This window comes from Gossypium raimondii, chromosome 13, assembly GCF_025698545.1.
Source record: "Gossypium raimondii isolate GPD5lz chromosome 13, ASM2569854v1, whole genome shotgun sequence".
Taxonomy (NCBI): Eukaryota; Viridiplantae; Streptophyta; class Magnoliopsida; order Malvales; family Malvaceae; genus Gossypium; species Gossypium raimondii.
The window spans coordinates 44445541-44517629 of NC_068577.1; the positions used below are offsets into that span (position 1 = coordinate 44445541).

Genomic DNA, 72089 nt, shown 5'->3' on the forward strand with positions numbered 1-72089 from the left:
TAAATAGACCATTTAATTAGTTATTGGATAGTTATGGATAATTTTTTATTGAAAATTTGATAATTTTTAAAGGTTAAAATGGTAATTGAATAATTAAAAGAAAATTTAAGTAAAGAAAGATGAAACAAAGTCATCATCTTCTTTCTTTCATTTTTTTTTCAACCAAAAATCCATGGGAGGAGAGCTTGAAGTTCCAGCTAGGGTTTAATTTATGCATGTAAGTGAATTCAAGCTCTGTTTTTATTGATTTTTATGTTTTTGAGTTCGTTTTAGCTTAATCTCGCTAGCCCGAGGATTACTTTGCAAAAATGTTAAAGATTGAGGGAATTTCCATGGATTTTTGAATGATTTTTGATGTTAGTTGATAGATTATGAATCTTTATTGTAAAATAAACATGTTTTGTTAAGTGATTTTTGGTGAAATTATATTTAGGGATTAAATTGTTAAAAGTATAAATTCATGGATTTTATTGTGAAATTTTGGTAATAATAGGTTGTTTCAAGGTCCCTTGTAACTTTGGTTAAGTTGGATTTAGGTTAAAATGGTTAGATTTAAAGTTATGAGCTTATGGACTAAATTGTGAAAAGTTAAAATGTTAGGGAATTCATAATTTTCATAAATATGAATTATGGATTAAATTGAATTATAGAGGTACTTAATTTATTGAAATTATCAATTTAGATCAAGATAAATCACAATCGGGCTTAAATCGAGGAAAAGCTAAAGCTTCAGATTAATTTGACTTTACTTTTACGCCCTAATTATCAAGGTAAGTTCGTATAAACTATGATCATTTTAATGTTAGTTAAAATGACTATTTGCTATGTTTTTTTTTAATATAAATGAATCAATATGTAAATGTATCCATGTTATGATGAATTGACGGATAACAAGTCCCGGTTGAACCTTAAGAATTCTTACGATACAATTACATGTCATTAGAGATTTCATATTTCGGGTGCTAGTCTTGAATGTCCTACCAATGGCTGAGGTCCTGCATTTGTTGCGGATTCTCCACAACTCATGTGAGTAGCATCGTGTAGCTTACATTCCGACCTACAGCTCGTGTGAGCATTGATGTAAAGAAAAGGTTACGGTTATATGTAAATGCACACTATGTGTGAGCTTTTCTGAGTATCTGATGTAATTCTAGATGGTTGAACGGGTAAGAAAAGGAAATGAAATGGTAAGTATGCAAATGGATTGAATGATGATATTATGAAAAGATTTATGAGCTAAAGGATGTTATCTACATATAGAAATTTACTTATCTTATGGTTGAATTCATTTGTATCATGAACAAGTGTACTAACTTGTGAATTTGATGATGTTGTATAGGCTTAAGCTAAGCTTATGGTATTGGTAATGATTTATGCTTAATCTATGAATTGTAAAAATGACATGGCAAGTTATGTTTAAGTTTATATGAGCTTACTAAGCTTTCGTTGCTCACGTAGTTTCTTTCCTTTGTTTTGTAGATTATCGGAAGCTCGACCGGTTGAAAGCTCATCGGAGACCTATCACACTATCCAACAACTATTTCGATAGATTTTGTGTATTTTGGCCAAGGTTAATAATGGCATGTATAAGGTCTTGTAATGTATGTTTTGGTGTGTTTAAGCTTTTGAAGTTGTGTTGGTTTGGTGCACTTTGATGCCTTGCCAAATTATGTCATTTTGGTCACTTTCAAGTGCTTGCATTTAAAGTATCTATTGGTGTGTTTGTAGTGTTATGAAAAAGGTCAAATGTGGTGTTATGTGGTAGCCAAGGAACTAAGCTTTTATACTTGCAATATGGCAATGTTGAAGTATTTTGATAATTGATGTTTTGGTACAATTGTGGTGCCTTTGAATGACATATTGGTTAGGTGATTTAGGATATTTGAAATGGTATGTTTATGTGTGTTTGGATAGTGTTTGAATCCCTTAAATGTGTGTTCAAATGGTTTGAATGGTTAATTATGAAATGGATTTGAAATGGCTTGTTTTTAGGTAAATTTTGGGTTCACACGGCTTGGGACACAGGCTATCACACGACTGTGTGACACACATGGCCTAGTGACACGGCCGTGTGTTATTTGAGAGTTTCTTAGTGCTTCAAGTTATTGAGTTACACAGCCTAGCACACGGGCGTGTGGGGCAACTCAGTGAGTTACACAAGTGAGAACACGGGCTGGGACACGGCCGTGTGTCCCTTGTTCGAATGTTACACGGCCTAAGGTGATGTCACACGGCCATGTGACCCCTGTTTTCTAAATTTTGCAATTTTTTCTTAAAACTTCTATTTTATTACAAATTAGTCCTGAATTGTTTCAAAGCTATTTTTAGGGCCTCGAAGGCTCGATTTAGGGACAAAATGCATGAGATTGAATGGTTTATAATATGAGTTTAATTTATTTAAATATTACAATGTTAAATGTTTTCGATTGTACGGTAATGCTTCGAAACCCTAATTCGGTGATGGAGACGAGTTAGGGGTGTTACAAGTTGTTCCTAGAATAGAAGATACACGATGGCAACCGAGGAGCACTCTGCAATCAACTACGGATGAAGGCGAATAATATGAGAGGCTGAGACCACAACGTGTACTTGAAGGTAGACGTAACGATAAAAATGAGGAAGTCGGTATATAGCTTGGGTGAAGAAGAAATATGACTCGCAACTGACAACCACCCCGTTGTGGTACACATAGGAGCGAACAGAACTTGATTCGACTTGAAAAAATAAAAAAAAATGTTCAAATTTCGAGTTAAATGAATCGAGTTGTTCGAGTCAACTCAATTTTTTTTCAAATTTCGAGTTCGATTCGAGTTTAATTTTCGAATTTGAATAAACTGAATATCAAAGTATAATATTTTACATTTTTACCCCAAGCTCTCAAACCTTTTTACTTTACCCCCTAATACTTTTACTCCCTCCCACTTTCCCTTAAAACTTTTACTCCCCTCCCATCTCACCCCCATCTACCCGAAACCCATTTTCCCCCCATTTTTTTTTGAATATTCCCCCCATTGACTTTCCCCCCAAAATTTTACTCCCCCAACTCTCAACACTTTTTATTTTACCCTTAAATTTTTACTTTTCACCTTTTACCCCAAATAAAAAATCATACAAAAAATCTCTAAACTTAAATAATAATTTTATTTATATATACTATTTATATTATTAAATGAAATTTTACATTTTGTACTATTTATATTATTGAATTGTTTAATCATATTAAATTTTATAAATTTTGTTAAAATTGAATTATTGATGATGCCATAAAATATTTGAGTTAAAATTTTATATTGGTATCAATTTCATATTTTATCTTTAAAATAACTTTTATTGAAAAATTAATTTTTATATTTAATATATTTTTAATTTCAAAATACATAGTGACAAAAATCGAAGATAATTGAAGCAACTAAGCAAGCAAAAAAGTTAACCCGTATATAAAATATTAATAAAAATTATGAGGAGATGAAAGTTAATAACAAATTTTATTATGGTGGGAAAATTTGATTACAGTGGTGACAGTGGTTATAAGGACCCAAAGTCATTTTTTTAAATTTAACTTGAACAAATATATTCGACACGATTCAAATTCCACTCACTCGACACGATTCGAGAAAATTTCAAATTGAGTTAGGATGATAAAATAGGATTCGTCAATTCGATTAACTCGAAATTTTTTCATTCGATTCGATCGAACGCTCGCGCCTAGGTACACATTCTGATCGAGGATATGAATGATTTTTTTTTTGTACTTCTCAAGTAAATTTTAATTGTTTAGTTAAGTTATAGTCGATAAGATTGTAACGATATTGGATATGAAATGTTTTTAAATAAATATCATTTTAAAATCAAAATTGTTTTCATTGTCATTTTATATTGTAAAATCAAGTCTACATGAGAAAAATGGAACAAAGTTGTATATTGTATTTCTCTCTATAGTATAATAAAAATGCGTATTTAAAAATTACAAAAAAATTTGAGTATGAATGAAAAAATCAACAAATAAGTTTCAGTTAAAAAATTAATAAATCGGTTAATGAGGTATTGTCCTTATAATATCTCATCGGTGAGGACATGACAATATTGTATACCCTAGGTAGATGTCGGTCGACCTTTTGGTTTGTAATGCAATGACTTATTGGGTAACAACTTGAATGGAGCGCTCGATACCGGCAACCACATACTTTTATCTGGGGCCGATGGGAATACATTTCTCCACATGTTATACATGTGTTCTAGTTTATCATCATGTATTGTTTCATCTACGATATGTACATTTTGTCCATAAAGCTTTGTGATCTAAACTTACGGAGGAACATGCTGCAATTGCAAAAGCACATGGGAAACGAAGTGCATCAAATCTCCCACAGTTGTAGGTCAGTTGTCTCCGATGTACATGGTACGCTCCCCCGACAATACCTTGATTGGGTCTGTCGAACTCTGTAACTCGAAACAAAAGGTCTTTGCATGAGTGACACACTAGATGCATACAGTTCGCTCGTACTGTAGCCTTCCTAATTTCTTTCATAATGTCCTTACACCAAACATGGTATTCCTTCATCTGTCCAACATATTTTTTCATTCCCTTTGGAAAAAGTTCTGCCAAATGAAAATATGTTTCTTTCACAACCAAAGTTATCGACAAATGATGTGTTCCCTTCAATACAAAATTGATGCATTCCACTAAGTTTGTCATCATGTGCCCATATCGTAAACCCTCGTCATATGATTGTGTCTACTAATTGAAGGGTATGTTAGAGAGGTACCTTACCCCGACACTATTAATGGCCTGTAAGTTTTCCAACATTTCATGAAAATGGTGTTTGACGAGCTCATACCCTGTCGAGAAAAGTGAATAGTTTATTCATAATGCCCAACATCTGCTAGCCAGTTAAATATTAAACAATTGAAATAGTGGCTAATACATACCCATGTTAACCACTTGTGCGCTCTGAGCTTCAAATTCGTACTATCTGTGGTAGTTCATCGCAACATGTCTTAAACAATATTTATGGTGTGTTCGGTCCCAAAGGCTTCTCTATCATTCAATTGTGGCCAGTATTCCAAGTCCCTTGTCAAAGATGACACATACATCGAGTTGGGGGCAAACATACCTCCTCAACCTAGACAAGAAGAAATCTCAAATCATTTGCCTTCTTTGACGACATTATTGCAAAGAAAATTGGCAGGATTTTTTTATTTTCATCCTATGCCACAACCAACAACAACAATCGATACGTATATCTCCCGTTAATAAAGAGACCGTCGATTTGTACTAATGGCTTGCAGTATTGGAATGCTTTTCGACATTGCTTGAAATCCCAGAAGAAATGATGGAACACTCGACATCTATGGACCAACCGATTATTATAATACACAGGCATTATTTGTAGATCGGTTAACTCATCCCACCCATTATGTATCTTCTCCAATGCCTTCTACTTTGCAATCCATGCCTTGTGGTATGATGGTGTGTAATCGTACTAGCTACGGATATTTACAATTAAAACCGACACAACAATCATTGGACTTGTTTTCACCATATTTAGTATTATTTTCAGGATCATCTCCGAACCCAATTTCAGATGATCTTGTGAAATACCTGCAACAACACGAGTATGTTAAAATTAGGAATTCTACCCCAAATATAAGAAAATCTTAACACAGTACCTATGATAACACACGTATGCGGAACGATATATTTTTTATGGTCTATAACCCAGTCTTCTTATTAACAGAAACCATGATTTTCCATGCACATTTCGCTTTGAATTTGTCAGATCGGGATTTAACAAAATGGAAGTTTATCCCATTTTTTAAGTTGTATCACTTCATTACAGTGACAAAACCATCTTTAAAGGAAAACTCCTTCCCCACTTCTAAATCACCCGAATTCAACAAAGAACTCGCATAGCTCGATCTTTTGTGTGGGAATTTTACAAACTCCAATCCATCTTCTGCTAAAAGGTCCACATTATGCATGTAGGTCGGTGGTGAGTACGTCATGAACTGTGAATCTTCTTCGACATATTCGCCCGGACCTTCACCATCTGAACCTCCATATTTTAGTTTAGTTGGAACCAGCTTTGGGTCAGAAAATAATGCAATTTCTAAACCATCAGCCCCGGGCTCCCAGATTGGATTGGCATCAGATTCAGTGCCCTCTTCATTCTCAGCCGCACCAGTATCTCCGGGGTTGGAAATCCCCTCGTCGGTGGATGTCATAGGGAGTACATCATCCCTTATTGTATAGTTCTCGAAACAACCAAACCACCTATTGATTACCAACCGTTGGAACTTGATGTCATTCTCCTATAGGTGTTCCCAGTATTAAACATCGGCTGATCGAAGCTGAAATCAAAACCACTAACTGAGTGTCGCATGGGGGTCCAGTATTATTGGTTACTGCCAAACCCTGTAAGATTTCCCACTTTCAACTCTTACAATTTCCCACTCACCCATCATATATCTCGGGATTCTCGAGATAATATTTTCTAAAAAATTCTGATCGACCTCAACCTCCCCTAAGCTATAGGTGATCAAAACTCAGTTACATTCGAAAAAATTGAAAAAATTTACAAACTAAAAGTTAATCGAATTGAGTAGTTCAAGCTTTGATTTTGAATCGAATTAAATTTTACAATTTGAATAATTCAAATATACGATTGTTGTAAATATCAAATTAAATAATGTTAACTTTACAAGTCAAAAAAATATAAAAAAGTCTAAAGAATATATAAAAAATTTTAAAAATATAAAAACCCCTAAATCCTAAAACACTAAAACCTACAAAATCTTAACCCTAAATTACTTTAACAAAAATCAAAATCCTAACCCTAAAAAAATAACCTTACCAAAAGAAAAATGCTTCCAGCTGAAAGGTTTTCCTACAAATCCATTGAAAACGCTTTCAGTTGGAAGAGTTTTCGTATTTTTGGCCTAATCCCGTAATTTTTCAAAAACCAGCCTAATTCGATAATTTTTTTTAAAAAAAATCGACATTTTTTAGAACTTCATTCTCTGTTGACATCATTACTGTTACAATAATTAAAAAATATAAGTTGGAGTGAGTTTAAAAGAATATTATCTTTTAATTTAAAAATTAATAAAATTATAGGTAGGTTACCACAAAGATCCTTTTACTTCTTTTTGTTTTCTTTTCTTGTCATTTTTATGTGTTTTTTTATGGCTATTGGTATCAAGGATGTTTTCAACATGGAAGTACTATCAATGAAACCGTAGAACTTGAGTTTGAGATGTTGGACTTAATTAGCAATTGAAGTTAAAGTGAATGAAAGGGATTTGAGAACTTTCTTAGTTGGTTATTATTGATTGTGTGATATCTAGAGCCCGCTTTTTACTATTATTAGTATGGTTCCCTACCAAGTTTCATGTTGGATTAATTGTTCTTTTATGAGTAAATTTTGAAGGTTCAAATATATTTTAAGTCTTCATACTTTTCATGTGTTTAGAAGTTAGTCTTCATATTTTTAATTTTAAGAATTTAGTTCCTTTATTTTTAAATTTAAAATTAAGATTTAATTGTTAATACTATCAAATTCGATGGATTTCGTTTTGAAATTAAAAAAAACACTCACACGGTAACTATGTAACAAAAAAAAAACATTGCAATGAGCGTGAATTTAATGAGATAATTTTAATGGTATTAATAACTCTTAAAAATTACATCGTCATTTTAATCGAAATTAAGGTTTTTGGGCTAACTAATAACAATAAAAAAGTCAAGGTACCAAATCATATCAAAAGTTAAAATATAAAATTAAATCTTAAATTTAAGCAAGACCAAAATAGAAATTTAATTATTATATAATTTATAAAAAATAAACTTATTCCAACTCATCATGCTAAAAGAAGTTTTTGTTAGTATTGTTTAAGAAATCTAGGTCAAAAACTAATTAGAGTAGTCAACAAAATTAACAAATTGGACTAAATATTATAAAATTAAGACCAAATTATTGTAGAATTTATGAATAAGAATTAAATCTTAATTTTAGGTATAATAGAGGGATGAAAAGTGATATTTGGCCATTATCCTATGAAAGACAAAAAAAAAAAATGAAAGTGGGAAGCAAGGAGAAGCCAAAATTTTTTTTAAAGGGGCCGAATGAAATTTTAATTTTTAATAGTCTATATTTTTATAATTTTTAAAGAATTAAATCAAATTTTTATAATTTTAGGGGGGCCAAAGTATAATATTACTTTTACTAATTTAAAATTTTAAAAATTTTTAAAGAGCCTAAATAACAAATTTCCATTTTAGGGGGGGTCGGGGCCCCTGCCAGCCCCCCTAGATTCGCCTCTAGTGGGAAGGTTTAAAACGACCTTTGAGTTATTGATAAAGAGACTTTAGCTTATTGAGAAGGAATTAGAAGATTATGAAGTAGGAGAAAATTTATTTTTGTTTGTGTTTGAAGGGTGAAAAGAAAAGTCCCCATCAACAATCTTTAAATAATGGTTGCCACATAGGGATTATAGGTGTTTATGATCGTGAAACTGGCTTTTAAGTATGATATTAATATATTTTATGTTTGCCAAAGTTTGGTTTAGTCTAGAATATGAACTTAAAATTTTGTCTAAATCTGATTATATTTGTAAATGGTTGACCCAAATTCATTTTAGTACACACTCATATTGTTTTTAAAATCTTTTTTAAAAATTTATTTATAATATTTTAATTTAATATTTAATTATCTTAACATTTTTTATGTTTACATTATAGTAGTATTATATATTACTACAAATTTAATTTTTATGTGTTATAAATTACAAAAAATATATAAAAATAACATAATAATGAGGCCGGTCAAGCCGAGCTTAGGCCTTGAATATTCAAGTCCAAGCCCAAAGACAACTTATATTTTAAATGAGATTATTATTTTTTGTTCAAGCCTATTTTTCGAATTTAATTTTTTACCTAAATACTATCAAATTTTGAATGGACCTTCAAGCGTTATTCCAATTTGACCCTAATTTTTTTAATCCTCAATATTACATTTTGAGTCAAATTATTTTTTTTAATAAAAAAAATACAGATTGAACCATTAAAATTTAACAGTGTTAACATGACAATTTGAGTAGATAACGATTAAATGATGTGGCAAAAACGAAATGAAGAGTTGGCATTGTAGTCGAGGAAGTGGAAATCTAGAGTAAAGGAATGAAAAGAAAATATAGAAGCTTCATGCAAATAAGAAGAATAACCACATTCAAAGTCTATTGTGAGAAGGACGTACCAATTTATTAAAATACATTGTTATGTATAGAAAATAGAGAATGGTCTCTGTTAAGGATCGACCCGATTAAGCAATAAGTAACAAAAATAGCAGAATAAATTAAGAAATTAAACATATAAATTTAACGTGAAAAAACCCCTCCAAAGAGGATAAAAAATTACGGGCAAAGATAATTTTACTATAATGGCAAAAGAACGAAGAGTACAAAAGATGGAGATAAAACTAAACCCAAAAAACTCGAAAACAAAAAACTCTCAAAACGTAAATGTAAGAACCCATTTTTGCCTGGACCCATACTAGCAAAATAAGCCCAAATAATAAAAACAAAAACAGTCCATTTTCAGCAAATTTAAGCACAAAACCCAATTATGCCAGCCCAATACAACCCTAGCCCACAACAAAAACTTTCAGCAGCAAAGGGAGCAAACCCTAACCCTCTCCAGCGCCCGCATGCACGCCCCTGCCCTTGGGCGCCGCTCCAACTCCCCGCACGCCGCCGCCGCACTTCACCACGCTCGTCTGGCACCTGCAAAGAATTTAATGCAATAACAAATGAAGAAGCACGCGGGCAATAATAGTAGTTAATAGATAATAAGGAAGAGAAAAGCATTTTGATTCGGCTATAAAAGCCCGAATCTCACCGTTGTACTTTTTTTACGAACGCACATCAATTAATCAAAAATCAAAACACAGATTTTAAAGGTTAAAAATCTGATCGTTTTCTTTTTTCTTTTTGTTTTTCTGTTTGCTGTTTTCTTTTTATTCTTATTATTATTTTTTGTTTTGTTCATCTCTTTTACAAATAGTTTTAACAATAAATATAGAATAGAAAGAAGGGGAAAGAAACGCACCTAGATCACCGGTGGCTCCGTCGACGGATGTCTTCTCGCCGTCGTCGGAATCGGGTCTTGAAGTGGGTTTAATGCTCCTTCGGTCCCTCGGATTGGAAGCCTGACTCTCTGATACGCCCCCATTTTCTTCGCCGTTGGCCTTTGGTCACGGCGGCTCCAAGGCCGAATTTTTTGGGAGAGTTGAGAGAATGAGGGTTTAGTTTTTTAGAAAAAAATGGTTGCAGGTGACAGATTTTTGGGGTTTAAATGACAGGACAAAACTGCGTCGTTTAAGGGAAGAAGATCTGCGCATTATTGCCCTAATGGGTAATTTGCGCATTTGGTCCCTCCAATCCTGCGGCGCATTCAAGGCAACCTTTTATTTCATTTAATTTTGACCGTATAATTTGACGCCTGTTCCAACCTAGTCCTGCGCCAGGCGACGCGCATAAGGGACGGGGAATTCTCATAGTCAGTCCCTCGTGTCCTCAGCACATTTCATTTCGGTCCCTCGCTCCATTTTTTTAATTTTTTTTATTATGCCCCTCACTTTTATTTTGATTCCGATCATGCCCTTGACCTTTTAGCCTTTTATATATATATATTCTTTAAAACTGTTTCTTTTATTATTTAGATTTTTTTATATACATTATTTTATTTCAAACTGTTTTAAATCAATTAGTATTTATCTCAAGTTTTATATTTTATTCATTTCAAATATATATATATATGCACAGTATCTACTTTAGTTCACTGTTTTGTTTTAAAAATTTCTCTTCCCTTTTTATGTACTTATTTTAAGCTTTTATATGGTATATAATTTTTTAGTTATTTATCTAAATTACATAATATATTACTTTATCTTATATATATTAGAATGTATTATATACACTAATTATTCTAAAATTATTTTGTACCTTTTCAACTATGCTATTTGTTTTTATGTTTTGTTATAATCCATTTCCAAATTTTTCTTATTTTACGCGTCTACAAGTACATACATATTACTTATTTTTAAAATTTTTCATACATAGTATTTTAAAATTGTTTTGTATATATATATTTTTTAAATATTTCATTTTTCACATTATTTGTTCAAAATTAATTTATTATTCTTTAAAACTATCCTGCACTTTATTTGTTCTAATTTGTCTTATGCTACTCATGTTGAAATTATTATATATGCTACTTAATTTTTTCGTCTTTAATTATTAATACTAGTATTCAAATAATGCGTGTTGAGTGTGTATTAACATTGTGTGTACCATAGTTAGTTTACTCGTATTTTCATACATTAGTGTAATTATCCATATATCATTATTTCATGTTTATTATTATATTGTTATTTCACGTCATCATTTTGTAAATTAAACCCCAACATAGTTGTCCAATGTGGATTGCTTTATTTTATTCTAAGTAAGATAAATGCTATCCTTCAAATAGATTACCCGCTATTATTCGAAATGGAATTTTGCTAAATAAGCCAATATTTTGCATTTTGGAAATTCGAGAAATTGTACCCTAACTTATTGGGTCTCGATTTTCTCGTTAAACCTAAATAGCAAAATATCTTTTTAAATTTCTAAAAGCATAAAATTTCAAAAATAAAGGTAACATTCTATATTTAGAAAATTCGAGAAATCGTGCCCTAACTTACTAGGCTTCGATTTTTCTCGTTGATTCTAAGTAACCGAATATCCTTTTAAAATTAAAATAAATGAGGTTTAAATAAAAAGTAAAATGCAAACTCACTCTCAAAATATGAGATGTCGGGTCCTAACTTACTGGATGTGACATCTTGTTAATTCGAGATAAGAAGGCATTTTTCATTTTGATTTATTCGAGTAATTTTTAAAATAACACAATATAAAGAGGGATCGTATTTTTAAATTCTTTTCGAGTTTTTAGTTTTCGACACCAAGATATTAAGTAATCAACTAGGTACCAATTTTGGGTGTATCGAGGGTGCTAACCCTTCCTCGTGCGTAATCGACTCCCGAACCTGTTTTTCTAAATTTCGTGGACCAAAATCGCTGTTTTAATAAAATCTAAATTGTTTATTAAAAAAACCGTTTTACAAGGTGACCCAATCACACCTCATCAAAAAAGATTGGTGGCGACTCCCGTTTTCGTTTTTATTTTCAAAATCCAAGTCGACCCCGTTTTACCAAAAAAATGGTGTCAACAGTAAACACAAAATTCTCTAAATGTGTTATGAGTTCTAATATGTAATGGGTGTCTTTACTAAGGTTGTAAAAGAGCCTATTTATAGGCTAAATTCATATGTCAAATAATAATAAAATAATCTAAACTAATCAGTGTTTGACTGAAACAAATAAATAGAGTTTAACTAAAAGATTATTTTTCAAATTTGACTGAAAATCGGAGTCATACTTAACAAATCTCCACCTTGACTCATATTTCCACAACGCCATATTTGCCAAAGCCCGCCACGAGCCTATCTTGAACTATGCAGGGAATTAACTGAGTCAAATCTGTGCTTAGAAACTGGAAGACTTCTAGCCTTCGACTTGTACACTGCCAAATCAAAACTAACTCGGGTTTGATTTTCACGAACATAGTGCCCTAACTTTTCAAAACCTGCATCCAAAAGAGAACCTCTCTTCAACGAAACAGTCATGCATTTTTCCCTCCTATGACCAAGTTGCCTCCGCTCCAAACGAGTTGACTTCGACTCTATAACGGATGAGGGACATCCGATTTCACCGGTCACTGGAGAACCTTCCAGAATATAAAGACTGCCAGTTCTTTTACCTTTTAACAAAATGAGAGCTCCACGAGATACTTTAATACCACTCGACTCGATGTTGATTTTGCATCCTTTCAAGTCTAAAATACTCAATGAGATGAGATTCTTTCGTAAATCAGGTACATACCTGACATCTGAGAGTGTCCTAATTGTCCCATCGTGTGTCCTGATTTTAATAGTTCCAATACCAACTACCTTACTAGATGAATCGTTTCCCATTCGCACAACTCCACCTTCAATCGAACTGTATGTAGAGAACCATTTTCTATTGGGACACATGTGGAAAGAACATCCCGAATCTAGGATCCACTTGGACGTGAGCTTGGAGTTATCGCTCGTTGACACTAACAAGAAATCATCACCGCTTTCATCGGTCAAATTAGCACCAGCTACATCTTCCTCGTTACTCTCAGTAGCTCTTTTATTTCGCAGTTTATAACAATCTGCTTTGACATGACCTAACTTTTCACAATAGCGACACCTTTTGTCTCGTTTCTTTGATGCTACTAAAACGGAAGCTTGCCTGTCTGCCTTACTATCCAAATGAAGCTCATTGTTGAGTTTGTCTCTACTCAACAAATGACATTTCACATCTTCAAACGAGATTTTGTCTCTGTCATAAATTAAGGTCTCTCTGAAAGACTTGTATGAATGGGGTAAAGAGCACAATAATAGCATAGCTTGATCTTCATCATCAATATGAACCTCAACGTTCTTTAAATCATTTAAAAGAGTAATAAATTGACTGATATGATCTCTAAGAAGCTCACATTCGTTCATGCGAAATGTAAATAGGCATTGTTTCAACACTAAACAGTTAACCAAAGACTTAACCGCATAAAGAGTTTCTAACCTTTTCCACAAGGCGGATGAGATCTTCTCCATCAATACCTCCTGTAATACTGTATTCGCGAGGCACAACTGTATTGCAGACAAGGCCTTTTCATCAAGATCTTCCCATTCTATTTTATTTAGATTCTCAGGCTTTTTCCCGGTAACAACCTTTTTTCAAACCGGATTGAACTAGAATTGCCATCATCCGAACTTGCCACAGATTGAAATTTGTTTCACCATCGAACTTCTCAATTTCAAATCTTGTTGTTTCTATATCTGAATAGGCTGATCTATGAAAAATAAACTAGCTCTGATACCACTTGTTAGGGATCGACCCGATTAAGCAACAAGTAACAAAAATAGTGGAATAAATTGAGAAATTGAACACACAAATTTAACGTGGAAAAACCACTCCAAAGAGGATAAAAAACCACGGGGAAAGATAATTTTACTATAATGGCAAAAGAACGAAGAGTACAAAAGATGGAGATAAAACTAAACCCCCAAAACCCGAAAACAAAGAACCCTCAAAACGTAAACACAAAATTCTCTAAATGTGTTGTGAGTTCTAATATCTAATGGGTGTCTTTACTAAGGTTGTAAAAGAGTCTATTTATAGGCTAAATTCATACGTCAAATAATAATAAAATAATCTAAACTAATCAGTGTTTGACTGAAACAAATAAACAGAGTTTAACTAAAAGATTATTTCTTAAATTTGACTAAAAATAGGAGTCATACTTAACAGTCTCCTTCACTATGAGCTTCTTGTGGATCCTAACGTGATTGTTGAAGAAAGGTAGAGAGCCTTCTAACCTGCAATGCTATGAACGTGTACCGATTTATCAACCAAGGGATGGGATATTACTTTGATCTATGTCCACTTTTTATATAAAATGAAACAATATTAAATTAATAAATAGTATAAAAATTAATAACTAAATTTGTTATTATTCCGATTAAAAAAATATTGCCATTAATCATTTAACATGTGACGTAATCTTTTTTTCAAAAACATTAATGGCCAAATTATAACCTTTTTAGTCTAAGTGATAAAAATAACATAAAATACTTATTTTTTAAAAAAAATTAGGAATTTAAGCCGATTTTGGAGAGAGAAATAGAAAATGCGTCTAGCAGGATGAGTTTTTAGTTGAAATGGTAGAAAGTGCGTAAGCCTTGTAGGACGCGCTTTCAGCTTCCTTGATACCACCTCATCTAAAATGTGTCCTACTAGATGTGTTTTCATCCAACAGTAACTTTTCCAATGGTCAAAAAGTCCAACGGCTAATTTCCAACGTTTTTTTTTCAAAGGGCTAAATTTTTTTCCTAACAACTAGTTTATTTGTTATATAAACCCAACTTTTTTTTTTTGCATTCAAATCCTGTTTTCTCAATTCTCTCAACTATTTGATTCTCAATTTTTCATTCAACTTCTCTCAAATTCTTGTTGTTTTAATTTTATATTTCGTAATTTCTTTGATTTTAATTGATTTTGATAATGACAATGTCGCTTATTCATTTGGATGATAAACTTATTTCTGACGTCCAATTACAAATGGTAAGAAAATATTATTAAGTTTTTTTATTTTTAATTAATTTAAGTATTAAGTTGTTAACATTATTAATTTTATAATTTTTTATGTTTATATAATCATACCGAAGATCGAATTATCGAGACGTACATACTCAATTTAAGTGCGAGGGCATAGCGTGTTTTTGAACAACACTTGGAAGAGGCGGGATTCTTGCAAGTATCGCATATGCTCAAGGGGATGAAATTGGATCCCACACTTATCAGCACTTTGGTGGAAAGATGGAGACATAAGACACACGCATTCCATCTCCGTGCGGTGAATGTATAATAATACTCGAGGATGTAGCATTAAAACTAGATTTACTGATCTGCCGCAATTCGTTACAACAGATTAAACTATTTTCCATACTTAATGAGCTCATATGAAAGTAATTTAGTTATGTTTGTATTTACTTTTTGATTTTAGTTCATAGTTAATAAAAAGTGCAATTTGAGCTATTTATATGACCTTGGGAGCCAAAGTAGGTCTAAAGGTAGGCTAACGTATTCGGTGAGACCATTGGGAGGCATAAGGACACGAGACTGCCTACGATGTTGCAACACGAAGCCTCAACATCGCAACACAATAAATAGAGTACTTAAAGGGAGAAGTCTGCCTTCGGTGTTTCGACACCAATGTAATGTGAAGAATTAATAAGCCAATGGTGTTTTCATCAGCACATTAAAATTTAATGTAAAAATATAAGCCGAATTAGGTCAATGATCAGCAACCAACCCTAGTGCTATAAATAGAAGGCTCTAAACACTTTATGAACAATTTTTATTCAGTTATCTATTCAGTTTTTATTCAATTTAGCTTTTCATTAAGTTTTTCATTCAATTTAGTTTTTGTTTTATTTCATTCTTCGTAGGAACCAAGTTGTAGATTGTCATACTCTTCAACGTATTATTGTTCGTGCATTATTAATATATTATCAGGGTTTTTCCGATCTCTGCTCTTGATTTCTTTTATAATATTTATCTTTATTATCAATTTCTTTATATGTGTTAAATCCCAACTCTGTCACAGGTTTTAGACAATGAAGTTAAATGTAACACACCAAACCCGACCCTATGATAGGATCCAAGTATGATGTGTCACTACTTGAAATCAAACTAATTTCAAAACATTTTTCATGAAAGCTTTAAAACTTTTTAAAGTTATAAATATACACCATTTGATAGTTATTGCTTTACTCAGTTTAAATGGAATCATTGGTAGTTTAAATAACATTCAAGCCATTTTGGCGTATGAGTGCAAATATAATAATTTTATTAAACAAAATGTATTAATTTAAAACCACGTATTGATACTTAATATAAGTATTATAAAACAGATTTTTATTAAAATAGAAGTTTTTCATACAATTCATTTCCAAAATACTCTTATGCACTATCCCCACGAGTTATGCATGATACAAACACAAAGCCTGGCTTATGATAAAAGCAACACTCTAGCATAGTCCTTCTAACAATGCCTTCCTTTAGTCAATAAGCCTGAGAAGGAAAAATGGTAACATAGTAAGTTCAAATCAACTTAGTGAGTTCCAAAGGTAAATCATACAAAACATAATTGATAATACATCTGAACCTTTCCGAAGAATTCACACACATACACATAATACGCCCAATGGTGTATACAAGACACAAACATACTAAGTACACCAACTTGCTTCTCACTCAAGCGTATATTGCACGCCAACTTAATAACTCAGACAAATCTATCTTCATGTCAGCCACGTACTCAGAATTTAGAATCAGAAGCACATCACTCAGTCATTTTCACATAAGTTCTCCCCCTAACTCCTCATATCATTCTCATTCAGAATAACATGTTTTATCATGATCTGCCAATCTGGTTTGCGATATAGTTGCCCTACTAGAGGCTACACAAACATATCTCATCATTTCCATCACCACATTGTTGGAAAATGTGCCCATATTGTAGTAAATATGTAACTATTTTCTATTTATTTGAACGATGAATAAATAACTAAAGTTAATTTCTCATTTCACTATTATATCTTTTGTATTTTTTGTCTTTTATATTTCGCATGCATAGCGAAATTGTGACTAGCAAATATTAGCTTATTGATTGTCTAAAGTTCAAATTGAAGATAAGTGGCATTGTAAAGAACGTTTACATTGCAAGAAAGAAAACTTACTTTAGTAAATAATCTAAATAAGTCTGTAATCCTATAAAAAAATCAAAGTGAGTATTTGATTCAAATATTGAGAAGGATTATTATGTCGTCTACAATTCCAATTTGGGAGATGACCAGTCTTGGCTATCGGAGCAGTTGCTCCACGAGAAGAGACATGGATGTATTCATTGGTAGAATGATATATTGGACTAGACTCAAGATGAATTAATTCTGAATCAGTTTGTGAATTAATTCACTTGTGACGTTCATGGTGTGATTTACCTAAATCTTGAGTTAGTCACTGACTATGTGTATACAACTCATGTGCTTTGATATAAGTAGAGGCTTAAAATGATTAATGATCACTGTCAAAGCACACACGTTTAACTCAAAGCACATGACTGTACATATCAAAGCAACTCCTTATTGTATCCTTGATTCCTTTGATATAAGTGAACAGATTTAACTCAAAGGAATCAAGGATATCATATGAGGGTAACACACACATGACTAGGTCATTGGACAAAGTAGTTGGATGAATTGCTTTCATAAAGAGTATACAATAAGGAGTTTCCAATCATAGTACTTATTTTAGACTGACTCCATGATTAAGTAATTACGAATCATCGGAACGATGCTTCTGGACATAATTGCAATCACTAAAGCCTATTTGTATATGTCCGATTGGTTCCTCCGCTAGCTCAATAAAAGCTTGATTGGACTGCATTTGAATTACAAGTAAATTCTACGACTTTAGGAATACTTTAATTGAGTTGATTTATTCGATGTGGAATTAAATTAGGTGGTCATAAGAATTGTTCAACTAAAGAATTTAATTAAATATAAGTGATTTTTTGGAAAAATTAATTTTGATCAATTAAAATTAAATTAATCAAATCAATTAAAATTAATATGATATTTTTGGAAGTTAATTTTCAAGTCAAACAATTGGCCCAATGGGTAATTGAACTTGAAAATTGGACCTGAGATCATAAGTTGGGATGGGAGCCCAAAACTGAGACCAAGACCCAAAAACTGGTCGAACTAGGCCTGATATGTGAAACCAGGTCGACGGTCCAACCGGTGGCTAAATCGGACCGGCCATAAGAGTTTCGCACCTACATCACCGGACACGGTGGTGCCGGTGGTTGCGACAATGGCGTCCCAATGGCTGACGTCAGTTGGTCATCGATGGTTGAACAGTGGAAGAGTTACACTTCTGCTGGGACTCTACCAGTGAATTTGATTTTAGATTAATTATTCCAAAAATAATATTATTTTAATAGTTTAATATTAAATTAATTTAATACTTATCTTAATAATATTTAATAATTTAATATTAAAGTGATTATCTTAATATTAAATTTAATTTAATGTTTATCTACAAGATTTAATATTAAATTTAATCTAATATTTATCTTAATAAATATTATATTAATTTAATATTAAAGTGGTTAAGTTTAATCATAATTGAATTCTTTAAACTTTCTCTATATAAAAAGAGCCTTGGGTCATTATTTTCACATAGTCGAATTTAAGAGAAAGTTGTAGAGAGAAGATTCTCTAAAGAGATTATTCCAAAAAAAATTTAGAGATATTTTTCTAATTTATAACTTGACCTAAAAGTTTAGAGAAATTGTAAAATTACCCCACTGATAATTTGGTGAAATTTTTTCTAATTCCAAGCGAGCCCACACTCGACAAACTTGAGCTTGAGGATAGCAGAGAAGACTATTCGGTCAAAACGCTCATCCTAGACGAATTGAAAATGTACAATTTTGATTAAATGTTTATTACTTTAGATATCACGACCAAGATATTGTTTTGGAAAAAAATTAAAACTTTAGTTTTTCCTTAAATTTGTTTTCTGCAGTGATAAGTGATAAAAATAACATATTTTAATCCCGTTTTTAATACGTTTTTTGATGATTATTTATGCAAATTGGTGAATTTTATGCTCCTAATCCTTTGAATTCATGTTTCTATATTTAGGAGAGCATTTTGGAGTAAAATGAGCAAAAATCGAACAAAAAAATAGATTTTAGGAGCTACACGAGTTGGGCTTTCCCACACGGGCTGGACATAAGACCATGTGAGCCACACGGGCTGGACACACAGCCATGTGCCAGACTGTGTTGATTTCGCGACTTACATCCCAAACACGCGGAAAAACGTAATTTTTAAGCTTTCTGGGAATTCTAAAGTCTATAAATACCAAATAGAAGAAGAGAATATGGGGCAATGAGAGAATATTGAAGAAAAAAACTCGAAGAACGCCATTGGAGCCAACTCTGAAGCATATTTCCATTAAGATTGAAGACTTCCTTTTAATTTCTTTTGAAGTATTTATGAGTTTCCTTATTTTTTGTGGTTATTCTGACTTTTAGATGTTTTTATTCATAATTATGAACTAATTCCCTGACACCTAAGGAAGATGAACCCTATGATGAATTCTATAATTTGATTTCTGTTTTATGTGATAAATACTTGATTATCATTCTCAATTATGTGTGCTTATCTCTTGTGTTAATATTTTCGGGATATTAATTCATGTTTAATGTGCTTAAATTAGAGGAGGAAAAATCTCTATTTAAGAGTATATCTACGATAATTGAGTGGAATTGCATACAATCCTAGAAGTAGGACGACATAAATCTACCAGATTAGAGTCAAATCTAATAGGGAAATCCATAGATCGAGTTAATGCGACAATAGGGGTTTTAATTAGAAAGAAATTTCAATTAATCAACCTAGAGTCAATTGCTCTTACTTTCATTTAGGGAGTTCTATGGATCAAGATACCAAGTGAATAAATCGTTTAATTCAGATTCATATAATAGATGAAGTCTAGGTGGATTCTTTCCTGGGTATTGTTTCTCTCATTGGTTATTATTCGATTATTTTCCTAATTCATTATCTGTTGAGTTCTTTAGTTAGATTAATTTAGTAATCTTAGTTTAAAACAATCACTCTAATTTGTCGGCTAAATAATAGGATACGATAATTACTAGTACTTTTAATCCTCGTGGATATGATATCTCTACTCATCGTAGCTATACTATTTATCGATAAGTGCGCTTGCCTTTGTCATATTTTTAGTTAGTAACGGGAAAACACATCACGCTACGTTTTCCAAACTTGTTTTTTCCAGCACACATATCAAATCATATCATATCATATCATCATATCAGAGATAAATGGTAGTGGCTTAAGCATGAAGAATGATGCTTACTTTATCTCACAAACAGACTGCACTTAGACTGACGACTTTGGATAACCATTACCCACCCAGCACCACACAACATCTTTCATCCATTTCAAAGGAGGATTGCTTACCTTATACGAAGTATAAAATAAAGAAAATTACAACACATGGAAGTAAGATGAGACTCACCTGAAACTCTAGCACAATCTACAAAGCAGGTCTCTTGTCTTTATTGCTTGGACCTTCATTAGCTTGTTGAGCTAAAATGAAAATAATTAAATATATCAGATCATTAATCTATCAAATTTAATCATGCATGCAATAACCAACAACATTTAATCCAAAATCAGGAAGTTTCCTTCCTCCTACATTATATTAATATCTATGCATGCAGAACGAGAAACACGTAAATGACTTAAAGAGTAACCTATGGTTCATTAGTAATTACCAGTGAGCTGATACTAACGTGTAAGTTAGCTGAATACTGTGAACCTTCACTCTGAAGAGGTTTTCTGAACTTAGGTTTTCAAAGAGTTTCAGAGAAAATCAAGGAAGACAAAAAACGTAAAGGTATTCAGAAAAACCATCGTTATCCTTATATGTTTAAGCACGGAGATAAAGATTAGAGAAAAAATCAGATAATTCCACTAACACTCTTGGTTTCCGTGATTAAGTGCACATAACATAATTTAAATCTTATTATCTATAGTAGTCTAGTTTCTTTCTAACTAAATCTCAACTTAACTAACCAAATTACCATTTTGAAATAATAAACAAATCTAAACAACTGCGAACTTAGTGAGTTCACCCAAAGCATTTGGGTTGGGCGGATACTTAACAAAAGAGTTCGCCAAACTAGAAAACCTGCCAAAACTAAGAGTTCGCCAAATGACACAATACACATAATTATATACTTAGTCACAACAAACAGTTTACTTATTTATATCTATCCTTATTTTACCAATTATATGTCAAATAGTAACCAGATACAGAGACTTCGACGGGCGACTGTTACATTAAGGATACTAATTTGATGGAGATGGAGAAAATGAATAAGTTGATTATACTGGAAAGCTCATTTTTTTCTCTTATGATTATGATCTCAAACTTATGTATGGAGTTTATAAAACATCATTTTTCAGTATCATGAAACTTGAACTTGTGACCGCATAACCATTTTCAATTGGGGCCCGAGTTATACTTGAACCCTCGACTGTTTCACTGTCCTTGGGATCCCTAGTTATACTTCAACTCGTGATCGTATAACCATCGTGGACTGGGAGCTTGAGTTGCAATCACTACACCAAAAGAGGTTTTTAGTGGCGTTTTTTATGCCTTTAGCGGCACTTTTTAGCGCCGCTAAAAGTATTTGCGGCACTTTTGAAAGCGCCGCAAAAAATGCCACTGTTGTCAACGCCACAAACGTTTGCGGCGTTTTTAGAAATAAACGCCGCTATAGATCATGACCTTTAACGGCGCTTTTCCCACAAACGCCGCTATAGATCAGGACCTTTAGCGGCGCTTTTACACAAACGTCGCTATAGATCAGGACCTTTAGCAGCGCTTTTACACAAACGCCGCTATAGATTAGAACCTTTAGCGGCTTTTTTACACAAACGCCGCTATAGATCAAGACCTTTAGCGGCGCTTATCCCACAAACGCCACTATAGATCATGACTTTTAGTGGCGTTTTCCCCACAAACATCGCTATAGATCATGACTTTTAGTGGCGCTTTTCCCACAAACGCCGCTAAAAACATATCTTTAAAAAAATAATTTTTTTCAAATAATATTTATTTCTATGATAAATATTATATTATGTTTTAAGGATTTAAATATTCTACGAAAATTTTAACTTTAAAACTAAATATAAAAATTAATGAATTTAAATTTAGAATTTAAAATAATAAATTAATAACTGTACAAATGTTTAGAAAATATTAAAGAATCTTTTATATCATACTTATAACAGGGATGCTTTTACAAATATCATGCTCCATAATTAGTGTAAAAAGAGCAAATCCTGATATAGATGGCAAATCCACTTCTGTCAAAACGAGATCTACATTATGTGGTCTTCCTTTCAACATCTCACATGCCTTCAAGCCATCAGGAATAGCAACAACTACTCAAAAAGAAAACTCATTTTCAGTCACAAATGTACAAGTTAATATTGCAAACAGTTTCTTATTTTAAGGAAGAATCAACAAGCAATTTTCCAGCCCCCCAGGAAATGTAAAAATAATAAATTGAACTACAATCCATAATCAAATATTTGTTACTTACATTTAAGGGTCAAGCGAGCACTTATAGTACAAAAATAAAATATCAAGCTGAAGCCAACATACCCGATAGTGCATTTTGATTCTATCACCTTTGTGAGCTTGAAACTCGCATGATTTGGGCTTATGCTGTGAAAAAGTGAAGAAAAAAAAGACATAATAAGACAACAAGCAACAAAGAATGGCAATAAAAAAGGAAACAATTTCTAATATATCAACAGAGTTCGAGTGCTGCAATTTAAGTTTTAGCGACTAGTGTTCAACTTGTAAGTATTTAGCCGAATGAAGATTTCATTAAGGAGATGTGAAAATGATGATAGCTGCTAAGTTACAAATAAAGCTTTAATCATATATTCCTATTCCTAGATTAAAACTTTAACAATAACTTATAATCCTAACCATCCATCCATATCTCCAACAATCAATAAATAAGACTGAAACAATATAATTTCATAGTAGCAGCTCCTGCATTACACAAGAATATATATAATATAAGCTGGGAGAAGCATGTAGTGGGGATCCAAATTAATGTCAAAAGCAAAGCAAGCATCTTGATATACACTTACCATCTTCTTTTAAACTAGGGGGAGAAGCCTCTTTAGAGTAAAACCAGACAGGAATGGAAACCTCCTGCCGCAGAACAGCTTGACTACCATAAAGCTGTACAAATTACTCAAAGATTAATTTCTAAAAGATGCAATATCCCAGCCAAACATCAAAGACCAAAAAACATATTATACCGCAGATTAGTAAAAAGATTCAACCAATTAACAACAAATAATCCTCTTTCTGACCTCTGCAAAAAAATTCAACCACATTTAATAGTTCTTTAAAAATCTTGAACCAAAAAAACCTAAAAAAAAGTTTAAAAACTCAAGCAAAAAAATCTAACTTTTACTAACTTTGTCATAAACAAAACAAATTCGAAAACACTAAAAGGTCAAAACAAATAGCCTATCAACATGGTATTTTTCAGTCACAAGAAATCAAGTAGTTTCTCGAGAAACAAACAGATAACAACAACAAAAAAAGAGTACCGGAGAATCGAAGGAGAGGCAGCATTCTTGCTTGTAGATACGATTGGTGGGTTTAGGGATCTGAACCCGAGAGAGATTGGTGAAAAACATTCAATGTCTATCATAACCTTCGCAAAAGAAAACTTCTCGTGTGGAATAAGCTTAAGGCACTCCCTGGAAAATTTTTAAATTAATGAGGAACCATTCAATGTCTATTATAACCAACCACAAATATGAATGGTGAAAAACACCCAAAAACTGAATGATTCTTTAGAATACACCATATGCCTATGGATGAGGAAGACAAGATACAAATCAAAATAACATTTGATGCATGCTATATGAGGTGCCACTTGATACTGTCATAATTTCTGAGCTTAGATTCCCAGTTTTCTAGTCAATGTTGAATGCAGAAAGGTTCAAAGTGTATACAACATTGAATCCTAATGTTGCATGTCAGGGTATGAGGTGCCACTTGATCCATTCACAATTTCTGAGCTTAAATTCCCAGTTTTCAAGTCAATACTGAATGTAGAAAGGTTCAAAGTGTATATAAAATAGAATCCTAATGTTGTATGTCAGGGAAAGCAGTTGACGGGCCACCAAAAATAGATTATGCTTAAAAGTGCAAATGATGTGCCAAACCAGATTATGCTTAAATATGCAATTCATAAATCTCTCAACTGAAGAAACTCATATGCTTAACTGATGTGCCAAACTAGATTATGAATAATGTCTTTTTCAAAATCAACAATCAGAAAACCCTATACATAGAGAAGACTATTTCACTTCAGAAAACCCTAAAATTCATCCAACACCGTCAAGAAAGCAATGTGCGCATTCCCAATATAAAAGAAATGAAAGCATTACAGTACCTTGACAACGATGAAGACAAATGAAAGCCCCGAACAAACCCTATACACATAGAAGACGATTTCAGTTCATTCAACGGGTCATCATCAAATTACAAACAACAAATTTAACAAAAACAAGAAAATGCAAACTTTAAATACGCAAAATAAAGAAATTGAACCTTAAATACTGATTCACCAAAAAAAGAATCCGACTGCCACATTCTTCGTCTTCTCTGTGTGGGTTATGTAAGTTTGCAAGAAATCGAAAAACTAAAGTTTTTCCTTGTAACTAAAAAAACCAATCGAGGAATCGGGGGTAAGAAATCGACGAAGTGCTCTCTTTGGCTCTGACTGATTAGGGATTTTAATAGATGGGGGATTTAGGGCTGGGGGCGAGGAATTAGGAGAAAGAACCTGATTTATGTTAAAAACGACGTCGTTTTCTATTTTAACATTTGCGGCGCTTACAAAAAAATGCCACTAGTTTCACAACTTTTACGGCGTTTTGATAAAAAACGCCACTAACATTTAACTCGTCAACGAAGCGGTGCCGTTTTGTTTAATTTTTAATATGTTATTTGCGGCGTTTTAAGAACAAACACCGCTAGTATTTAGATTTTGTGGCGTTTTACATCGAATCGCTGCTACTGATTAACTTTCTATTAATATTATTTATGCTAAAAACGGCATTGTTTTCTATTTCAACATTTGCGGCACTTACGAAAAAACGCCACTAGTTTCACAACTTTTGCGGCGTTTTGATAAGAAACGCCACTAACATTTAACTCATCAATGAAGCGGTGCCATTTTGTTTAATTTTTAATATGTTTTTTTCGGCGTTTTCTAAACAAACACCGCTAGTATTTAGATTTTGTGGCGTTTTACATGGAAATGCCGCTACTGATTAACTTTTTATTAATATTATTTATGTTTAAAACGGCGTCATTTTCTATTTTAACATTTGCGGCGTTTTGACAAAAAACACCACTAATATTTAACTCGTCAATGAAGCGGTGCCGTTTTGTTTAATTTTTTATATGTTTTTTGCGGCGTTTTCTGAACAAACGCTGCTAATATTTAGATTTTGTGGCGTTTTTACATGGAAACGTCGCTACTAATTAACTTTTTATTAATATTATTTATAAATTTTCAAATTATTAATAGATTTATGAATTTCATACATTCTTCTAGACATTATTTTTAATTGATACATTAAAATGACATTATTAATATATATTATTAATATTATTATTTAAAAATTTTATACAGATTTATTATTTTTAATTGTTAAAATTTTATAAATTTTATAAATCTTAGAGAGTCTATAATTTAAATATTATCAATATTCAAAATTATTAATTATTTATGTTATTCAAATAATGTATTATAATTTTAAAATTATACTCTATTTTTAAGTGAATATATAAATGGTTAATGTAAATAACATAATTAATTAATTTGTTTCATCATAACATATATGCCATTCTTCAATTAATAAACTAAGCATTCGTGTCACTTAGAACCCTAGTAACATAATAAGAATTAAAAACAATAAATATTTGTAATTTTTTGAATTTGGTATCAAAAAAGTAATTAAACCCTAAAACTCGTAACCTAAACACTAAATCCCAAAACCCAAAACCATGCATTGTAAACCTTAAATTATAAATAGTAAACCGTAAACCATAAACATCAAGCCCTAAAACACTAAACTTTTATATCTTATAAGCCTTAAACACTAACTTCTTAACACTAAACTGGCCTAAATCCCACCCCAAATCTTAAACCCCAAATCTTAAACCCTAAACCAAAAACACTAAACCTACATCATAAACCTTAAACTCAAAACTCTAATCCCAAAATAATAAACATTATATAATGATTAACCCTAAAACCTTAAACCATATACGATAAACTTTAAATTATAATAATCACTAAACCTTAATCACCAAACTCCCAAACCCTAAACCCAAAACACTAAACCTACATCATAAACCTTAAACTCAAAACTCTAATCCCAAAATAATAAACATTATATAATGAACCCTAAAACCCTAAACCATATATGATAAACTTTAAATTATAATAACACCTAAACCCTAAAATTATCATTTTTGCAGCTTTTTTTAATACAAGTAAACCTCAAGATAAGCGATGTCGTTTTATCAAACTTTCCGCCAAAGGTGAACACTAAACGAAGTCGTACTACACAACTTTTTGCGGTGCTTTCTCAAAAACTCCGCTAAAGCCCTGAGCATTAGCGGCGCTTACTCAAAAACGCCGCTAAATCCCTGAGCATTAGCAGCGCTTACTCAAAAACGCCGCTAAAGCCCTGAGAATTAGCGGCGCTTTCCTAAAAACGCCGCTAAAGCCCTGAGTATTAGCGGCGCTTTCCTAAAAACGCCGCTAAAGCCCCGAAAGCTCAGAAAACGGCGTTGTTGGGCTTAGGTTTTTTGCGGCGCTTTTTGGAAAACGCCGCTAATGCTTATTTTTTAGCGACGTTTTCCAAAAAGCGAGCTAATACTCGATCTTTAGCGGCGTTTGGACTAAAAACGCCACTAAAAGCCTGTTTTGGTGTAGTGAATGTAATAGGCTTCTAAGGTGATGGTTCCATCCCTACACGACAGATGAAATGTGTAGGTCTCCAAACGCCATCGCATCACCGTGAACTCAAACATACCTTAAAACTATCACAATGTCTACCTCGAACACAAATAAATTTTTCTTCCAAATTTCCAACACCAACACACAAAAAGAAAAACAATTTTTAAATGGAAAAAAAATCCTACAAGGCACAGTTTTAGCTCCATGGTTGCCACTTCAGCAGAAAATGCTTCCTACAGGACGTGTTTTCAGTTTTTCTCTCCAAAATCAGCCTATTTCCTTAAATTTGAAGAAAACGGCCTGAATCCATAATTAACTTTTAAAATCAGTCTTTTTATCTAATTAACCACTCATACATCTATATTTAATTTTTTAAGTTCTTGCTACTGATTCCGTTCAGGGTAGAGATTTAGCTATAAGAATTATTGAATTGTGTCGTAGACAATGGAGGTTAGTTATCCAATATGTCTCGAGGGAGGCTAATACAATTGCACATGCTCTTGCTGGATTGATGAAACAATTTCCTGTTGGTTTACATGCTTTTTAGGATATACTTTTAGTGGTAGCGAATCAATTACGAAGAGAGAATTCTTTCTCTAGCTTAGGATACTACACTTAATATGTAATTGTTATTATTTTATAATAAAAAAAAGTGTTTTTAAAATCAAGAACCTCAATCCAAACGACAACGTTGGTAAATAAGGAAGCAAAAGATTTCTAGTCCGTCGGATCCATCTCGACCTAAAATATTCCAAGTTCTAACCGTCCATTACTTTCTCTGGTAACCACCAATATATAAACGAAATTCTCCTTCCAAAGCGATCGCGTGTTTCTCCAGCCAGGCCGAACAAAGAAATCGATCGCTAACTCGGAGCTCCGAACCTAACCCTAATCGGACCTTACACTATATCCAAGAAGTAGAAGAACAAGATGTCAGGCGTAACCAACCAAGAGGAAGACAAGAAACCCGCTGATCAAACGGCTCACATTAATCTTAAAGTGAAAGGCCAGGTTGGAAAATTTCCCAATTCCCCCCTATTGTTTTAATAGTTTTTTTTTGTGGTTTGTGGGTTTTTAAATTTATAATGATTTTTTTATAATACAAGAAAGATCTTACTTTAGGGCTTTTTTTTTTTGGCTAGATTTCTTTGATTGGGTCTATTGTTTACCTTAAATTAGAAAATTTATGAATTAATTCTTTAAAGTTATTTTCTTTAACTGCTATAGTATGCTCATTTCTTCGTTATAGTATACTTGAAGAAAGTTTTATTGAAATGTTGAGAGTGAACGCTTGTATGATTGTCTTTCTATGATATTTTGTGTGTTTAGAATTAAACCCTTTTTTTATCATTTATAATAATGCCATCTCTATGTGCTGTTTTCGTGAATTCTTGATTGTCTCTCACGGAGCACAGGCTGGTAATTCAAACAGTTTACTGCAAAGGGTTATGCTTGAAACCCCTTAATAAGAAAGACAACATTTTGGGAACATTGTTGTTACTGTACGGTTAGATTAGATTATGTTGCAGAGCGTTGCTGGGTTGAAATAATGTTTTATGTTATGTTACTCAAAATGCTTATTCATATATTTGCTTGTTATAGGATGGGAATGAAGTGTTTTTTAGGATTAAGAGAAGTACTCAACTGAAGAAGCTGATGAATGCGTACTGTGATCGGCAATCAGTGGATTTCAACTCTATTGCTTTCCTGTTTGATGGCCGCCGTCTGCGAGTGGAGCAAACTCCAGATGAGGTCTCTCTCTCTCTCTCTCTCTCTCTCTCTCTCTATATATATATATGTATACATTGTTTTATTTGTTGTTTCTTACTTTTTATGTGTTTTTGTTGCTACAGTTGGAAATGGAAGAAGGGGATGAAATAGATGCAATGCTACATCAAACTGGTGGTGCTATGGCCTAAGTAGCTAGTTTTTAGGTTACGTAATGCAGTAGGATTTAAACGGTAGTACTTACGAAATCAGGATCTATTAAATATAACCTCTAAAACCTATGTTGGTTGGACTCTTCATTTTTCTAAAAAAATTCATGTTTGACTCGTTTAGTCGACATGGGTTTTATTCTCCTTAAAAAACAGATGGAGCATACCCGTGTTGGGCATCTGTTTATACCCGGCATTCATCTTTGAGTCCGAGTAACATAGCATAAACTATGTGGTGCTGTCTGTTATATGTTTGGTGACTGTTTGTGGATATTTTGAGTAGTATGCATATATGGGTGTTTATGGAAAGCCGTGCTGACAAAATTCTTTTATCTGTTTTTACTTATTGCTTCACTAATCACCATTGCCGGGCATTTCCTTAAGCTTCAGATTACTAACATCAGAACTGGTATAGGGTGTTCGATGTCACATTGATAACAGGCTAATCAATTAGAAAAGGGTTATACTTCGCAACTTACACTTGGTTGTTATTATAAGATATTTTATTTTGGATTCAATTGGTACTTGCATTGAATTTCATCACATACTTTATCTCTTTAGTATAGAATGTGATGACATTGAATCACGTGTCAAGTATTAATAAAACAAATAAAGATTTTTAAAAATAAAAATTATTGTGTTTTGAGAATGAAACTAGATAAATAATTATTTAGATTATATTTAGGGTCCGTTTGATTGTCAATAAAATGTTTTTCGTAAAATAATTTCGGAAAATGTTTTACTTTTCGTAAAATGATTTCTTGGAAAATATTTTCGGTGTTTGATTGAATCATGTAAAATATTTTCTCATTGTTTGATGAGTTTTTGAAAATATTTTCCGGAAAAGTTGTTTTTACATATATTAATATATATTAATAAATTTTATATTTTAAATTGTTTTTACATATATTGCAATGATTTATTTATAATAATACTCAATTATTAAGCTACAATATTGATCGTTATAAATTGAAAAAATTAATATCAAATAAATTATTTGTAATTGTGTTAAAAAACAAGTATTGAATAATTGTAATTTATTTTAGCCAAAAATATATGTTACTTTTGAGAAAATATTAGTTAGTATGTACAAATAATTGTAATTTATTTTAGAGAAGCAAGTAGGCTTGGGTATAGATTTCTTATTCATCTCGAATTCTAGATTGATTAAGTAAATTTCCAAACCTTTCAATAGATGAAATTGTTTCAATTATCCGAATTGATTAACCATGATGAGTTTATAGCAAAGACTCCATCAACAGCAGAAACACAACAGATTAACCCTTCCCCAAAAAAAGCAAAAACAATGGAGGATAAAAAAAAATTACAATGAATGAAGCTGATTTATGGTCATACATATTGAGATATGCATATTAGATATTTCTCTTCAAATATAAGAAGAGGTAGAGATAATTATATGTTGTCTCTTATGATTTCATTATCATTTGCAATCCTACCATTTTTTTTGCCAATTAGATACGGAAACAACTTTTTGGCCATCGACAACCCTGTAAGGCTTTCATTTGATCATGTTTCAACTTTTCAATAGTGAATCATAGTTTTTTCTCTGTGTGTGTGGGCAAGCATACATTTGGGGCCCTTGATGGCTGATACTTTGGCTGCTTACTACTACTTTGATTGATTGTGAAACCGACATGAATGTTTTTTTTGTTTGGCACAAAAGAATACGAAGAAGGCTGACCTGACGCTTGCAACCGTTGCTTCTAGACTAATAATCAGGATGATGATGTGGATTCTCACTGCTTCGGGACAAAATGTTCAAGGCAGAAGATTAAAAGAGTTCGAATGCCGATTCGAGGACACAAAGCTCGCAGCAATTACAACATGGTAGATGCCTAGATATATTTACTTTTTAAGAAAAATAAACTCCCTAGTCTTAGTGAAGATAGAATGGAAATGCCTTATAAGCAGCAGAAGAAATATATTATCATCTAAATGCCAAATGAATAATTTGACATAAAAGTTAGCTCAACCTTACATTATTCCAAAATATTTGATGATATACAAGACCAAAATCGAAGACAGATATAAAGGACTTGGAAAAAATGTAAGCTCAACACAATAATTAGCTTGTAATGATACTGGCGAGAACATCGGTCTTACCTGTAATGACCCAAAATTCGCAGGCATCGGAAAAATATAATATCGGGCCTCCGTCTTAGTAATTTGAGTTCAAAAATAATTATTAGAAATATTTACGAGGCTAGTTGTGTGTTTAAGTAGGTTTTGGATAGGTGAATTTAGTTTAATTATGAGTAATTAGTAAAAAGGATTAAATTGAATAAAGAGTGAAAGTCTAATTATAGATTAAAGAAAGTGAAAATGGCTAAAATGGAAATTAAGCCATTTATATGAAATGAGGCGGCATAAGTGTTAAAATATGTATATTATATATATATTCTTAATAAATAAGTATATAATAAATTAATTATATTATTATTATATAAAAGAAATAAATCAAATGGTGCCAAATGTATGGTAATAAAGTTGTACAAATGTAATAAAATATGTATATACATTTGTATTATAATTAAAAGATATTAATTAATTAAATGGTTATTAATAAATTATATTAATATAATATAAAGTAAATGAAATAAAAAGAAAAGAAAGAAACAAAACAGAAAAGAAACAGAATAGCATTCGAAACAGAACAGAGAAAGAAGAAAAGAAAGAAAAAAGGGAAATAGGGTTTCTAAAGCTTGGAATTTATTTTGGTAAGTCAATTTAGCCCTTCTTTCTTAAATTTAATGTTTTAGAAGTTTTAAAACAAGGTTTTGATGGAATTAAGTTGATATTTTGCATGTTCATAGGTTTTCAAGTATAGTTTATGTTGAACAAAAGAGATGAATTAGGATTTAATTGAATGAATTTTAAGTTAGAATTGAATAAGGATTAAATTGTAAAAGAAACTATAAGTTTTATGTTTTAGGGACTAAATTGAGGAAGTTCGAAATTAGAAAAATATGCTGAAATTTTGATTGTTAAATGTGAGTTTGGATGAAATTTGAATAGAAATAGAGTGTGAATTGAATTAAGAAAGTAAGTGAATTTAGTTATGATTAAATTGAGAATAAGGAAGAAATTGAATAGAAATTCAATTATTTATTATAATTAGTGCTGTAATTAATAGTATAAATTATCATTATTTTCGTAGCTAACAAAGAACCTGAGGCATCAGCATCAAAGGGAAAGGAGAAGATTATCGAGGAGTAAAACTCGAGAAAATCACGGTTTGTATTACTATAATTCAAGTTATTTATTATTAAATGCTAAATTTTAATTTATGTGTTTAGTAAATGAAATGTGAGGTAAGTATTAATATTAGTATTAGTAATAGTATTATTATTATTATTATTATTAAGATGAGTGTGAATTAATTTGAATAGTTGATATGAATTAATATTTGAATTGTTTGTTGATTGAAAGTGGGAAGTGAATTTAAATCAAATAGTGACCGATATTAAATTGAATGGAAATGTATTGAGTTGTGAAAATGTGTGAATTATGGATTAATTATTGATTGAAAGGTGGAAAAATGATTGAATTGAAAGTGTGAGAAATTGTGATTGAATTGGGATTATATGTGATTTAAATACCTATTAACTAGTCGGGTGAGTCGGATATAGTTGGCATGCCATAGGATTGGAAGAGTTCAGGATACTTGACCTCGAGTCGATGAGACACTGGTGTCACTATATTTCTTTGGATAGATTCGATGAGGTCTTTGGTACCAACTTTCTTGACTTTGCCGATGAGACACTGGGTGTCAATTATTGCTTCGAACTATCCGATGAGGCACTGGGTGCCATTCTGGTGTGTTTGGTTGGATCCGTGTATTCGCCAAAGTCCGAGTTTTGTTAATAGGGTAAATGATGAAATGATAAACCGAACAAGTTGGTCAAACGAGCTATTGAAATGAAATGAAAAAGTTGAATTGCGAATTGAAATGTGAAATAAGATTGAGAAATGAACCTAAGGTTCATGATTTGTTTAAACTCAAATTGTGGATATATGATATTGGTTGATGAATTGCTATTGTTGAGATATTGAATTTAAATTGTATATACGAATTATGCATTACATGTTTATTATTGTTATAATTTGAATTATGGTAATACCATGAGTATGAAATACTCAATGACTGATTGTTTCCATCATGCAGGTCGATAGAAGTCAAAGGTCCCGGTTCAACATCCAGATCAATCCCGACTTCAGTGTAACTTTGGTGATGTATATTTTCTTTGGTAAATGTGGCATGTACATAGGATGTGTATAAAGATTATTATGTTTAATATAAATGGTTAAAAATGTTAGTATTATAAGTTTAAGATTTATAATGAATGAAGTTTACCTAATTTGATTTATTTATTGTTTTGTTAAATTTAAATTAATATCATGTATATTGAGTTTGATTAGAAGTATTTAGAATAGAAAATGAGAACGTGAAATGAATTGGTTGATTTGGTTATATTTGGAAATGTTATGAATTTTAATTGCAGGGGGTTGTATGTAAAAATAAGTCAAGTCTTTGAAATTTTTAAAAATATATATATATATATTTAAAAGAAAAAAAATTTGAATGAAGTCAATTAGTAAAATTTATATGAATTTATGACTCTTTTGTATATGTTTGTTAATTGTTTATGAATTATTTGTAGATTATCTGATATGTCCGGTAATGCCTCGTAACCCTGTTCCGGCGACGGTTGGGGTTAAGGGGTGTTACATTACCTCTTGCATAAATTGTGTAAACTAAGTGGATAGCATCAAGCCATCCGTCTAGAGATTCCCACAAGTCAGCAACCTGAAAGGAAGAACAGACAATACTCACTAAAGTTGGATTGCTATTCGTATATTGCTAAATAGCATAGTTGTCAAGTTAGCATAGTTGTCAAGTTTTCTGAAAGTGTGAAAGATATCGTTCCTTTAATAAAAGCATGATACTTACCAGAAAATTGGACCATAGGTAGTATCAATGCAGAGGCTGCACTGGTGGTAGAGTCGATCAAGACATGATGATACGACACAATATCTGGAATCTCAACTCGATAGTGAGTTTTCTTCATTTGTTACTTCGCAATTGTGCGAGAGGCTTGAGAAACTTGTTTCGCCGACTTTGATGACCTGCTCAATTGGAAAAGAAGAGGACATAGAGGAAGAAAATGAAAGTCACGAGGATAAACCAACATAAACCAAGAGTATATTAAACCGGCTCGCATAGCGGTTTACATTGATTTTGCCTTGCATGCATAACATCTCGGAATTTATTATGATAGTGATCTACAACAAAATATTTTTCTCATACTCTATGATTCATTCCATTTAAGTTCGGACATTAAATATCAAAATTTGCTTGAAGAAATGAATCCTTGTTCCGGAAAAAGAGAAAATTGAACTTGATATTTATTTGCAATAGACAACGAAAAACTAATCGACTTTTTACTGTTGAAGTGCTTCATGATTCAAAAGAACTTTGTTCTCTTCCAATCACGATGTGGAGCAATTGTGTTTCCTCTTGGTGGTGTAGTCATATTTCCCTCTTTGAGAATGGGTAAAGGTAGTCATCAAAAATATTGTCGAAAATAATAGAAAATATAGTGAACCGATAATTGGCGGTTTAAAAAAAGACCTGATCTTGTTGAGAAAGAAATATGAAATGCATGGATTACACTAAAATATATTACTCCAATAATAATCTTAAAAATCCAGGAAAATGCTAATTAACCAGAAAGCGAGCAAGATATTGTTCTCATTGCCAACAGACTCAACAATGCTTACAGAATATTCAATCAATTTAGAAGAGAATAAACCTCAAATATAAAGTTCAAAGATCAATACTGACCATTGAACAAACAAGCTTCAAGGCACTGCTGTAAACCTGTAAAGTTTAAAACGTCAAATAAGAAAATATCCACAAACTGAGAAGTCAAATTGCATAACCCTGAAACTTTAAATTAAGGAGAAAAAAAGGTATATCATTATCTTTCTTGTAAATTTATGCCGAAAGTTTTCATTTGCCAATAATTATGCCACCTATATAGCTTAAAAGTGATATTAAATCTAACCAAAACTCTGTGGTCCAAAATAGAACCAGACCCGATCTCATGTCTTCAAGTTCTCTTTTAGAAACAGATGAACTGATCTAAAAATCAAGAAAAAATAGAACCAGACCCGATCTAGAAATCAAATCAGTGAAAATTAACAGAAAAAATACCTGTTGATGACAAATGGTGGTCGAAAACTGAGCACGTTTGGATCGGTAATCTTGACGGATATGGAGAAGAGGGAATCGAGGAAATGAAAGAAAACTGCGATAATTGAAGAGGGAACCGAGGAAAGGAAGGAATGAAGGACTTCTTGGGGGGGGTTAGTGGAAAATCGATAAACAGAAGCAGTGTTTTCTACCGGAAATGAAGGAAGGAATGAAGGAGGCGATAGAGAGGAGTTTCCGGAAAATGTCTTACGGAAATTGAAAAGGTAAGACATTTTCCCTAAAATGTAAGCCAATTTCCCGTGCTTTGGATTTCATTTTCCAAATGGAAAATGTTTTCTGCCAATCAAACGCTGAAAAAGGCGGAAATGATTTTCCGGAAAATCAATTCCGCCAATCAAACAGACCTAGATTCTAATCATCAATTTGTTGAGATTCATTGAGAACGTTTTCTTTGTAGTAATTTTATACATTTTTAACTTTTAATTATGAGTTTTTATATCCATATTATTTTAAAATATATAAATATTTAGAAGTTTTTTAAAAATTATAAGGTTAGAATAAATGTGATATGTCATATGTCGTATGGTATAGTATTAATTGTTAATGTCATATCGTCATATTTTAATATAGTAATGCAAAAGTATCAAAATGTGATAAAACTTAAATTTAAGTACTAATTTGAATTTTAAAAAATCAGTTTGTGATTTTAATTTTTAATCAGAAGTAGAGTAGATTAGAAATGTTGAGTGGTGTGAAAAGATTTAATATTGATTTTGAGAAATAAATAAAGAAATAAATGATTGATGACCAAACAAATAAAAATGAAATATATGAAAAGAAAAGTAGGCCTTGCAACATATTTTAAAAGCTTTCCCAATATGTATGCACTCGCCACTCAGTCTCCTGTCCACAAACTACTTGTCAATGTCAGATATCCATGTGCAAATATAATATTTCACTTTTGATTAAATTATTAAACATAGTGTACTCAATATTAAAATATGAGATAATAGCAAACATTAAATTGTATTTTTCATGATCCAAACAAGTAGTACATCATGAAGCCAATAAGCATATAGCAGTTTCAACAAAGTCGATAGCAACAGTGCAAACTGAGTTTGCTTATTTAGGCTACCAGTGCCAGCCATAATCCATAGAAATTCCAACTAAACTGATATTGTGGAAAAAGTACCTGCAAGGTACAGGGTTCTATTAATGAAATGCTACTGCAGAACAAGGCATTGTTGTGTCCCAGCCACCATAGCATGGTGGGAAGTTTCGGTGATGCCATTCTCTTTTTCAATAGATTGAGCTTTGGTATCAGGCTCCTCAACATTTTCAATTGCATCTTTGCCACCGCCAATGGCTTCAAAGATAAGTGCATTCACTTCATCAAACCTCTCGTCAGAGAGAGATACCTCTGCAAGTAACCTCCAAGCATTTTCGTCGGACGCCTCATCGTAGTCCTTCCTCCTTTTCAACACCATATGACCACTAATTTCCCACACAGCCGGGTTCACTTGGGTGTCCAAAAGCTCTACACTCACTTCCCCAAGAGCTTGTTTCTCAGCATAACACTGTTGGTTCAATTGACATTCCAAATTCAATTGTAAGCACAAACAGTTATGATGGACATGATCAAAATGGTGCTAACCATGCTGCTTCTACTTTGTTACCTGAGGAAGGAGGAAGATCCGCTTTCCACAATCAGAGATGAGGACATTGTATGCTATGTTGTTATCTTGAAGGCAAATGCACGCATCAGACACTGCGTCAGACAAGTCTTGAAGAGTGTTACCACCCTCAAAGACAACACCTCTGACCGGATACTTTAAAAGCTCTGAGATGATGACTCCATCATTCAGAGAGGTTTTCTTCTTGGTAGGAGCTTTCTCAATGGGAAAGGCCACAGCCAAGTAGTAAGCCTGCAGCAATTGCAATAGTTAAAAACCACCTTCTCTTTTCAGATTGGACATAAACTATATCTATTTAACAGTTTTAAAAGTACATGAATAGTACCAAGTTGGGAGGTTAGATACCTGGAAGTGCAGGTGATTGATTGTAGCAAATGCACCCAAGCTGTTGTAACCCAATCTAAAGTACGGATTCCCAGCTTCAGCTGCCATATAGAGCGCAAGCAAAAAGCTCTCATGGTCGATCCTCTGAGGCAAGCATTCAAGAATTCGAGGGATCAACAGCACATGTCCGTATTCAATAGGACTAACCTGTCAAATTGTAACAATGTTTAACCATACAAGTCTAGCTTTCTTCATCAACCAGTTAGTTCAACAGTTTAAATAAGTACACTAACATACGTTTATGGCAACAACACTTGGGTGATTCTCAACATCAATGGGAGCATTCGGGAAGAACTGAACTTCACCATCTTCACTTGCTTCAAACTGGAAGAGCACCTCTTCTTGTCCGACTTTGGTGAAGTTGAATTTGTTCCCATCGAAGGGCTGGAGAACCTTATCTACACGGAACTCAGTTGGCCTCTTCTTAAGGTGGCGGCCCTCGTTCAGCTGGGCAATAAAGCCATATTCACCAGGAATCACCTAAAGAACCATAAACAGAGAAATTTTAGAAGGTACCAACAACTCGATTAACCATAAAATCTATGGTTTTTCCAATTTCAGATAAACAAGTGAAGCAAGGGAATCGAAAAGGAGCCGAAAAGAAGACCTTGGTTTCACAGGCAGTGACATCATATCGAAAGAGCCCTCTTTGCATGCGATCCTCCCACTACCATAAAACCATAAAGTATTTTTTAACCTCTCTATTTGTAAACACAACAGTCGTTAATTATAAATTGATAACAATGGTCTTAAAGCTTATTCACCACAAGCTTAATGATAAAATTTACCTCCCCAAGAACGAGAGAATCAAGAAAAGCAACTGGAGGCTCTTTGTTTTCACTTTCAAATGCATCTTTTTCACTCTCCTTCTTGAAAGCATATAAAGGAAGCTTTGCTCCTATAAACCAAAACCCAGTTCTTCAAATACATCTATCAAAATTTATCCAACAGAGCAAGGATCAAAAAGTAAATTTAACAGATACCTGGAATGCAACAGCTTCTAAGGCAATTCTTCCCACATCCACCGCTCCGGCGAGCAGTCTCTTCCGCCTCATCCTTTTGGTAATTCGAAACAACAGTAGGAACCCTCTTAATACTGAGCTGCATCATCCTTGCTACTACTTCTCTTCTTTATTTATCCAATAAGAGATCAAATAAAGGAAACCCCAAAAAACAACGAAAAACAAGCTTCTTCGATAGTAATATTTTACAGACTAATAAGCTAGCTAAAAATAGGGTACCCAAACTCTAAAAGACAATCCCACCACCAGCAAGGAAGAGGAGATCGGAAGGACTGCCGCCTTCGGAAGGCAAAGCTCCACGCCCGCCGTGCGGCGAAGGGTTGCTCTCGATCACACAACCCTTACGTCGTACAGCTCGGACATGAAAAAGAGACCGAGAAACTTTGTATATAGCCGTGATGTCCACAATGTGTAACCTTGGGTGTTACCCCCCGAAATTCAAATAACCCACCTTCAAACTACCTTAACCAAATATCCAACCTCTCTGAGTTCTATCACCAAACACCTAGTGGCCACCCAAAGATTCAACCTTTGCTCTTGATTTTTATTTTCAGCTGGTGTAGGAGATATATATACTAAACTGATAAAAGGGGAGTGAAGGAGAAGGCAAATAGTGTGGTGTCTGTTTTCTCAAGGGATTGTGGCTATAGTTTGGGCGAAGTGGGTACTAGAGGAAGCTAGTGGCCCAGATGCTTCCTTCAGGGTTAAACTTCTATGGGCTTCAGGACAAATTACTTGACAGAGAGATATGAAAAGGAAAGAAACAAAGAGGGTATTTCTCAGAGTTTTATTGGGTTTTTTCTTCTTCAAACCATACGAGGGAGCCTCGAAAGGGACAAGGCGGAGCCGGTGACGGTGAGTTTGGGGACCCCCGTCAGGCCGTATGGTTCAGCGCGCGCACAAATGGGTCTCTGTCTGATCCACAGTAAACAACACCTTCAACAATTTATACCAGTGGCGGAATTTAAATCCTTGCGCAATCAGGGTTTTCAGTTTTGTATAAAGAAACGAAAATGATTGAAATCCCAATTTCCTGGGAAATCTAGGGTTAATTAAAGTCTTAACCACAACACACGTTCCCTTAATTATAGACCTAATCAAACTGTAAAAATAGTAATAATAAACTATAGGCTAAACTACCCATTCTCACTCTAAAATAACATCTCTATTATTTTCTACGCTCCAAAACTTTATTTTTCAATTTAGTCCCTCCAAATAAGATAATTATGCGAATTAGTTATTATCATTAAAATTTATATTTTCTTTTAACGAATTGCTAATGCCCATCAAATGATTGACATGTGATATTTTTTATTGAATTTCAACTAAAGTTTAGGAGAAAAAGTTTTGGACTAATTATAGGGACGTCCCTAAATTTTAGTCAAAAGTTAACAAAAAATGTCATATGTCAGTCACTCAATGTGCCAATGTGCCAACCCAGCAATCCGTTAAAAGAAAATGAAAATTTTGACGATAGTGATTAATACGCACAATTATCTTATTTAGAGTGACTAAATTGAAAAAAAAACTTCGAAGTGATCAAAATAGAACAAACTTTATTTTAGAGTGACCATGGGTATAATTTACCCTAAACCATAAATTTAGTCACTAATGATTGATTAAAGTTACATCTTGGTCATTGATTGAATCTTAAGTCGGTTAGCGAGTACAAAAATATGTGAGTTCAAAAGTGTTAAAACTTATTTATTCTTCTAATTATACCAAAACAAATGACATCTTTGATGTAACTAAAAAATCAATCTTTAAAACTTCAAAAACTACTTATATAATCATTAACCTTGCAAATTTATTATGCTATGATCACCCATACTAGTCCCTATAAATTTTCTTGATAGTGTATGGAGATTTTTTAGAGTGTTTCTTGATTAATATTATGAATGTATAACATAAATCTATATAGAATACTTGGTACATTGGTAATATAAAGATTTTTATATGTTCACTAATAATATTTTTATTATACAACAAGATTGAATGGGTCCAAATTTATATAATAATGGACAAGAAACTGGAATGTCCTTTCAAAGGATCCATTGTCTCCAGCAAAGCAAGCATACAAAATACGAACTTTCGTCTCCAACTCAACGACATAAATGGCAATGGATATAATAAAATAAGTGATGGCCATGCCTCCAACCACAATCTATATCTTTTTCTTTGCTTCACTACCACTTTTTTAATAGCTTTATTGCACTTTTTTTTTTTTTACAAGATAATGAAAAAAATAAAATAATTTCAAATCATATTTTAAGTAACCGTAAAATATTTAAAAATAAATAAATTTATACAATGTTTAAAAGATTAACACGCCGTAGAACTATAATTTTTATGATTTTTTTTTATAAAAATGATCCTAAATTTTGAATAATTACAAAAATATTTATTTATTTTAGGGTAAACTACCAAAATAGTCACTTTTGTTTGGCTCATGTTACATTTTAGTCACTTATATTTGAAATGTTACGTTTTAGTCACTTATGTTATCACGTTGTAACATTTTAGTCACTGAGCCATTAGTTTCTATTAACGGTGTAACAATAAACTGTTGTGGCACGTTAAATCATCATTTCAAACAAAAATTCTAGGTTAATTTATACAATCGGCCCTCATATTTTTTCGTTTGGAGCAATTTAATTTTTTTCTTTTATGTTTTTTTAACTTTCTTTCTTTTCCATTCTCTTATGCTTCTCCCTTTGTTTTCCTCCCTTCTCCATTTCTTTCAACGTAGTTTTTCTATGTTTTATTTTTTTGAACAATTTAATTTTTTTGAGTGAGGCGAGCTTGTGGACTAGTTACAAATGGAAAGCATAGAAAAACTATGTTAAAAGAAATGAAGAAGGGAGGAAAATAGAGGGAGAAGCATAAGAGAATGGGAAAAAAAAGTTAGAAGAACATAAAAGAAAAATTTTAAATTGTTGAAAATGACAAAATATAGGAACCAATTGTAGAATTTAACCTAAAATTTTCGTTTGAAATGATGATTTAACGTGCCACATCAACTTACCGTTACACCATTGTTGACAATTAACGTCTCAGTGACTAAAATGTTACAACACGATAACGTAAGTGACTAAAACGTAACATTTCAAACATAAGTGACTAAAATGTAACCTGAGTCAAACAAAAGTGACTATTTTGGTAGTTTACCCTTTATTTTATTATGTATGTAAATGACTTAAAATGAACACTAAAAGTAGGTGGTGCCAAAGAGATTCACGCCACCAACATGCCACGTCAGTTATAGAATTAAAAAATCAATTTTTTGGTGGAATCATAGTGAATGGTGCCACTTGTATATATACTAGGAAAATATTGGTATCTCTCAATAATTGGGGGGCTAAAAAATAAATAATGGTGGTGAAACTATAGAGAATGACGCCATCACTTTATTTTGTTAAGGTTATTTTTTTGTGTGTTATTTATTTTAGTTTTTGTAATTTAAAAATAAAAATATTATTTTATTTAATGGAGCCATAGAGAATGACACTACTAGTGTAATCTGTCATACCTTTTTTTAAATATATTTTTAAAATTAAAATTAAAATGATATTTTATTTGGTGGAGTCATTCTCTTTGGTGTGATCAAATAACTACACATAACCCCAATGGCAAATCACTCTAAGTTAAAGAATTTTTTTTAATTATATTATGTTAGAGGATGAATGGGAGATGATGATGAGTGTTTTTTTAGTTTATGTTTTTTGTTTCATTTATTTAATAAATATCTAAAGATTATTGCATCCATTACGAAAGAATGTTATACCTTTTATAATCAATGCGGGACTTATAAAAAACTTCAATATTCTTATTTCGTTTTCAAAAACTTACTCATTTGTACCCCATTGGCTTTATACCTTTAGATGTTTAGACTGTTGCTTTAAAAACTTCTCAAATTTAATTTTTACTTAAATTGCGTCTTTTTATTTTAGCCAATATATTCCATGTCTATTTTTTTTTTTGACAATTTATTTAAGTTCCTCATTTTCTTTCATTATTAATTATGTATTTATTCTGGGTATGATCCTGCTAATTTGAGCTATTTATGATCTTTTATCTCATAGGGACTAAATTTGAGGCAAAAGCAAAATTAAGGGCCAAAAGCGTGAATTTAGAGATAAAATGGGCCAATGTGTGACACAAGGAAAAGTCGGTGCCAAAAGTGCAAGCATGGAGGACACAAGGGTTGAAATGCAAAAAGAAGAGATTTTATTCTATTAAACTCTATTTTAATTATATTAGGATAATTAATATTGAGATAATTATTAAGGATTATTTTTAGGATTTTATTTTATTTATCTTTATTTATCTTCAATTAAATGTATTTATCTTTTAGGAATTTAAGTAGGATTAGACTATCTCCCCTAACACTATAAATAGGGGGTGAAATGACTCAAAAGAAATTCATCTTTTTCGGTAAACACTCTCTCCCCAAAAGTCTAGGCTTTTGTTCTTCTCATATTTTCTTTCAATAAAATCTCCATTTTTATTTTATTTATTTTCTTTTCCACCACAACCATGAGCCACTAAACCCATCTAGTCGAAAGTTGTCAATATTTTCCAAAAAGGGTTCATGAGGCTTAGAGTCCGTACTTAGCCTCCTCACTGAGTATTCATTTTTTCTCCGCACTACGGGGCTGATGCTTTCGTCCATGTCCCTTAAGAAGTAAGCTTTTCAACGTATGCAAAGGCGGCCGCTTTGTATGTTTTGGAAATGTTGCACAGTCGGTTCGTTAGCTTACTGCGTCAGAGGTTAGCGAGCCCAAGAGATAAAATGGCATGGGATTCGCCATTGAGAAGCGTTGATCTAGCATAAGACGATCCCATAGAAGCGATTGTTGGCTAGAGTCAAGTTCCACCAAATCGTAAGTCTAAATCCTTGGAGCTGGTGGTCGTAGGCGTCCTCTTCCACTATAACTGGCTTATTCAGTTTGAAAAGGATCATCTAAAAGCCGAGGATTGAACCCAAGGCGGAACGAGACAACTGGAGGCTGAAATCTCCCATAAGAATTTTCTTTCTCTTAACTCTATATTTTTAATTTCTTGAATTTTAGATTCAATATTCTTAACTCTGTTTTTATTTTATTTTTCGTTTCCATATCTAAACCTTTAATTCTGTTATTTTCTTATTTTTTTCAGGAACGCAGGTTTTCTTAGGCAAGATTCTGCTTGGGATTTCACGGAACAAGACATTGTGCAAATCCAGTCCCTGAGGATTTGACCCTACTTCCCTTTTACTATTCTTTTTCATTATTTATTAGGGATAGGATATTTTTGGTGCTTTCAACGACCGCATCAATTATCTCAACAATACTATTGTGTGCAAAACCATTATCAACAATTTTCTATTTTCCATGGTTCCATACTTTCTCGCATTGATATAACTTATTGGTTCTATACAATTCTCTAGAGTTTTAAGAATTAGTTATGTCTAGGGTTTCTTCAGGAGCACTTGACTCCAGTATATGACCATCTATATTTATTATTTCTTTTACGAGATTTTTTATATTTGGAACCGATTAATCTACCATGCTTCAAGCATGTATTACTTTCATTTATTCTAACAAGTTGTCCTACTAGGACCTCAACACATTAGTTGATATATAACACTTGGTTATTCTCATTAAGTCAGAAAATGCATGTGGCAGTTAACTTGCAATAAAGTGAATTATCATGTTGAACTTCTGGTTCAAATTACTTTCTATGGAGATCTAAATAATGATAATTCATTCCAAGTAATTATTTCATCCATCAATTATTTCTCTCCCCCTAATGTTGGTAAAATTGTTAAAAAATAATAATAAAATCATATAACAATTAAATCTTCAATATTGGAAAAAATCCGGTTTGAAAATAGTTTTCTTGCACAATGGAAAATTCAAAATTTTGAAAATTGACTCGGCTTGTGATATTTATAGCAATAAACCTTAACCAAATTCATACTAGTGTTTCCGGCTTAGTGGACGTTTATTGTTCTTAGCTTTCAATCAAACGATTTTCTCCGCTATTCTTGTACCACAAACTGCTTTGAGTGTGGGCTCGAACCAATTGAATCATAACACAGAACTAGAAAATGTTTTATTTTCCTTTTTGGGGGTGAAAATGAAAATTCTTTCTTCTTTAATAAAAACTGGTAGAATTGTTATTCTGAAAGAATATATTTAATAGTTAAGAATAAATTCTCTCTATTTTTTGGCTGAGTAACAATCCCTCAAAGTTGTGTAAATAGCTCTACTGGTGCCATCTATTTATAGGGTAAGAAGGTAGAACATTTATTGAATTGTAGTGATTTATTTCAAATAGAAAAACAACTTCCTACTTAGAGTAGGAGTGGGGTGAACAACACACCCTAGTATTTCTACTGGGGTTGCCGCCCCCTTCATGCTATATGAAGGGTTTTGGGCCTCTCTCACATCGGGTCTAATTACGAGTACTTCCTAGGTCTTTTGACCCAGTACTCTGCAAAATAAACTTTAACATTCTATATTGGACAATTTCCTCATCCCTATTTTATCCCCAGTAAAATTTTGACGATTTTACCCCTGGTAATTTTTTTGACAATTTTAACCCTAGTAAAATTTTGAGAAAATAAGTTCAATATTTCATAACTTAATATGTCCACTGTGACTGAATGATTTATTTTCATTTTCTGGCTTCAAAACAGCTCAAAAACATAAACTCATTCTTCTGATCATTTTTAAGTAATCCATATAGAATTGCAAATGGATCATTTCCATTTCAATTTTTGGAAACCTACATTCATTTCCAAACGATTCCATTTTTTTTATTTCGAAAAAACCATAATCATTCCTAAATTTTTTTCATTTCTCTTTTCTTATTCATTCTGTTCATTTCTATTCAAACTCACAATTCATTTCTTGTTTTTACGAGCTAATGGAGGGACCAATTATACATATGTAATTAGGGCTCAAATAATTTATAATTAATTTTCAGCTTTTCACCTATTAATTATAAGCTCATTTAGTCACAAAGTCATTCCACTATAGTTTCGTGATTGAGCTCTCCCAAATGACATACCATTACGAAAGCAACTATTTATGCTTGTCCAATGACCTTGTCATAAGTGTGTTACCCTCATAGGATATCCTTAATCTCTTTGAGATAAAATCCATTTTCCTAATATGATCATATTTTATCTTATGGTAACCATTACATCTTCCTTCATGAAAAGCCAATTACTATCGAATAATAATTAAGTCATTCATCACAAAAACGAAGACCCATGGCCATGTTTACTTTTCATCAACCACGTAATGCCAATAAGATGATATCATTTACCCATGTCTCGGGCTATGAATTCCACTGTTTTGAATGACGCTACATACTACAAAAGTCATACACCCAAAGTACCAACTTTCGGTTCTTTATCTATTTAAACTCAGACTTTTACTTATATCAAAACGTACAAGTCATGCATACATAGTCCGTTATCCACCCAGGGTTTAGGTATGCCACACTATGAATGTCACAAGTGAATAAATCTAATAACAGATTCAGAACTATTCCACTTGGGTCTTGTTCGATGTACTGTCAGTCTAGTCAGTCACATCTATGTCTCTATCTTCTAAGAGTCATTTGCTCCGATGCTTAAGATAAGTCATCTCCCCAATTGGACATAATAGAAGACATATTAGCCTTTTAATCAATTTTCTCATTTCCGATTAGACTAAGGACATGTTTAAGTTCGTCTACTAATACAAGCTGTCTTTTCATATTACGATATGACACGTAATACCACTTAGTATTAGCTAAACATTAGACAACTAATAAGTAACATTTTCTTCCATTTTACTTTACATGTGTAACACCTCTAACCCGAATCCGTCGCTGGAACAGAGTTATAGAGCATTACCGGAGTTTACAAATCAAACGATTAGAAATGTCAAACATTTCATATCATGTCAATATTCATATCAAAACTAATCAAAATCATACATATTGTCCCTATACGAGCCCTTGAGACCCAAAATATGCATTAGAAACAAGTCGAGACTAAATCGGAAACTAAGAGAATTTTTTGGAAAACATTAAAAATTTTCAACACTGCAAAGGTCACACGGTCGTGTGACTCACACAGCCAAGAGACACGCCCGTGTCTCAGGCTATGTGGGCATTCGAAGTAGGGACATACGACCGCGTCCCAACCCGTGTCTGTGCCCGTGTAACTCACTGACTTGGGCTACATGGCCAAGCCACATGCCTGTGTGTTAGGCCGTGTACCATTCGAAGTAACCTTACATGCCTGTGTGCCAAGCCGTGTGCTAGGCCGTGTAACAGCCTAACTTGCAACCCTTTAAAAGCTACAGGGGACACAACTGCCCGTGTGGACCAAAATAGGCCATTTTACAAGCTATATTTCTCACCAAATTTGGCATAAACCTCCACCCAACATTATGCATATAAGAAAGCCACAATAAGGTACCAAAACCATGCATTTTCTAGCCTTATACAAATGGTATGATCATATACAACCAATATGCCCTTAGGCATCTCAAATGTCAATTTATAAACATGACTAACCATGTGTTCAATATAACCAATTGATCAACTAACATATATGCATATTTGCACCAAAACTGTAACACCTTAACCCATGCCAATCGCCGAATTAGGGTTACAAATCATTTCAAAACATACTAAAATTTTAAACAATCATTTCAACTCTTTAACACCAAAATAAAATAAAAACAAAAATATAAAAGTTTATTTTTATAACATGGCTGAAAATAATTATTTTATTATCAATACATCATGAGCCAAGTACTAAGGTTACTAATAAGCATTTAAAATCACAACCAAATTCAAATATCTTAGGCATGATTAGCCAACCTTATTTCAAAATTATATAAGGTTAACATGAGCTTATTCGATCATCACTTATGAATTAATTGGCTCCTTAACAAATTTGTATAATGATATGACTAAATCTATTTTACTTAAGTAATATAATCAAATATGCTATTTAACCAAGTCATGATTTAACAACTTTAATAGTTCATATAATTAAAACACAAACATATAATAGCGAATTTAATGACTACTTAAAGGGGCGAATATACATCTAAATATATATATGATATAAACCTTCTATTACCAACTAAATTTCTTAATTAGTGACTTAATAATTTCTAACTCATTGGTAATCAAACTAAGGTCATTTAAAAAAAAACAAGTTCAACATGCACATAATCAATTATTCATGCCATTATCGAATGTATATAATTAACTATTTCATTATAATTATTTTAATCACAAAGTTTAAACTAAACATATTTTTTACCTATTTACCAAAACCAACATATATACCATATAAAAAAATATTCACACTATACAAATAATGCACACTTAAAGCAACTAATCCATGCATCCACATTCAACTTAATATAATCATAATTACTTATACTCAATATTTAGTTATCTCACAATCAAGACTAATCATAACCCAATACATATATCACTTATACATATGTGCCAATTACTTGATCTAATAATACTCAACTTATCATTATTTGTTATAATACATTTATCAAGCATACTTACACCATATGTTTTACTGCCGAAACTCATAAACAAGGCATCACCGAATGCATCTATATATATATTACCTTATAAGTACTGTCCATTTACAATTAAATGATGTTTAATATATACTTAAGCCATAATTCAACAAAAACTAAACATAGACAAGAAAATCAAGCCATTATATATATATATATATATATATATAGATCATTCAATTCATACCATGTTATTATAAGCCATTAAACAAATATCAAATTTATAATTATCGAAATCTCATTATTCTAACAAACATATACACATACTATCATTTAAAACCAACTCCCAATAATTCACAAATTTTACCATGAATTTATCTCAATTTTCAATTTAGCCTCTAATTGATAAATTCATCAAAATTCCTTTACAAAAGTTGTTTATCTAATAACAACCATTCATTTTCTAACATCAAACTTCAAAAATCATATATATTCATCAATGGAAAAACCCTAATAGTTTAACAGTTTCACAAATTAGTCCCCGAAAACATAGAAATCATTAAAAACGGAACAAAAATGCATACCTAATTGGACAAAACAAGATTACCAAAAATGGTTTTCTTCTTTGAACATTCGGTTGAAGAAAGGAAAAATAAAGATGAATGCTTTATTTTGTTTTATTATTTTAACATACAATTACTAATTTCCAAAATTAACCTTAATAATTAATCCAAATTTCAAAATTGTCAAGCCAACATTTTCCACTAACTCATTTATGGTCTAATTACCATATAAGGACTTCCACTTTAAAATTCTATAGCTACTTAATACCTTTAGCCTATAGAACCCCACTTTTACACTTTACGCGATTTAGTCCCTTTTTATCAAATTAAACATGTAAACGGTAAAATTTATTAACAAAATTTTTATACGGTAATAGAATCATGTTGAAGATCATAAAATAATAATAAAATAAAATTTTCAACTTCGGATTTGTGGTCCCAAAACTACTGTTCCGATTTCACTGAAAACGAGTTGTTACAACGTGCAAAAACCATTCAAGGACAATAATACAAAGTATATTAATGTAATTCATGAATAGTTTTATTAACCAATCTATTTAAAAAATTACAAGTGTACTTAGAAAAAAAATATTATACTTAGGGTAGATTCAACATCCAATTCGTCCAAAACATCTAATAATATAAGGAGATTCATAATATATATACCTAACTTTCTTTGAATACCCATTTTGTACATTTTGGTGGAACAACTTAAACATACATCACACATTCAAAACTTCTAAAATGCGTTTTATTTGGCTCCTGACCAAAAGCCAATTGTAATAAGGAGTATTTATCACAATTTATTGGTATAACGCATACAAGTGTCGATTCATGTAAAATATTATATCCCTTTACATATATACAAAAAGTTTCATTCTCAAAAGAAATGGTTTAGCTACTAATTGGAGACATTTACTTTATAAATTATGCTAAACCATTTTATATGTATAAATAGTAGGATTTTACTATTGTTACTTGCACTGACAATCTAACAATCAATAATCATTGAAAGCCTAAGAAATAAACTTACAAGCATTAGCAAGAATTACCTCGATTTCATAATCTAAAAATTTTGTTCTAAACAATCATTAAACAAGTAATCTCGCACACAAATTTGCCAAAAGGAATTTCCACTTGGGTGATAATAAGCACGGCCATAGAACCATAGCTTCCGAAAGATAGACTCGTGAGCTACTTGCAGGTTTAAATCTCCCCCCACGCCCACGAATAGATTTAATAGTTGATTTTTCATTATGCCCACTTCCTTTTCTATTATCAACACTATGAGTTCTAGAAAGACTTGAAGAATTCCCACATGTCATTGAACCTCCTTTCCCCATTTTAGCTTTCGAAATGCTATCCAAATCCTCTTTAAAATTAACCACTGTATGTCGTTTGGGATCAAGACCATTAGAACTTGAAGTAACCATGTCCCCAAGTTGGCCTTCAAAAATGGGATTGACACAGAGGGAGTTTGTGATATTTTTAGTGGTACAAATAGGAGCATTTGGGATTTTTTTCCACCAAGCCCGCAACCTCATAGGAGCCCAAATCCAAGGGAGGGGGAACCTGACCCAACTAGTGCTGAGATCCACTAATCTCCAGCTGATGGCCCGCTGCCTATAAAAGCCCAGACCCGCAGAGGACAGGCTTGGTAGCTACTGTGCTTTAGCGCCAGCCCGCACCATTTCTTCTACCTGCGCCGCAACCCGCGTCGTTTCCCCAACCCTTGTCACAAGCTGGCCCAAAACCCCATTTCCTTGCCTAACGCCAAACCCCTCCAACGACCCAGCTTTACTCCTTATCCCAACGCTCTCCCCTTGGCCCACTAGATCCCCTCCGAAATTCCCCCAGCCATCGATCCATTACCATCCAACGGTTCATTACCTTTAGAGTTTTTAAGTGACTCTTTTTTATTAACCCTAAATTTACCAAATCCCAAAACTAAATCCCCTAAATCTGCCATTTGAGTCTCCTTTTCCAGAGAAGACAAAGCTCCAAATCTGGAGCCTTCCAAATTTTCCCCCTAATTTTCGCTTTAGACCCCCGATTTCCATCCGATTTGCGTCAAGACTTGCGTTCAACCACCATCCAAGGACCAAAAGCTTCATCCATGGCCACCGACCCTCCTCCCATCTACATTGGAGTTATGTTGTTAGTCATCGATTTTATAGAAGTTTCCCCGCCGTCATCGCTGCTCCGATCTGTCATAGAGGAAAGACATGAAGTTTTAAAGTGGCCATATTTTCTGCAGGAAAAACATACCACGGGTGAAGGTTCAAACTCCACTCGTTGTAAACGCCCATTGACCCAAACCTGTGAGGTTAGAGACTTCTCAAGATCCACTACCATACGGGCGAACTAACCCCTCTCACCACTGTCAGTGCTTGTGTTTAGTTTTACAACTTTTCCAGCTAAACTCCCGATTGCTTCTAATATTTTCTTTTGGTACAGGAACCCCGGCAGACCTGGAAAGCGAATCCAGGCTAAGATCCCGTTTGGAAAAGGTCTCGATGGGTCGAAGTCCACAATCCATGGCTGAACAGTGAGGTAGTGTCCAAATACTGTCCAGGGGCCACGAGTCAACGCCATTTCATAATCCCCCATGCTTTGAAACCTAACTAGATAATACCCATTAGCCACATCCATTAAACGGAAGGGTTGTGAAGGTTTCCAGAGATTGAGAATACATTTGTGAAGAGCCCCATAGCCTATATTACGCCCTAATAGCTTAACCACCATCGTAGACTCCATATCCCTAACCATAATCTTTTTAATCCGATCCCAAAAATCTATGCCAGGAATTCCATTGGTGACTGATCTGAGGATCAATATTAGTAGCAGCACCTAGAGAACCAGAACCCGACTCACCCAAAAGTTTATCCTTCCAGGTGATTACGCTCACCGGAGTCGAGTCAACCGCCATATTCTCCATTGGACCTTCACCTCCTTCCTTAAATCGAACATTTTTGGTGATACGATCTTCGATAATGCCTTCACTATCTTCAGTCTGAACATCAGACAAGGATTCAATGTTGTTCATGTTCACTAGAGAGGAAGTGCCTTCGATGTTTTTAAACGTACGTACACACACACACAAAAAAAAAAGTCAAATTGCATTTTTTTTAAATGGTCTAATAGCATACTTTGAGTTACTGTAGTTTCTTTCCTATTCCATGCTTACGGTTTTAACTTTATTCAATTCGTTCCATGTAAAACACCAACTTAAATATTATATTAAAAGAAAACACTTTATTTTAAATTTTAAAAAATTTCCTTAATAAATTTACAAAACACTCGAACGGTGTTAAATAAAAAAATTGATTTTTAATTATTCCTTCCCACATTCTCTCCACTGCTTTTCTTCTTCATGCTGAAGCATGGCCAAGATTCCACGAATGCAATAATCTCCATTGTTGTTCAACATCCCTCCCTCCCAAACTCAAATTCCATCAAATCCAACTGCTTTTCCTCTAAACAATCCCCACTCCCAAGTTCGTCAAAACTCAGCATTCAATTTTTCAACCAAGAAATCATCCAATTTTAGCTTTGTTTAAACTACATCATGGCAAATCCAAGCTTTCATGTGATTGGTCGAATTTTGATGGCTTTCTTCTCAACCAGTGATGAATGGGTCTATAGATTTAAACGTATTTTCCATGGAAAATGATATGGGTTCTACATTTGCTGGAAATGAAAAAGAGAAGATAAAAATGATTTTTGGTTTGATGAAGAAGATGGTTTGTGAAGAGAGAATAAAAAATTTAATTTATATTAATTCTATGCGCCTGTGGCATGCTTTCACTGGCTCCACATGTTGATCGGTTTTTTTTAACGGTGTTAACTTAATTGGGTTGAATCAATAGACAAAAGTAATACTAGGTAAACTATAAAAATAATCACTTTTGTTTGCTTCAGGTTACATTTTAGTCACTCATGTTTGAAATGTTATGGTTTAGTTATTTATGTTATTGTGTTGTAATATTTTTGTCACCAAGCCATTAATTTTCGTTAACGATATAATGATGAAGTTGATGTAGCACATTAAATCATCATTTTAAATGAAAATTTTAGGTTAAATTATAAAATTGGCTTCTATATTTTTTATTTTGAGCAATTTAATTCTTTTCTTTTATGTTCTTTTAATTTTCTCTTTTTTTCTTTTAATTTTCATTTTTTCTACTTCTCCCTCTGTTTTCTTCCTTTTCTATTTCTTTTAATGTAGTTTTTTAATATTTTTATTTGTTAAAATTAATCTCTATACTTTTATTTTTTCTTGAACAATTTAGTTTTAATCTTTATTTCTTTATTTGTTAAAGCAAATTATCTTTGATTACAAACTCTATTACAAACTCGTGTGTAAACCCAAAGATCGTTTTTATCATTGCAAGATGAATAAAATCGATCTTATTGCATTAATCAATACCAATTCTTCTTCAATATATAATAGAACACCAAGCTAAATTCTACCAAAGACATTAATTTGTTTACCAAATTGGTGCCAAAAACTAGAAATCAAGTTAACTCTAATGGGATCAGAAGGGTTAACTAGTATTATGAGAATTTTGATTGAAATATCAGGTCCAAGCAATTCTATAAAATTACCATAATAATTCATTTTTAGATCCTTTGGATAGCATCAACAATAAGTGTAAAATATTAAAACCCCAATTCACAACTGTTCACAATAAGCAAAAAAGATTAAAAAATTCTTTATTTTGGGTTTTCATTGAAGAGCAATACAAAATTGTTAACCTAAGTTGAAAATATATTAAAACTAATCAAAAGGAAGATTAAGCAGAAGCATACAAGAAATACCCAATACCAAAATAAAAGTATAGAGACTAGTTTTAACAAACGGAAAATATAGAAAAACTATGTTAAAAGAAAGCAGAGAAGGAGGAAAATAGATGGAGAAAGCAGAAGAGAATGAAAAAAAAAGAAAAAAAAGAAAAGTTAAAAATTTTGTATTGATCTTCAACGAAAACCTAGAATAAATTTTTTTAATTTTTTCTTGATTATAGACAATTGTGAATAAAAATAAAAGGAAAAAATAAATTGTTCAAAAAATAAAAGTATAGAGACTAATTTTAATAAATGAAAAACATAAAAAACTATGTTAAAAAATAGAAAAGGGAAAAACATAAAAGAAAAAATAAAATTGCTCAAAACGAAAAAATATAGGAATCAATGGTATAATTTAACCTAAAATTTTCATTTAAAATGATGATTTAATATGCCACGTCACCTTCTTTATTATCTTTTAACGGCAATTAACTGCTCAATGACTAAAATGTTACAACACGATATCGTAAGTGACTAAAATGTAACATTTTAAACATAAATGACTAAAATGTAACCTGAGATAAACAAAAGTGACTATTTTAGTATTTACCCTAAAATTAAGGTACCAATATATGAAAAAAAATATTTAAGTACCAATATGAAAAATGGGTATAGTTTAGGGGTTAAATTTTGAATAAAGCCTACAATAAAATTAGGATTTAAATAAAAAATCTTATAAATAAAAAATTTTATTTACAGCAAAAACCGGTTTTAACGTCTTTTTCTCTGTTTCGATCTCTTACGCAATCGCTGGGTTTCAATGGAGGAAGTAATGACGGTCGGTGATGCCTCGGCGAGGTTCCGATCAATCTCATCCACATCGTCCATTATCCCTTCCAACGTCCCCCTCCTCTCCGCTTTCTTTGCCTTCGCGCTTGCTCAATTCCTCAAGCTCTTCACTACTTGGTATTTTTCATTTTTTTTCATTTAATCACTTAGAAAGTGAGGTAAAATAAGAAAATAGAAGGAACCCATATCTTAGGAACATGTTTCAATTGGAAATTTTCATTTGTTTTTGTCTTGGTTGTTGAGTGGATTGAAATGGGTAGCTTTTCGTTTGCAGAATAATTAATGGTTTGAAGGTTTTGATATTATTTTAATATTTTAAAGCTTTTTTCTTTTTTTACTTTTAGGTAAATGAAATGAGTGAAAATGTTTATTATAATTGATTATAAATGCCGTGGAATTTTTAATCATTGAATCATTAGTGATGCTTGAAGTAGAATTAATATTTCTCTTGATGTTTGTTTATTGTTTTTATGGTTGTGATGACATGTAGTTCAAGCAAAAGGTGTGATCTACTCGCTTGCTATTGTTGTTTTCGTATCCGTGTGCGTGTTCTTTCTCAGTGTTTCAGTATATCCTTTTAGACATGCAGGTACAAGGAGAAGAGATGGGACTCTAGAAGGTTGGTTGCTTCGGGTGGAATGCCGTCATCACATTCAGCTACCGTGACTGCTCTTGCTGCTGCGATTGGATTGCAAGAAGGGCTTGGAGGATCAGCATTTGCCATTGCGCTTGTTTTGGCATGCGTTGTATGTACTCCCTATGTTTAGTATATTACCATTCTGGTTTCTTTGATTAACATTTTGGGTTTCTTGGCAGGTAATGTACGATGCTAGCGGTGTAAGACTTCATGCTGGTCGCCAGGCTGAAGTAAGAATTTTTTCTGTTAATCACCATACTCTATTCTTTTGATTATGGATTTCACCTCATTATTCTCAGGCAATCTGCCCAAGTTTGGGGGATAACTCTTGGATAAAAACCCTTTACGTTTTGTACAAATTCTATGAAAAAAGATACGATTCTTGCAATAATACATGTGTATATATATATTTATCCATGAATGAATTTCTAATATGATTATTCCTCTTTATCGTGTCATCATAACTTAGAAGTTCTTTGGTTCCTACTCATTTCCATGTAATCTGTTATGACTGCAGCTAGCTAAGCTGATTTGTTTGATAGTGCTTTTTATTTGTACCTGCTGACAATTGTCAGTATCATATTGTTTTCAATAAATGAATTAATCATTTATATTATGCAGTTACTCAACCAAATTGTATGCGAGCTACCTCCTGAGCATCCTGTCTCCAGTGTCAGACCGTTACGAGATTCACTTGGTCATACGCCACTTCAGGTATGAAGCTAGCAAGAGCAGAAATTGAACATGGAATGTTGGATGCATGAATTAGAAATAGGCCTAGTGAAAAACATTGAGCAATGGTAAACCATTTTGTAGAAGCAATCGCCCTAATTATCTAAGATGCCAACTTGTTATATGCTTAGTATGGAGTAACAACCGGGGATGAAACCTTTTAATTATGGATGTCCTCATACTGAAACTGCTTAAATAAGTTTTTAAGTTTTTCAAACACGATTAAAAATGGTTTCGGTCATCACTATTATTGCATTCTCAAAAGAGTTTAATGGTGCCTTGCTTTTCACTTTGTTCTTACTTTGTTTTTGGTTCAGGTTCTTGCTGGGTCTATATTGGGTTGTATTGTAGCATTCCTCATGAGAACCTCCAGTTAGGATGAGATGTGTAACCTTGTCGATTGTAAACAGAACCAATATGACAATTACGGTGCAAGTGAAGAAGCAGACCGTTGATGACTTGGTACTTTGAACCCAGTGAAGTTCTAGTATTATAACTGCTTGGGGTCTTTGCCTTGTGACTGAAGTCATTGTAAATTATAACATACTTGATAGATTCTCACATGTCTAGTGTTTGATTTTTCGGCACTTATGAAATTCTTTTACTCTTCTCCAATCCCATCCTTCATCCGTGATTCATACCCCTACTTAAATTGCATTCAGATGGTAAAAAATGTTATCACAATCAATTTAAAAAAAATGAAATTAGTATATTAATAAATGTCCAAGGAGAATGATGATTTATGTTTTTGTGATTGGGTTGATTGTTAGATGCGTATGAATACATGAAGTTGTTTAATTGAGATCCAAATTCAATCAGTCTTTAAGCATTATAATCATTATACATTAGTGGATTAGCACTAGTATTTGCAACATGGCTTGTGTGTGTGAGGTGAAGGCCTCGATTTCCCCCCCGGCCATTAATTTACTGATGTTCTTTTGGCCACAAAAAAAAAAAAACTTAAGAAGCAATTAATTGCCGAACATTCATGGGAACACAGTACTCGGAAGGGCCATCGAAAACGGTATCCGCAACAATGCGAGACATTGCCTCAGTTGGATGGTATAAATCCCAGAAAACATGATCTGCCCTGTTGGGACAGTAGCTTGAAAATGGCAAACAAGGGATTTTTGCTCTCAGTTCCCCAAGGCCACAACAGGCTGCTCGTACCTCTTTAAACCCTGTCAATTTCCAACTATTAAGACCCCCAATGAAAAAATGAATAATAATAAGAAGGTGGTGATGTATTTGTACCGTGAGCCGATGGATCTCGGATGACTTTTTGCATGATACCATACAAATCGAGGAAGGCGTAGTTTAGGCCTGGAAGTTCTGATTTCAGCCCCTTTAATACTTCTTTAAGCCCTTCATTGTACTTAACTACCCACATGTTTACTTCTTCATTGCATTCATGGGTGCTGTGCTTGGCTCTTTGTGCTGGTACGCACCCTATTGCTCCAACACCTGACACCAAAATTTTACGCACTCCGAATCCGTATAATTTCTGCCCACACATTGATGTTTTAAGTTGGAGTAGTTAGATCTAGATCAAACCTTCCGAGAGTCGAATAATGGATTAAAGAGTTACCTTGATTTCTGCTTTCAGGTTGATAACCATTAAATTCACAAGATGTTCCGGGGTGTCCTTTTCATCTTCGGATTCAAAGTAATTCAAGATATCATTGCTACCAATAACAATGGCGAAAAGAGACTTGGAAAAATGTTTTTCTAAACCATCAGTTCCCATCTTCTGCAGCATGACTTTATGCACTGATAAGAAGTTGTTCACTTGATCCGAAAGAGGTATGGATTGCCCCTACAAAACCAGATGAAATGGTATAATTGGAGAGATTTGAAGGTCATATGTTCGATATAAGCTTACTATATACTTACGAGAACTTGACTGGAAGTATTCAAGATTCCGGAACCACCGGAGGCGAAGCTAACACCGTTCATGTATGATGCATGCGTGTTACTTGACAAAGAAAGATATGCTGGTGAACTTGACAACCCTAATTTTTCAGCTGCCCAAGATTGTCACGTAGGATTAAAATGTTAATTCCATTAGTATTAATGTGAAAATTGTTAAGTAGTTGTGAACCTAGAAATAAAGATACATAAATAAGCAACGAATGGATAATATTTTACATACTTTTTTTTATGTATATAATGATTGCGGAGATGTGGTTAAAGTTTTACCTTCCCATTATAAGAGAAAGGATTTTTATCCGTAAAAATATTTAGGACGAAATTATGCCATCGGAAAAAGGTATATGATGCGAAAATGTGAATTTACCTAAACATTGAAACTTCTATATGTGATACCTACCCAGAAAATCTGCTGCATTCTTGCCATTAGAATATCTTCCGGTCGCTTTCTTGGTCGGAAAATCAACGCCGTTGTGAGGAAAATTAGCCTTGGCAATGGAAAAGAAAAGGTGGTTGTTGTTTCCAACATCAACTTGGGAGTCCCCGAAAACAAATAACGCCGGCACCATTTGAGCTTCCGACAGCTTCAAACTCCAACCAAACACGCAGATGAGGAAGAAGAACATGATGTTCCTCCCCACCAAAACTCTTCTGCTATCCATTGATTTCATTAGGGCTCAAAAGGGAAAGGAAAGGAAGAAGAAGAGTTAAGGTGGGGATATATACTGTAAATGCATAATTTGACGTGATTTTATAGAAATGTAAGGAGGTTCCGCACCTTTTTTTAGCATTTGAAACGGTTAAGAATTATAATTAGAATTTTATTATTTTATTAACTGTTTCATTCGTTTTAATTTTTTTTCATTGAGCAAGTCAAATTCATGTAATTCGAAGAACTATATAATATATCTCAAAATTTAATTTTTCTTCTTTTTTGGTACATAGAACAAAGTAACAAACAAGTTTAGACATGAATTACAGCATTCCCAATCAAACTTCTTAGGGAGACTCCAAGATTGCTCCATCTTCCTCCAAAGCGTGTGCTAGATTTAGCCGAATGACGGGCACAACTGAACACATGTCGGATCTCCATAACCCAACCTTCATCAATTCATAATCAAAGTATTAAGAGGATGCTCCTCTGCATGTTGCTTATTAAGATAATTCACCACCAGCAAAGCATCAATTTCTACAATCAATCTTCGTATTCCAAGCTCTTTGCCCAATATTAAGCCTTGTCGAACACTCCAAAGTTCAGCTTGTAAACTATCTCTAACCCTGATCTTCATTTTGGATTGACCCACCAGCTACCGCAAATCCTCGACTACCCTGGATTAGAATTCAAAATGAAACAACCCACCGGAGGCTTCGACCATTGCATCCATGTTAGTCCTTTAGCAATTCGGTGATCCAATAAATTCAATAAATCACCAATCTCTTTTGTAAATTTATGCGCACAGCTAAAACAGAAGAAGCTTGTGGCGCTATACCTTAGAAAACTCTTTTGTTTCTATTTTTCCATAAACCCCATAAGATAGTGATGAGTAAAACACCCCAAGGGATCCAATCATCTAACAGCTACTTTCCCGTGAAATTTCTTTCTAACCAGGTTCAGAAATCTGACGAGAAGAAGTCGGGTTGCAACCTAGTCACCTGCAGTCCTGACCATATCTCTTTCAAGATGCTGCAATCATGAAAAAGGTGAGTAGTTGATTCCAAAGCATTGCCGCAAGCCAAGCAAGAAGCATTGTTGGTCATGTTTTTCCTCACTCTCATTTGATTGGTATTAATCTATCAAAGAACACCAACCAAATGAAAAAACGCAATCTTTCAGGGCAATCAAGCCTCCAAATCCAACCTGTCTTAACGGAAACATGCTGGTTTGCATCTAAACTCGCCGCCAACTTGTATGCCGATTGCACCGTGAAAAGACCATTGCTAGTCAGCCCCTGAAAGCCTTAATCCGAACCAAGATTGCTTCGAATAATTCGCAAAGGAACTGCCAACATAGAGTTCTTCAATGCTTCAGGTAATAAATCCTCAACATGAGTTAGGTTCCAAGTACCCGAATCAAATAAGAAGGCGGAGGCAGCCTCGTATCTATCTACTGCATCAGGAATGTCTAATATCTGATAAATTGGCTTATTGCCAACCCACTAGTCTTGCTAAAACTGAACATTATTGCCAGAAGTGATTCGCCATTTACACCCTTTCATCGATACATCACGAGCTTTAATTAAGCCACGCCATGTCGATGAAGCAGTCGGTTTTAATTGAGCCTCAGCAAATGAACCAATATTGAAGTACTTATTGCGAAAGACTTTGCACCATAGAACATCATGATTCAAATGCAATCGCGAACTAGATTTAGCCAACATAGCCAAATTGTTGTTCGTACTTTACGGAGGCCAAGACCACCCATGTGTTTAGGGCAACAAACTTGATCCCAACTGATCAAATGATTATGAGCATATTCAGTCGAACCGCCCCAAAGGAAATTACTATTCAACCTATCCAATTTATCACAAACAGAAATGAGAAGTAATGCCGTTTGCATAGAATGCAATGGAATGGCTGCTGAGGTGGATTGGATCAAAACTTTCCTTCCTGCTGGAGATAAAAACTTACCCTTCCAGTCAGTCAGCCTCTTCAAAAGCATGTCGACAAGAGGTGCATACGTTTCATAATTTGCTCTTCCATGAATAATTGGGACACCAAGATAGGTCCCCAAATTATCCGTTAAAGGAGTACCACGGGTCGAACTAAGCATAGATACTTCAACACCATTAATCGGCGACACAAACAATTTCGACATAGCAAAATTTACCTCCAACGCTGAAGCTCTACCAAATTCCTGTAGACAGTCTCTGATCATCCCAATTTGCTCATAACTTGCTCTTGGAAATAAAAGAAGATTTTCTACAAAGAATAAATGCGTTAAAGTTGGCAATTTCTAGAGATTTTGTAAGGCAAACAACTACGTTATGTTTCAACTGCTGACAAAATAGATTTAATCAACGTTAACCAAGCAATAATCTCTCTTTTCATCATACCAGCTTGTGCTTCATATGATCAAGAATAGATTGGAAAAAAGATATTTCTTTGATTAAGATATCTAATATTACATCCCAACTATTTTCCAGGTCATTCCACTTGTTTGACTCCCAAAATGCTCATAATCTATCGGATCTACTAAAAAACAACTGACTTGTTACAATTTAGAGAAAGATTTGATATCCTGCAATATGTACTCAACAACCATTTGATTGACTGAGCAAAACTAATTGGAGCATTGAAAAAGAAGTAGGAATCATCGGCAAATAGAAGATGCGACACTGGTTGTTGAACAATAACAAAATAGTTTGGAGGAGTTAGTTTGTTGAAGAAGTTGTTAAGCAGTTGAGTCAGTTTCTTGAGCTCTTTGCTTAGTTCCTTGCTTACTCTATAAAACCGTGCTTTGTATACATTGGAAGAGTATTTTTTTCTGATGCAATACATAAACCAAGCTTTCTTCTATCTTCTACTGTTATCTATCTTTGGTTGTTATCTTCCTTGCTGCCAGCTTTGCTTGTTATCTTCGGTGTCTTCCTTACAGTTGTCATCGGAATATTGTCACTTCACATTGTATTAGAGCCTCTATTTTTCGGCCGGTAGTTCGACGATTATTCATTTTTTATGATCCATCATCTATTCCTGTTGCTACTCAGGTCAGTCTATCCTTTACAAATAAGAAAATTAGTGTTTGTCTTATTGATCACAATTTTCTTCTCTGGAAGCAACAAGTGTTGTTTACGGTTCATGGTAATGGTCCCGAAGGGTTTCTTGATGGAACTGAGGTTGTACCACCACTAGTCGTCATGTCCACCACAGGGGAGGCAGTGGTCAATCCTGATTTTCGTAGGTAAAAGAAACAAGATTGTGCTCTTGCTTCTTGGCTGTTATCCACCATCAGTCCACATATTTTGCCCAAATTAGTTGGTGCTAAGACTTCTCATTCCATCAAGAGTACTTTACTCAGGTTGTTTTCCACCAGTCAACCACCAAAGTCATGTATCTCCATTTTCAATTATGTGACATGAAGAAAGCAGATCTTTCAATGCGTGATTACATCACAAAAATCAAAGAAGTCTATTGACACTCTAACTGCTTGTGGAAATGCCGCAACAAAAGTTGAGCAAATTGCCACAATCTTGAACGGTCTACCATCTAAGTATGACTCTTTTGTGGCTATTATAACTGTTAGTAAGGAACCCTATGATTTTGAAAGTGTGATTTCTGGTCTTATGGATTCTGAATCAAGGCTACGAGATTCTCTGCGTGTTCCTCTGAGCATCAACAATGCTCAGTTTGCTGTGAACAATTTTGATCGTTCATCAGGTACTTTTCCTTACTCGTCTGGTTCTAACTATGTACAACAAAGCACGTCCCACGCTTCGAGCAGTTACGCAGGTAGAGGACGGGGTCGATACAACAATCGATTACAATGCCAACTATGTGGGAAACTTGGCCATCTTGTGGATCGGTGCTTCCATCGTTTCGACCAAAACTTTGCTGGGGTGACAGCTCAAACCTATAGTCCTCGGTCTGTTTCAGTTGTTGGAGTTAACTCATGTGCTTTCTCGGAGCCTACAGGACCATCAGACTTTCATGTTGAAAGTTATTGTTCGTATGTACCCATTTCTCCTGAAACTTACTGTTCTTATGTACCTACTATGTCTCTTCCACTAATATCCAAGTATAAGGGTCTTTTTTGTCCACTGATGCAATTCAAACTACTGAATCTCCTAATGAGATTGGTCAAGCAAATTCAATCAATGTTGTTGTCTCATCTGTTTCCTCTTGGTTTTTTAATTCTGGTGCTACACATCATGTGACCAATGATCTTGCTCATCTTCATATCAAGCAACCTTATTCCAGGTCAAGTATGGTAACTGTAGGTGATGATGCGTCTTTAAATATTTCATATGTTGGTCAGTCCTTCCTTACATTTACTTCTCGACAACTTATTTTGGATCAATTGCTGCATGTTCATGATATCACCAATAATTTATTGTTTGTTAGTAAATTTGCTTAAGGTAATTTGGTGTTTTTTTAAGTTTCATCCCACTCATTGCTTTGTTAAGGATTGAGGCTACTGGTGAGGTTCTTCATCGGGGTCTTGAAAAAGATAGCCTGTATACATTTCTTGCTGATGAATGCTCACGTGAAGTTGCTTTTGATTGCAAGTCTTCACTTTCTTTATCATCCATTCAACAAGCCTACAATACTCTATTAAGCAATCTTTAAGATCAGTCTCGTGTCTCAAAGTACTAGTTGTGGCATCGTTATCTTGGTCATCCAGCTGAAGGTGTCCAAAGCATGGTCATGTCCTCTTGTAATAAAAGTATTCATAAAAATAAAGAATGTTCTTTTTGTGCTACTTGTCATGTTGACAAAAGCAACAAGCGACAGTTGTCTTCATCAAACACTGTATATCACAAACCGTTTGAGTTAGTGGAAATTGATCTTTAGGGTCTGGCACATGAATCTTCCAGTGGTTTTCTGATGGCCACAAAACCAACTAAAAATTTGACAAAAGCAAGCGCACCAATCAATTAATAGTATAGCTAGGTGGGCAAATATATCCTTCTCTAAAAATATTAATAATTATTGTATTTCTATCATTTAACCGATAAATTGGAGAGATTGACTAAAACTAAAATTAACTAAATTAATTAACTAAAGAACACGACAAAGAACGAATAAAAAAAAAGATTAACAATCAAGAAGCAAAACAATACCTAGGAAAGAATCCACCTAGATTTCATTTGTCATTATAAATTTGAATTAAACAATTTTGTTCTGAACCTAAATGCTGCTGAGGGCCCTGCTAGAGAGTACACAGCCCAAAGGAACCAAGAGTTGAGAAGAAGCTCACGCAGGAGGTATTCGCCTAGGCAATATGATGACTTCATAATTGAATGACACGTGGGCTAATGATGAGCAAATAGAGAATATTGGCGCACACACTCAGATGAGGATTTTTCTACAAATAATGGCATGGGCAGAGAATGGGGGGAGTGTTTTTCTGTTATGAATATTGTTATTCTTTCTCTCATCTTATTCTCTCTGGGTTATTTTCTTCTTTCTTTTATTTTTCCATGAAAGTAACAGCACTTTTCCTTCCTTGACACAGAATATACTCAATTTTTACCTTCAACATTGTCATTTGAGAATTTATATTTCTCCAAGTACATAACATTGGTGCTTTCATTGAGTCTCTACAAATATGGTAGAGCAACAGACCCGGCTTCGCGTTTTAGACGACAACATCAAATCCTTGACCGAGTCCCAAAGTTCGCTTTTAGATTCCCAGAATGCTCTCTGTCGGGACTTTGATCTCCTGGTTACCTCTTTTGATGAGCAAAAAGCCTTGCTCCGTGAATTGGTCAGTCAACGCACTTCTTCTCAGTCTTCAAGTCCTGCACCTTCTCTATTTCCGGCTTCTCAAAATCCGTTGGGACAACATAAACCAGCATCTATACAACTGGCTCGGTTCTCCGGTATCAACCCGGACCGTTGGCTTATGCAAGCTGATCGCTACTTCACTTTTTACAACATCAGAGATGAGGACCGCGTCACTATCGCCTCCTTTTACTTCGACGAGGCTGCTTCTGATTGGTATGATTGGATGTTTCGCAACCGTCAGCTCGTTCTCAGCGTTGCTCCTCGCCCATTTCCGTTCTCGCGGTTTAGAAGAACCAGAAGGCCTCCTCGCTAAATTGCATCAAACGACTTCGGTGGATGCCTATCGTTCTGAGTTTGAGGCGGTTACTAATCGCGCTATCTGTTTGCCGGCCCACTTCCTGGTCTAGTGTTTTATTTCTGGGCTACGATCTGACATCAAGCATTCCGTGCTCATCCATCGGCCCACCACATTGGATGACGCTATGCAGCTGGCCCAACTTCATGAGAGACGTATTATCCTGGAGAAATCCCCTGCTAGACCCGTTCCAACCCTCGGCACCACTAAGCCTCTCCTTTCCACACCTTCCTTTAACCCCAAAGTTCACCCCACCTCCTCGCAACCTCCTACAACCCAATCTACAGCCACTTTACCCATTCGCCGTCTTACCCCGTTGGAGGCCGCCCAACGCCGATCCAAAGGCTTGTGCTATCACTATGATGAGAAATATTCCTGGGACCATAAATGCAAGTCTAAACCTCAACTTTTGTTGCTTGAAAATGATTCGGAGCCCACTGAAGTTAACAACCCTTTGTTGCTTCCTCCTCCTCACGGTCCCGATCCTGAATTATCTTCCGTAGATCCATCTTCTCCCCTGCAGTCAGCTATATCGTACAATGCCCTGGCCAGGGGTTTCTCTGTTTCGACAGTCAGGTTTCAAGGAACAGTGTTTGGGAAACCTGTCCAAGTGTTATTAGATGGCGGTAGCACTCATAACTTCGTTCAGACACGCGTCGCCTCTTATTTAAATTTGACAGTTACTACCACTCCCAGCTTTTCTGTTTTGGTAGGTAGTGGTGAACGCCTCCCTTGCGATAGCATCGTTCGACAAGTCCCTGTGGTTATCCAAAATCAAGAAATCCTCGTTGATTTCTTCGTTCTTCCTATTCAAGGATGGGACATAGTATTGGGAGTAGAGTGGTTAGCGACGTTGGGACCAGTACTTACCGATTATTATTCATCAATTTTTGAGTTCTCTTATGCCGGCCAGAAGGTTCGATGGACGGGAGATGGGGCTCCCGCTGTTCAACCTATACAGTTCAATGGGCTTCGCTGCTTGACTCACAATAATTCTGTGGCTGAATTTTTCAGGTTAGATCTCGTTTCTGAGCCTAATTCTCTATCTGAAATTGTGGTCCCTGAAATTAAGGCCTTATTGACTGAGTTTGTTGACGTGTTTTCCAAACCAATGGGATTACCTCCGATGTGAGACTGTGATCACGCGATTCATCTAGCCCTAAATTGTGGTCCGGTGAACGTTAAGCCTTATCGATAACCACATTTTCAGAAACGGGAAATCGAGTGGTTGGTTTCAGAAATGCTGGCTAATGGTATCATCCAACCAAGTACAAGTCCTTTTTCCTCACCAATGTTGCTGGTACGTAAGAAAGATGGCTCGTGGCGCTTTTGTGTTGATTACCGAGCCCTCAATGCTGTGATTATCAAAGACCGATTTTCAATTTCGTCCATCGATGAATTATTCGATGAACTTCATGGGGCTATGTATTTCTCCAAACTCGATTTGTTGGCTGGATTCCATCAAATTCGAGTTAAGGCCGGGGATGAAAGCAAGACTGCCTTTAGGACTCACGACGAGCATTATGAGTTCCTCGTCATGTCGTTTGGGCTCACAAACTCGCCATCTAGATTTCAAAGTCTTATAAATTTGGTTTTTCGTCCGTACCTCCGCAAGTTTGTATTGGTTTTCTTTGACGACATTTTGATCTATAGTCCGGATTGGGAAACCCATTTAGAACATATCCGGGTTGTTTTTCATCTCCTCCGCGAACACCAGTTAGTGGTGAAACGTTCTAAATGTCTATTTGGTCATACAAGCATTGGGTATTTAGGACATATTGTTTATCGGCAAGGAGTTCAGGTGGATCCTGATAAAATTAAAGCCATCTAGTCGTGGCCTATTCCCCGCACCGTCAAGGCTGTCCGCGGTTTTCTCGACTTGGCCAGGTATTACCGCCGCTTTATCTGTCACTTCGCGGCCATTGCCGGTCCCTTGACTGACCTGTTGCGAATAGATGCCTTCCAATGGACCCCCTTAGCCCACACGGCCTTTGAGCATTTGAAACAGCTACTTAGTGAAGCCCTTATTCTTGCATTACCTGATTTTAGCAAACCATTTGTGGTGGAAACAGATGCTTCGGGTACTGGCATCGGTGCCATCCTTTCACAAGGTGGTCACCCTATTGCATATTACAGCCACCAACTCAGCCCTCGATTGCAACAATCCTCCACATATCAAAGGGAGATGTGTGCTATTACGCAAGCCGTTTCTAAATGGCGGCAGTACCTTTTGGGTAACCGATTTACGATTATTACTGATCAGCAATCATTAAAGAGTCTTACCTCTCAGGTAATTCAAACACCGGATCAATAGAAGTGGTTGGGCAAATTGATTAGCTATGACTTCTACATCGTTTACCGTCCAAGCCGAATCAACACCGCAGCAGATGCCTTGTCCAGAATTCCTGCTACCCAATTCTTGGCCCTTTATCATGTTCAGTTTTTTATAGTTGATCAGCTCCGAGAGGCCAATGCTGTGCATCCTGAGTTGCTTGCTTTGTAGCAACGTCTAGCCACTGATCCAACTTCTCTACCGGGATTTTTGTTCAAAGACAAGCTACTGTTCTTTAACTCTCGACTGGTGCTACCATCTGATTTTCCACTTCGCACTAGTCTATTAACAGAGTTCCATTCGTCCCCTGTTGGCGGCCACTCAGGCATCACCCGTACGTTTCATCGCCTTACTACAAATTTTTATTGGAAGCATATGCGTCGAGATGTCACCCAATTTGTCCGCTCTTGCCAGATCTGTCAATAGATGAAGTCTGCTACAGTTTCTCCAGCTGGCCTCCTTCAACCTCTTCCAATTCCGATTTTGGTCTTTGAAAATATTTCCATGGACTTTATCACCGTGGTTATGGTGGTCGTTGATCGACTTTCAAAAAATGGGCATTTTGTGGGTCTGCCAACTTATTTTTCCAGTCAAATAGTTGCTTCTGCCTTTGTGCAAGAAGTAGTGAGGTTACACGGCATTCCTACGGAGATTGTCTCGGACCGTGATCCTCGTTTCCTCAGTAGCTTCTAGAAAGAAGTACATAGGCTCCAAGGCAGGATACTGAGTATGAGCACCGCATACCACCCACAGACTGACGGCTAAACGGAGGCCCTCAACCGATGCTTGGAAATGTATTTGCGTTGCTATGCCTCAGACCACCCTACCTCTTGGATGTTATTTTTACCTTGGGCCGAATATTGGTACAACACCTCATACCAAACGACTGCGCAAATGACACCTTTTGAAGTGTTGTATGGTCGCCCTCCACCTACAATAGCACGGTATGTTAAGGACGACAGCGGTCACCCTCTCGTTGATGCTCAGTTACTCGAACGAGACCATGTTTTACAACTGCTCAAAATAAATTTAGCCCAAGCTCAGGCTCGGATGAAATTCTATGCTAATAAATATCACCGAGATATCAGTTTCAATGTCGGGGACTGGTTATATGTTAAATTGCAACCTTATCGACAATCTTCTATACGGTTGCAGTGCCATTCAAAGCTCGGTCGCAGATATTTTGGTCCATATCAGGTCCTCAAACGTGTTGGTCCAGTCACATATGAGCTCGATCTGCCTTCTACGGCTTGTATCCATCTCGTATTTCATGTGTCTATGCTCAATAAATACCTCGGACACCCTGACCAACAAGTCACTCCTTTGGATTTGGTCGATTCCACCAGCTCTATTAACTTGTACCCCATTGCAGTCTTAGATCGTAGGCAAGTACAACGAGGGTCTGCCACCGTAAAACAGTACTTAATCCAATGGAATGGCCTGACCATTGACGATGCTACTTGGGAAGATAACGAGAAACTACACCAGCTTTACTCTGCTTTCCACCTTGAGGACAAGGTTCATCTTGATGAGGAGGGTACTGTTCTGAACCCAAATGCTGCTGAAGGCTCTACTGGAGAGTACACAGCCCAAAGGAACCAAGAGTTGAGAAGAAGCTCACGCAGGAGGTATTCGCCTAGGCAATATGCTGACTTCATAACTGAATGACACGTGGGCTAATGATGAGCAAACAGAGAATATTGGCGCACACACTCAGATGAGGATTTTTCTACAAATAATGGCATGGGCAGAGAATGGGGGGAGAGTTTTTCTGTTATGAATATTGTTATTCTCTCTCTCATCTTATTCTCTCTGGGTTATTTTCTTCTTTCTTTTATTTTTCCATGAAAGTAACAGCACATTTCCTTCCTTGACACAAAATATACTCAATTTTTACCTTCAACATTGTCATTTGAGAATTTATATTTCTCCAAGTACATAGGAAAAAATACCTAGGAAAGAATCCACCTAGATTTCATTTGTCATTATAAATTTGAATTAAACAATTTCTTCACTTAGTATCTTGATTGTAGAAATTCCTAAATTATGCTAATATCTCTTTTGAGAGTAAGAACAATTGACTCTAGGTTGATTAATTGAAATTTCTTTCTAATTAAAACCCTTATTATTGCATTAACTCGATCTATAGATCTCCCTATTACATTTGACTCTAATCCGGTAAATTTATGTTATTTTATTTCTAGGATTGCATGCAGCTCCAATAAATTATGCTAGATTTACTCTTAAATAGTGACTTTTTCTCCTCTCGATTTAAGCACATCAAACATGGATTAACAGTCCATAAATATTAAACCAAGAATTAAACACACATAATTGAGAATAAGATCCAAGTATTTATTGTGTAAAACAGAAATCAAAAGACAGAATTCATCATAAAGTTTATCTCCCCTAGGTATTTAAAAAATTAGTTCATAATAACAAATAAAAACATCTCAAAGACAATATAACCATAATAAACTCATAATAAACTTCAAAGAAATAAAAAAGGAAATCTTCAATCTTGATAGATATCTGCTTCAGAGTCGACTTTAATGGTGTTCTTCGAGTTGTTTCTTGAATATTCTATAACGACTTACTCCCTTCTCCTTATATTTGGTATATATAGGTCTTATAATGCTCAAAAAACTTAAAAATTACGTTTTTCTGCATTTCTAGAGTACAATTCGTGATTTCCACACAGTTTGGCACATGGTCGTGTGACAACCTGTGTGGCTTGCACGATCGTGTGGCTCCTAAAACTTACTTCGATTTTTTAATTTTCCCTCGTTATTCGCTTCTTTTACTCCCAAATGCTCTCATAAGTATAGAAACATAAATTTAAAGGATTAGAAGTATAAAATTTACCATTTTACATCGAATAGTTATCTAAAAATGCATTAAGAATGAAATTAAAACATGTTACTTTTTAACACTTATAATTTTCTCTATTATATCTTGTTTGTTGATGTCTATAGTAGGATTTGTTGGTTGTATCTACTTTGAGCAAAGTCTGAAGCCTTTCAAGTTGTGCAATTGTTTCAAAAGCTTGTTCACAATTAGTTTAATACTTCTATAGTTTCGATTCAGACGGATTTAGGAAGTGAATTTCGTGGTCTTCATTCTTACTTGGCTAATTGTGGTATTCAATATTGTTTGACTTGTCTTCATTCATCGTCTCAAAATGGAAAAGTAGAGAGGAAACACAGACATATAATGGAACTTGGCCTCACTTTACTCACACAAGCTTCTTTACCATTGAGGTTTTGGTTTGATGCTTTTTTAACGGTTGTGTATCTCATTAACAGGCTTCCAATAAAGGTCATTGGCAACATTTCTCCTCATGAAAAACTATATAATCGTGCTCCAGATTATGAGTTTCTACGAGTATTTAGCAACCTTTGTTTTCCTCATGTTCGTCCTTTCAACAGGTACAAACTAGAGCATCGAAGTACACCTTGCACTTTTTTGGGATATAGTCTCATGCATCATAGATACAAGTGCATTGATTCTCATGAATGAGTGTTTATTTCACAGTATGTGAAGTTTCAGGAACATGTGTTTCCTTTTTCCAAAAAAAGTGATTTTGCATCTCCTCCGTCATCACAAACAACTGGTTTTATTTCCTCCACTCTTCTAATAGTTGAATCACCAGTCACGAACACTTGTGTCCCTATTGCTAGTTCTGGATTTTCCTCCTCTTCTAATGCTATTAGTTCATTCTCAGTTTCCCCTTCATCTGTTGATCATGGCTCATCCGCTCATACTAATTTGCAGTCAGTTGATCTATCTCAAGATGGTCGTGTTGATGATAGAGAAGAGTTTACTCAAAATGAGACTTCCTTTCTTTCACTAGCTCCCATAGTGTCCACCAACACTCATTTTATCGTGACTCGTAGTAAAGCAAGCACCTTCAAACCTAAGGTAAATGTTGCAGTTATTGATGAGAATGTTCCACCTGATGTTTGTACTGCCTTATAATCACCTGAGTGGACAGCTTTTGTCATGGATGAATATCAAGCACTTGTAGATAATAGTACTTGGTTGCTTGTGCCTCTACCACCAAATCAAACTCCAATTGGGTGCAAATGGATCTTTAAAGTCAAGAAACGTGCTGATGGAACAATTAAAAGGCATAAGGCTAGGTTGGTTGGGAAATGCTTCTCCCAAGTTGTCGGCCATGACTACAAAGAAACCTATAGCCCGAGAGTTAAAACCTCCACAGTTCATGTTTTGCTATCAGTAGCATTGTCGAATGAATGGTAGATTCATCAAGTCGAAATCAATAATGCCTTTCTTAAAGGAGATTTTTTTGAAGAAGTATACATGGTACAGCCTCCAGGTTTGAGAAAACAACTTTGAATAGAAATTTTTTAGTATATAAGTTGTACAAGGCATTATATGAGCTACGTTAGGCTCACAGAAGCTGGTTCTCCAAGCTTAAAGACTACCTTAGTTAATTGGGCTTAGCAAACTCAAAGATAGATTCTTCCATGTTTGTTTTTCAAGACAAAGACAACTTGTTATATCTTATTGTCTATGTCAACGATATTTTGATCATAGGCAATTCTCCAGCAAAAGTGGATTGACTAATGCAAAACCTCAATGCTAAGTTCTCCTTGAAAGATCTTGGCTATCTTGCATACTTTCTTAGTATTGAAGTATAAAAGGTTGGCGAAGGACTTGTGTTGAATCAAAAACGATTTGTTTTAGAACTCTTACAAAAGGCAAATATGGTAAATTGTAATCCAACTCCCACACCTATGGTTGCATCGCAAAAGCTTTATAAAGATATGGGGGAAATTTGATGATCCTCAGCTCTATCGAAGCATTGTTGGAGTATTACTTTATGTTTGTCACACAAGACCTGATATTTCTTTTAGTGTTACTAAAGTTGCTCAGTTTATGCAGTCACCTTGTATTGAACACTGGGTTGCGGTTAAGCATAAACATGGAACCATTGATTATGGGTTGGTCATGTTGTCTTTAACTTGTGGTTCTCTAATTGCTTTTCTCGATGCTGACTGGGGAAGTGATACAAATGATCGAAGGTCTATCTCAGGTTATTGTACATTTTTTGGAGCCAATCTTATGTCTTGGAGTTCAAAGAAGCAACGTTCAGTTTCAAGGTCCATTGCAGAAGTTGAGTATAGAAGTCTAATTGATGCTTCCTCAGAGGTTATGTGGCTGCAGTCAGTTTTAAATGATTTTGGAATTAGCTTAACCAACATTCCCAAGGTATGGTGCGACAACACTAGTATGGTAACTATGGCTGCAAA

General features: G+C 34.1%; 4 protein-coding genes and 3 long non-coding RNA genes across 8 annotated transcripts; 3 read left to right on the forward strand and 4 right to left on the reverse strand.

Moving 5' to 3' along the window:
* Positions 1 to 9411: 9411 nt before the first annotated feature.
* LOC128035971 (uncharacterized) lies at positions 9412 to 10335 on the reverse strand. Its single transcript, XR_008192666.1, has 2 exons — positions 10106 to 10335; positions 9412 to 9780 (listed from the first exon to the last, which is right to left on the reverse strand). It is a non-coding gene; the product is annotated as an uncharacterized LOC128035971 (long non-coding RNA).
* Positions 10336 to 22766: 12431 nt separating this feature from the next.
* Positions 22767 to 25151, reverse strand: LOC105782391 (uncharacterized). Of its 2 annotated transcripts, XR_008192991.1 has the most exons (4): positions 24946 to 25151; positions 24788 to 24827; positions 23934 to 24086; positions 22767 to 23556 (listed from the first exon to the last, which is right to left on the reverse strand). It is a non-coding gene; the product is annotated as an uncharacterized LOC105782391 (long non-coding RNA). The 2 variants fall into 2 exon arrangements; XR_008192990.1 differs by having other exon boundaries at positions 22767 to 24086.
* A 2984-nt stretch (positions 25152 to 28135) lies between these two features.
* On the forward strand, positions 28136 to 29616 carry LOC105782393 (small ubiquitin-related modifier 1). Its single transcript, XM_012607100.2, has 3 exons — positions 28136 to 28381; positions 28973 to 29122; positions 29224 to 29616. The coding sequence occupies exons 1-3, from the start codon at positions 28301 to 28303 to the stop codon at positions 29287 to 29289; spliced, it is 297 nt and encodes a 98-aa protein (XP_012462554.1). The 5' UTR covers positions 28136 to 28300; the 3' UTR covers positions 29290 to 29616.
* A 6936-nt stretch (positions 29617 to 36552) lies between these two features.
* Positions 36553 to 39584, reverse strand: LOC105782389 (GDP-L-galactose phosphorylase 2). Its single transcript, XM_012607094.2, has 7 exons — positions 38607 to 39584; positions 38412 to 38521; positions 38231 to 38290; positions 37861 to 38103; positions 37585 to 37770; positions 37222 to 37470; positions 36553 to 37122 (listed from the first exon to the last, which is right to left on the reverse strand). The coding sequence occupies exons 1-7, from the start codon at positions 38731 to 38733 to the stop codon at positions 36769 to 36771; spliced, it is 1329 nt and encodes a 442-aa protein (XP_012462548.1). The 5' UTR covers positions 38734 to 39584; the 3' UTR covers positions 36553 to 36768.
* Positions 39585 to 50691: 11107 nt separating this feature from the next.
* LOC105781131 (uncharacterized) lies at positions 50692 to 52009 on the forward strand. The gene is made up of 2 exons (XR_001129512.2): positions 50692 to 51126; positions 51202 to 52009. It is a non-coding gene; the product is annotated as an uncharacterized LOC105781131 (long non-coding RNA).
* Positions 52010 to 54277: 2268 nt separating this feature from the next.
* LOC105784071 (hypothetical protein) lies at positions 54278 to 56365 on the forward strand. The gene is made up of 5 exons (XM_012609858.2): positions 54278 to 54498; positions 54971 to 55127; positions 55198 to 55248; positions 55640 to 55732; positions 56068 to 56365. The coding sequence occupies exons 1-5, from the start codon at positions 54353 to 54355 to the stop codon at positions 56125 to 56127; spliced, it is 507 nt and encodes a 168-aa protein (XP_012465312.1). The 5' UTR covers positions 54278 to 54352; the 3' UTR covers positions 56128 to 56365.
* Positions 56366 to 56548: 183 nt separating this feature from the next.
* Positions 56549 to 58423, reverse strand: LOC105784070 (GDSL esterase/lipase At5g55050). Its single transcript, XM_012609857.2, has 5 exons — positions 58080 to 58423; positions 57644 to 57774; positions 57339 to 57566; positions 57005 to 57254; positions 56549 to 56931 (listed from the first exon to the last, which is right to left on the reverse strand). Exons 1-5 carry the CDS (start codon positions 58348 to 58350, stop codon positions 56711 to 56713), a joined length of 1101 nt encoding a protein of 366 aa, XP_012465311.1. The 5' UTR covers positions 58351 to 58423; the 3' UTR covers positions 56549 to 56710.
* Between the last annotated feature and the right edge of the window lie 13666 nt (positions 58424 to 72089).

Coding starts and splice junctions, on each gene's coding strand:
- LOC105782393 (XM_012607100.2), top strand. CDS start 28,301: ATGTCAGGCGTAACCAACCAAGAGGAAGACAAGAAACCCGCTGATCAA. Junction 28,382..28,972: donor ATCTTAAAGTGAAAGGCCAG/GTTGGAAAATTT, acceptor TGCTTGTTATAG/GATGGGAATGAAGTGTTTTT. Junction 29,123..29,223: donor TGGAGCAAACTCCAGATGAG/GTCTCTCTCTCT, acceptor TTGTTGCTACAG/TTGGAAATGGAAGAAGGGGA.
- LOC105782389 (XM_012607094.2), bottom strand. CDS start 38,733: ATGATGCAGCTCAGTATTAAGAGGGTTCCTACTGTTGTTTCGAATTAC. Junction 38,522..38,606: donor TAGAAGCTGTTGCATTCCAG/GTATCTGTTAAA, acceptor TTTGGTTTATAG/GAGCAAAGCTTCCTTTATAT. Junction 37,123..37,221: donor GGATCTTCCTCCTTCCTCAG/GTAACAAAGTAG, acceptor TTGAACCAACAG/TGTTATGCTGAGAAACAAGC.
- LOC105784071 (XM_012609858.2), top strand. CDS start 54,353: ATGGAGGAAGTAATGACGGTCGGTGATGCCTCGGCGAGGTTCCGATCA. Junction 54,499..54,970: donor CTCAAGCTCTTCACTACTTG/GTATTTTTCATT, acceptor TTAGACATGCAG/GTACAAGGAGAAGAGATGGG. Junction 55,128..55,197: donor CGCTTGTTTTGGCATGCGTT/GTATGTACTCCC, acceptor GTTTCTTGGCAG/GTAATGTACGATGCTAGCGG.
- LOC105784070 (XM_012609857.2), bottom strand. CDS start 58,350: ATGAAATCAATGGATAGCAGAAGAGTTTTGGTGGGGAGGAACATCATG. Junction 57,567..57,643: donor ATACTTCCAGTCAAGTTCTC/GTAAGTATATAG, acceptor CTGGTTTTGTAG/GGGCAATCCATACCTCTTTC. Junction 57,255..57,338: donor ACCTGAAAGCAGAAATCAAG/GTAACTCTTTAA, acceptor ATGTGTGGGCAG/AAATTATACGGATTCGGAGT.